This window comes from Cetorhinus maximus, chromosome 6 (genome assembly GCF_964194155.1).
Source record: "Cetorhinus maximus chromosome 6, sCetMax3.hap1.1, whole genome shotgun sequence".
Classification (NCBI taxonomy): Eukaryota; Metazoa; Chordata; class Chondrichthyes; order Lamniformes; family Cetorhinidae; genus Cetorhinus; species Cetorhinus maximus.
This window is the reverse complement of record NC_135884.1, coordinates 156,142,020-156,202,967: the sequence shown is the minus strand read 5'-3', so window position 1 is coordinate 156,202,967 and position 60,948 is coordinate 156,142,020. Positions and strand designations below refer to the sequence as shown.

Sequence of the window (60,948 nt, the reverse complement as noted above, 5' to 3'; positions counted from 1 at the left end):
AGCAAAAGCTCCAAAGAAAAGAGACATTAAAAGGAACGTATGTAGAGCTGGAGCAGACATGATGTAGAATGAGCAGTGATGGACCAAGAGGGCCTGAGGGTCAGGGAGGCTGGGAGTTACTTCTGGAGAGAGGGGGATATGGGGAACAGGTGAGTAGGCAGGGATTGATATATATAGGGAGAAGGTGGGTAGGATTGAGGGGTATGGGGAAAAGGTGAGATTGGGAGATAATGGGGAAAGGGCATGTGGTTGGGATTGAAGGATGTGGGGAGCGTTTAGTTAACAGTGGACCAAGTTTGTTCTGTCTTGTTTATTGACAGGGGAAATGGTCGTGCTTGAACTGAATTGACTAGTCCATGATAATTGTAATTCAAGCTTGGATCAGGTCAGTCCCTCAAGCAGAGGGGAGATAGAATTGATCCTAATCGGGGCGTACTGAGGGTGATACACTCAGGCTTGGAGGCTGCAGCTTCCTTCTGGTGGTTAGAGGGACTTTCCCATAGGCTCTACTGAATTCTTATCAGATTGATCCCTAAACAGAAAACATCAGAATTTCTCCCCCTCCAGTAATTTTTTTTTTTCCTTTTTGTCTTTTGGCAAAACATTTCCTTCTGTCCTTGTTGTTGGTCACAGTTTGGTGACAGCTGGTTGGTTGTGCTCTGGGATGCATCCAGGTTGAGGGTCAGCTATGCATCCCGGTACTTTTTGTTTTGATTGAGGGTGAGAGGCTGCCCATTCTCTTCTGGAATCTCCTCTTGTGGAAAAATGACGAAACAAAACTTCTGCCCGGAAAATGTCATTGATTCTGAAAAATGAGAACACACCCAACTGGTTCAGAATGTAATAAATAGCATTTCTATACTCTCCAGCCAGGGGAAACAGCCTCTCAAAATACTGTGTTAAACTCTTAAGAATTTGACCTATTTCGATGAGATCACCTCTCACTCTTCTAAACTCAACTTCTCCTCACACGACAACCCTCTCATCTCAGGAACCAGTCTCACAAACCTCTGTTGCACCCCCTCTAAGACAAGAATATCCTTTCTTAGGTACGGGGGCCAAAGCTGTACATAATACTCCAGGTGTGGTCCAAGCAAAACCCTATGTAATTACAGCAAGACTTTTTTACTCTTGCACTTCTAACCCCTTGCAGGATTTGGGGTCAGTGATGAACCCAGGAAAAAATTGAAGGGCAGAAAGTTCTCATCAACACTGTCTTCTATTGTGCTGAGTTGGGAAATGGTCTCTATAGAATTCTCCCACTGTTTTCCCCTTTCTATTATTTTTCCACCTTTGGGGTGATTTGATTGCGGTCTTTTAGATGGTTAAAGGATTGAATAGGGTGGATAGAGAGAATCTATCCCCTCTGGTGGGGAAGTCCAGAACAAGCAGTAGAATCTTAACATGAGAGCCAGACATCCAAGGTAAAATCAGGCAGCACTTCTTCACACCAAGGGACAAGAGGAGGCCATTCAGCCCTTCAAGCTTGTTCCATCATTCTGTTAGATCATAGCTGATTTGCATTTCAACTCTATTTGACCTGCCTTTGCTCCATATCCCTGAATACCCTTATCCATCTAAAATCTGTTGATCTCAGTCTTGAAACAATTGACTTCATCTCACCCTATCAGCATTTCCTATTCCTTTTCCTCTCATGTTTATCCGGCTTCCCCCCCCCACTTACATACCTACACTATTCACCTCAACCAGTGAGGGTGTTTGAGGGTAGGGGGATGGGAGGGTGAGGGTATCTAGGGGTTGGCTTTCACTCCTTGGCATTTTGCAGCCTTGAGATGTCACATATTGTTCAGTCTTGTTTCACTGATGGACTAATGGTGGATGCTTTGTTCCAATGTGTGCAACATTTCTCTGATAAATCTCACTTCCCAATTGCTTTGAATTCTTTCTGATGTTGATAACTTGAACTACGGTATCTCCCGCTCCCACCCAGTTTTACTTCCATCTACAAATTTAGTAAGGTTACAGTTGGAGGCATTTCTTGCTCCAGTCTCACCGATCACATCATTGAAATACTTTGGCTTCTTGCTCCATTGGATTCCCAGCAGATAGACAGGAACACCAGTCAGTATAATGACCAGGGCAGTGCCACACACCACCGGCTCCGAATAGAAGCTGAACACCAGCAGGAAGGCCCAAAACAGCAGGTAAACAACCGGGAACAGCAGATTTACCTGGAGGGAAAAGAGCTGAGATTGAAATCAGGGTCATTAGAGATCGGCACTCAGACTGATAGAGGTCTGTAGAGTTGATCAATAACTTGTATTTATATAAGTAGTAAAACATCCCAAGATAGTTCACATTTGATACCAAGCCATTTCAGGAGATAATAGAGCGGGACTTGGTCAAAGACGTACGTTTAAGGTATTGTTTAAAGGGGGAGAGAGGTGCAGAGATCTAGGGAGTGAATTCAAGAGCTCAGGGCCCAGGCAGCTGACGACACAGCTGCTAATTATGGGGAGAAGGAAATTGGGGATGTTCAAGAGGCTCAAATTGGATAAGTGCAGATATCTCAGAGTTTAGTTGGGGCTGGAGGAGGTCACAGAGACAGGGAGGACCTAAGCCGTGGAGGGATTTGAAAATAAGGATGAGAAATTTAAAATGGAGATGTTGCTGGACTGGGAGCCAATGTAGATCAGTGAACATAGGGATGGTAGGTGAACGGGACTCAGTGCGAGTAAGATTACTGGGCAAAGCCAAAGTTTATGGAATTAGTTTGGGGATTGATACACAGCTATGGGGAGAGTGGGGGAATGGGAATAGGTTGGGGATTGATACAGGGTTATGGGGAAAGGGAGGGGCAGTGGGCTTAGGTTGGGATTGATACGGGGCTTTGGTTGGGATTGATACGGGGCTTTGCGCACAGAATGGGACAGTAGGATTAGTTCTGCAGTTGATAAATGGTTATGCAGAGAGAGCGGGACAGTGCGATTAATTTGAGATTGTGGTAGCACAGAGGAAAAAGAAAGGCTTTCATTGATACAGTGCTTTTCACAACCATTGCACAGAGCAAACCCTGACAAACAGCAAGGTGAGAAAGACCAGATCGTCTGATTTTTTGATGTTGATGCATAAATATTGGGGCTAACTCAATAACCCAGTTATAAATAACTGGGGATAACTCCCTTGATGATCTTTGAAATAGCATCATGGGCTATTTTACATCCACCTAAGCAGGCAGATGGGACCTCAGTTTTTGGCTGTCTGAAAAACGGCACCTCTGACAGTGTAGCTCTCCCTCAAGCCTGCACTGGAATGTCAGCCTTTGTCTTTTGGCCCAAGCCCTGGAGTGGGATCCAGCACCAGGAGCAGACTGGCATCCTGTCATGGGTTTCAGTGGCCAGCCTGGGCTGAATGGCCTCAGTTGTGCTGTAAATGTCTGTGTTTCCAGGGAGGGCTGGCAGGGGGAGGGAGGTGATGGCAATGTATAAATTTGCAGTTTGGGGCCTTGGAAAAGAATAAGGAGCAGGAGTGAGAGGCCTTTATTTTAAACACAGTGAGATAGATCGGGAGAGAGGCTGTGTGTAGGTGAGATATCGAGGAAAGAACAATATTATAATGCGGAGAAGTGAAAGGGAAGCTGAGAGGGGATGAGAAGGTGCTGAGACTCCAGACCTACCTTAATTGGTCTAGAAATATTAGGCTTCTTCCAACGGAGGACGAGGAGTGCGGTTACAGTAACTCCGTAACACAAATAATTAATGAACACCACGTAATTAATCAATGTGTAAATATCCGCAATAATCAGCATCAACAAGGAGGTGACACACTGGAGGAGGAAAAGGACAAATATAACAGTAAGAGATACACCCCTCGCTGTACACCCCTCACCCCTCGCTGTACACCCCTCACCCCTCGCTGTACACCCCTCACCCCTCGCTGTACACCCCTCACCCCTCGCTGTACACCCCTCACCCCTCGCTGTACACCCCTCACCCCTCGCTGTACACCCCTCACCCCTCGCTGTACACCCCACACCCCTCGCTGTACACCCCTCACCCCTCGCTGTACACCCCTCACCCCTCACTGTACACCCCTCACCCCTCGCTGTACACCCCTCACCCCTCGCTGTACACCCCTCACCCCTCGCTGTACACCCCTCACCCCTCGCTGTACACCCCTCACCCCTCGCTGTACACCCCACACCCCTCGCTGTACACCCCTCACCCCTCGCTGTACACCCCTCACCCCTCGCTGTACACCCCTCACCCCTCACTGTACACCCCTCACCCCTCGCTGTACACCCCTCACCCCTCGCTGTACACCCCTCACCCCTCACTGTACACCCCTCACCCCTCGCTGTACACCCCTCACCCCTCGCTGTACACCCCTCACCCCTCACTGTACACCCCTCACCCCTCGCTGTACACCCCTCACCCCTCGCTGTACACCCCTCACCCCTCACTGTACACCCCTCACTGTACACCCCTCTCCCCTCACTGTACACCCCACACCCCTCGCTGTACACCCCTCACCCCTCACTGTACACCCCTCACCCCTCACTGTACACCCCTCACTGTACACCCCACACCCCTCACTGTACACCCCTCACCCCTCACTGTACACCCCTCACTGTACACCCCACACCCCTCAACCCTCACTGTACACCCCTCACCCCTCACTGTACACCCCTCACCCCTCACTGTACACGCCTCACCCCTCACTGTACACCCCTCACTGTACACCCCTCACTGTACTCGCCTCACCCCTCGCTGTACACCCCTCACTGTACACCCCTCACCCCTCACTGTACACCCCTCACTGTACACCCCTCACCCCTCACTGTACACGCCTCACCCCTCACTGTACACCCCTCACTGTACACCTCTTACCCCTCTGTACACTCCTCACCCCTCGCTGTACACCCCTCACCCCTCGCTGTACACCCCTCACCCCTCGCTGTACACCCCTCACCCCTCGCTGTACACCCCTCACCCCTCGCTGTACACCCCTCACCCCTCGCTGTACACCCCTCACCCCTCACTGTACACTCCTCACCCCTCGCTGTACACCCCTCACCCCTCGCTGTACACCCCTCACCCCTCGCTGTACACCCCTCACCCCTCACTGTACACCCCTCACTGTACACCCCTCACCCCTCGCTGTACACCCCTCACCCCTCGCTGTACACCCCTCACTGTACACCCCTCACTGTACACCCCTCACCCCTCGCTGTACACCCCTCACCCCTCACTGTACACCCCTCACCCCTCACTGTACACCCCTCGCTGTACACCCCTCACCCCTCGCTGTACACCCCTCACCCCTCACTGTACACCCCTCACCCCTCGCTGTACACCCCTCACCCCTCGCTGTACACCCCTCACCCCTCGCTGTACACCCCTCACCCCTTGCTGTACACCCCTCACCCCTCGCTGTACACCCCTCACCCCTCGCTGTACACCCCTCACCCCTCGCTGTACACCCCTCACCCCTCGCTGTACACCCCTCACCCCTCCCTGTACACCCCACACCCCTTGCTGTACACCCCTCACCCCTCACTGTACACCCCTCACCCCTCACTGTACACCCCACACCCCTCACTGTACACCCCACACACCTCACTGTACACCCCACACACCTCTGTACACCCCTCACCCCTTGCTGTACACCCCACACCCCTCAACCCTCACTGTACACCCCTCACCCCTCACTGTACACCCCTCACCCCTCACTGTACAACACTCACCCCTCACTGTACACCCCTCACCCCTCGCTGTACACCCCTCACCCCTCGCTGTACACCCCTCACCCCTCGCTGTACACCCCACACCCCTCACCGTACACCCCACACCCCTCACTGTACACCCCTCACCCCTCACTGTACACCCCTCACCCCTCACTGTACACCCCTCACCCCTCGCTGTACACCCCTCACCCCTCGCTGTGCACCCCTCACCCCTCGCTGTACACCCCTCACCCCTCGCTGTACACCCCTCACCCCTCGCTGTACACCCCTCACCCCTCGCTGTACACCCCTCACCCCTCGCTGTACACCCCTCACCCCTCGCTGTACACCCCTCACCCCTCGCTGTACACCCCTCACCCCTCGCTGTACACCCCTCACCCCTCGCTGTACACCCCTCACCCCTCGCTGTACACCCCTCACCCCTCCCTGTACACCCCACACCCCTCACTGTACACCCCTCACCCCTCACTGTACACCCCTCACCCCTCACTGTACACCCCACACCCCTCACTGTACACCCCACACCCCTCACTGTACACCCCACGCACCTCACTGTACACCCCTCACCCCTTGCTGTACACCCCACACCCCTCAACCCTCACTGTACACCCCTCACCCCTCACTGTACACCCCTCACCCCTCACTGTACAACCCTTACCCCTCACTGTACACCCCTCACCCCTCGCTGTACACCCCTCACCCCTCGCTGTACACCCCTCACCCCTCGCTGTACACCCCACACCCCTCACTGTACACCCCACACCCCTCACTGTACACCCCTCACCCCTCACTGTACACCCCTCACCCCTCACTGTACACCCCTCACCCCTCGCTGTACACCCCTCACCCCTCGCTGTACACCCCTCACCCCTCGCTGTACACCCCTCACCCCTCACTGTACACCCCTCACCCCTCGCTGTACACCCCACACCCCTCACTGTACACCCCTCACCCCTCGCTGTACACCCCTCACTATACACCCCTCACCCCTCACTGTACACCCCACACCCCTCGCTGTACACCCCTCACTATACACCCCTCACCCCTCATTGTACACACCACAACCCTCACTGTACACCCCTCACCCCTCGCTGTACACCCCTCACTATACACCCCTCACCCCTCACTGTACACCCCTCACCCCTCGCTGTACACCCCACACCCCTCGCTGTACACCCCTCACCCCTCGCTGTACACCCCACACCCCTATGTACACCCCACACGCCTCGCTGTACACCCCTCACCCCTTGCTATAAACCCCTCACCCCTCGCTGTATACCCCTCACCCCTCGCTGTACACTTCTCACCCCTCACTGTACATTCCTCACCCCTCGCTGTACACCCCTCACCCCTCGCTGTACACCCCTCACCCCTCACTGTACACTCCTCACCCCTCGCTGTACACCCCTCACCCCTCACTGTACACCCCTCACTGTACACTCCTCACCCCTCGCTGTACACCCCTCACCCCTCACTGTACACCCCTCACCCCTCACTGTATACCCCACACCCCTCATTGTACACCCCACACCCCTCACTGTACACCCCACACCCCTCACTGTACACCCCACACCCCTTACTATACACCCCTCGCTGTACACCCTTCACCCCTCACTGTACACCCCTCACCCCTCACTGTACACCCCTCACTCCTCACTGTACACCCCTCACCCCTCACTGTACACCCCTCACCCCTCGCTGTACACCCCTCACCCCTCACCCCACACCCCTCACCCCTCACTGTACACCCCTCACCCCTCGCTGTACACCCCTCACCTCTCGCTGTACACCCCACACCCCTCGCTGTACACCCCACACCCCTCGCTGTACACCCCACACCCCTCGCTGTACACCCCTCACCCCTCGCTGTACACCCCACGCCCCTCACCCCTCGCTGTACACCCCACACCCCTCGCTGTACACCCCACGCCCCTCACCCCTCACTGTACACCCCTCACCCCTCACTGTACACCCCTCACCCCTCGCTGTACACCCCTCACCCCTCGCTGTACACCCCTCACCCCTCGCTGTACACCCCACACCCCTCACTGTACATCCCTCACTGTACAGCCCACACCCCTCACTATACACCCCTCACTGTACACCCCTCACCCCTCACTGTACACCCCACACCGCTCACTGTACACCCCACACCCCTCACCCCTCATTGTACACCCCTCACCCCTCGCTGTACACCCCACACCCCTCACTGTACACCCCACACCCCTCGCTGTACACCCCACACCCCTTGCCCCTCCCCCCTCACCGTACACCCCTCACCCCTCGCTGTACACCCCTCACCCCTCACTGTATACCCCTCACACCTCACTGTACACCCCTCACCCCTCGCTGTACACCCCTCACCCCTGGCTGTACACCCCTCGCTGTGCACCCCTCACCCCACACCCCTCACCCATCACTGTACACCCCTCACCCCACACCCCTCACTGTATACACCACACCCCTCACTGTATACACCACACCCCTCACTGTATACCCCTCACCCCTCACTGTACACCCCTCACCCCACACCCCTCACTGTACACCCCACACCCCTCACTGTACACCCCTCGCTGTACACCCTACAATCCTCGCTGTACACCCCTCACCCCACACCCCTCACTGTACACCCCACACCCCTCACTGTACACCCCTCACTGTACACCCCTCACTGTACACGCCTCACCCCTCACTGTACACCCCTCAACCGTCACTGTACACCCCACACCCCTCGCTGTACACCCCACACCCCTCGCTGTACACCCCACACCCCTCACTGTACACCCCACACCCCTCACTGTACACCCCTCACCCCTCTCTGTACACCCCTCACCCCTCGCTGTACACCCCTCTCCCCTCGCTGTACACCCCTCACCCCTCGCTGTACACCCCTCACCCCTCGCTGTACACCCCTCACCCCTCGCTGTACACCTCTCACCCCTCGCTGTACACCTCACACCCCTCACCCCTCGCTGTACACCCCTCACCCCTCACTGTACACCCCTCATCCCTCGCTGTACACCCCTCACCCCTCGCTGTACACCCTTCACCCCTCGCTGTACACCCCTCACCCCTCGCTGTACATCCCTCACCCCCTCACCCCTCACTGTACACCCCTCACCCCTCCCTGTACACTCCACACCCCTCACTGTACACCCGGCACCCCTCACTGTACACCCCTCACCCCTCGCTGTACACCCCTCACCCCTCCCTGTACACCCCTCACCCCTCGCTGTACACCCCTCACCCCTCCCTGTACACCCCTCACCCCTCGCTGTACAGCCCACACCCCTCGCTGTACAGCCCACACCCCTCGCTGTACACCCCACACCCCTCGCTGTACAGCCCACACCCCTCGCTGTACACCCCTCACCCCTCGTTGTATACTCTTCACCCCTCGCTGTACACCCCACACGCCTCACCTCAGTGTATACCCCACATCACTCACTGTACACCCCGCACCACACCCCTCACAGTATACCTGTACCTGTCCCTTGACTGTATAACCCACGTCCCTCACCTCACTTTATACCCCACAACCCCTCAGTCTGCAAACCACCCCCTCCCTGTAACACGCTCACTGTGATCGAGTGCGTTGCTCTCTCAATACTGACCCTCAGACAGTGTAGCCTCTCAGCACCTACTGACCCTCAGACAGTGTAGCCTCTCAGCACCGACCCTCCCACAGTGCGGCGCTCCCTCAGTACTGACCCTCCCTCCCCCTGACAGTGTGGCGCTCCCACTGAGTCACAGAGAGAGAGAGAGAGAGTGCTATCCACTGAGTCACAGAGAGAGAGAGAGAGAGAGTGCTACCCACTGAGTCACAGAGAGAGAAAGAGAGAGAGTGCTATCCACTGAGTCACAGAGAGAGAGAGAGAGAGAGAGAGTGCTATCCACTGAGTCACAGAGAGAGAGAGAGATAGTGCTATCCACTGAGTCACAGAGAGAGAGAGAGAGAGAGAGTTACCCACTGAGTCACAGAGAGAGAGAGAGAGAGTTACCCACTGATCACAGAGAGAGAGAGAGTGCTACCCACTGAGTCACAGAGAGAGAGAGAGAGTGTTACCCACTGAGTCACAGAGAGAGAGAGAGAGAGAGTGCTACCCACTGAGTCACAGAGAGAGAGAGAGTGTTACCCACTGAGTCACAGAGAGAGAGAGAGAGTTACCCATTGAGTCACAGAGAGAGAGAGAGTTACCCACTGAGTCACAGAGAGAGTGTTACCCACTGAGTCACAGAGAGAGAGAGAGAGTTACCCATTGAGTCACAGAGAGAGAGAGAGAGTTACCCATTGAGTCACAGAGAGAGAGAGAGAGAGTTACCCACTGAGTCACAGAGAGAGAGAGAGAGAGTGCTACCAACAGCCACAGAGAGAGAGAGAGAGAGCTAACCACAGCCACAGAGAGAGAGAGAGAGAGCTACCCACTGAGTCACAGAGAGAGAGAGAGCTATCCACAGCCACAGAGAGAGAGAGAGAGAGAGAGTGCTATCCACAGCCACAGAGAGAGAGAGAGAGAGCTAACCACAGCCACAGAGAGAGAGAGAGAGAGTGCTATCCACAGCCACAGAGAGGGAGAGAGCTACCCACTGAGCCACAGCTGACATTCAGTTTCTAAGCAGTTAGAAGTGCCACAGGTTATTCCTTCTGTCAGTGAGAGATTGGGAAGAGCTGGGAGATCAGGATTTAACTTGCTGAGCGTAACGACAATCTTACCGAGCATAGGAGTGCCGGGATGGGAGTACAACGTTTAATGTGGATCATCGCTAGCAGACTTGGCAGGTGACCTTCCCGAGCTCCCGCGTAACACAGTCTGAAAACAAAAGCCCAAGTGAAAGAACACAGCATCACAGCTAGAAAAAAATAAGAATACAGAGAGTATAACTCCCTCTGCACTGTCCCATCAAACACTCCCAGGACAGGTACAACACGGTGTTAGATACAGCGTAAAGCTCCCTCTACACTGTCCCCATCAAACACTCCCAGAACAGGTACAGCACGGGGTTAGATACAGAGTAAAGCTCCCTCTACACAGTCCCCATCAAACACTCCCAGGACAGGTACAGCACGGGGTTAGATCCAGAGTAAAGCTCCCTCTACACTGTCCCATCAAACACTCCCAGGACAGGTACAGCACGGGGTTAGGTACAGGGTAAAGCTCCCTCTACACTGTCCCCATCAAACACTCCCAGGACAGGTACAACACGGGGTTAGATACAGACTAAATCTCCCTCTACACTGTCCCCATCAAACACTCCCAGGACGGGTAAAGCACGGGGTTAGATACAGAGTAAAGCTCCCTCTAAACTGTCCCATCAAACACTTCCAGGGCAGGTAAAGCATGGGGTTAGATACAGAGTAAAGCTCCCTCTACACTGTCCCCATCAAACACTCCCAGGACAGGTACAGCACGGGGTTAGATACAGGGTAAAGCTCCCTCTACACTGTCCCCATCAAACACTCCCAGGACAGGTACAGCACGGGGTTAGATACAGAGTAAAGCTCCCTCTACACTGTCCCCATCAAACACTCCCAGGACAGGTACAGCACAGGGTTAGATACAGGGTAAAGCTCCCTCTACACTGTCCCCATCAAACACTCCCAGGACAGGTACAACACGGGGTTAGATACAGACTAAATCTCCCTCTACACTGTCCCCATCAAACACTCCCAGGACGGGTAAAGCACGGGGTTAGATACAGAGTAAAGCTCCCTCTAAACTGTCCCATCAAACACTCCCAGGGCAGGTAAAGCATGGGGTTAGATACAGAGTAAAGCTCCCTCTACACTGTCCCCATCAAACACACCCAGGACAGGTACAGAACGGGGTTAGATACAGAGTAAAGCTCCCTCTACACTGTCCCCATCAAACACTCCCAGGACAGCTCCAACACGGGGTTAGAAACAGAGTAAAGCTCCCTCTACACTGTGCCTACCAAACACTCCCAGGACAGGTACAGCACGGGGTTAGATACAGAGTAAAGCTCTCTCTACACTGTCCCTACCAAACACTCCCAGGACAGGTACAGCACGGGGTTAGATACAGGGTAAAGCTCTCTCTACACTGTCCCCATCAAACACTCCCAGGACAGGTACAACACGGGGTTAGATACAGAGTAAATCTCCCTCTACACTGTCCCCATCAAACACTCCCAGGGCAGGTAAAGCACAGGGTTAGATACAGAGTAAAGCTCCCTCTACACTGTCCCATCAAACACTCCCAGGGCAGGTAAAGCACGGGGTTAGATACAGAGTAAAGCTCCCTCTACACTGTCCCCATCAAACACTCCCAGGACAGGTACAGAACGGGGTTAGATACAGAGTAAATCTCCCTCTACACTGTCCCCATCAAACACTCCCAGGACAGGTACAGCATGGGGTTAGATACAGGGTAAAGCTCCCTCTACACTGTCCCCATCAAACACTCCCAGGACAGGTACAACACGGGATTAGATACAGAGTGAAGATACCTCTACACTGTCCCCATCAAACACTCCCAGGACAGGTACGGCACGGGATTAGATACAGAGTAAAGCTCCCTCTACACTGTCCCCTTCAAACACTCCCAGGACAGGTACAACACGGGGTTAGATACAGAGTAAAGCTCCCTCTACACTGTCCCCATCAAACACTCCCAGGACAGGTACAACACGGGGTTAGAAACAGAGTAAAGCTCCCTCTACACTGTGCCTACCAAACACTCCCAGGGCAGGTACAGCACGGGGTTAGATACAGAGTAAAGCTCTCTCTACACTGTCCCTACCAAACACTCCCAGGACAGGTACAGCATGGGGTTAGATACAGAGTAAAGCTCCCTCTACACTGTCCCCATCAAACACTCCCAGGACAGGTACAACACGGGGTTAGATACAGAGTAAAGCTCCCTCTACACTGTCCCCATCAAACACTCCCAGGACAGGTACAACACGGGATTAGATACAGAGTGAAGCTACCTCTACACTGTCCCCATCAAACACTCCCAGGACAGGTACGGCACGGGATTAGATACAGAGTAAAGCTCCCTCTACACTGTCCCCATCAAACACTCCCAGGACAGGTACAACACGGGGTTAGATACAGAGTAAAGCTCCCTCTACACTGTTCCCATCAAACACTCCCAGGACAGGTACAGCACGGGGTTAGATACAGAGTAAAGCTCCCTCTACACTGTCCCCATCAAACACTCCCAGGACAGGTGCAGCACGGGGTTAGATACAGAGTAAAGCTCCCTCTACACTGTCCCATCAAACACTCCCAGGACAGGTACAACACGGGATTAGATACAGAGTGAAGGTACCTCTACACTGTCCCCATCAAACACTCCCAGGACAGGTACGGCATGGGATTAGATACAGAGTAAAGCTCCCTCTGCACTGTCCCCATCAAACACTCCCAGGACAGGTACAACACGGGGTTAGATACAGAGTAAAGCTCCCTCTACACTGTGCCTACCAAACACTCCCAGAGCAGGTACAGCACGGGGTTAGATACAGAGTAAAGCTCTCTCTACACTGTCCCTACCAAACACTCCCAGGACAGGTACAGCACGGGGTTAGATACAGAGTAAAGCTCCCTCTACACCGTCCCCATCAAACACTCCCAGGACAGGTACAACACGGGGTTAGATACAGAGTAAAGCTCCCTCTACACTGTCCCCATCAAACACTCCCAGGACAGGTACAACACGGGATTAGATACAGAGTGAAGCTACCTCTACACTATCCCCATCAAACACTCCCAGGACAGGTACAGCACGCGATTAGATTCAGAGTAAAGCTCCCTCTACACTGTCCCCATCAAACACTCCCAGGACAGGTACAGCACGGGGTTAGATACAGAGTAAAGCTCCCTCTACACTGTGCCTACCAAACACTCCCAGGGCAGGTACAGCACGGGGTTAGATACAGAGTAAAGCTCTCTCTACACTGTCCCTACCAAACACTCCCAGGACAGGTACAGCACAGGGTTAGATACAGAGTAAAGCTCCCTCTACACTGTCCCCATCAAACACTCCCAGGACAGGTACAGCACGGGGTTAGATACAGAGTAAAGCTCCCTCTACACCGCCCCCATCAAACACTCCCAGGACAGGTACAGCACGGGGTTAGATACAGAGTAAAGCTCCCTCTAAACTGTCCCCATCAAACACTCCCAGGACAGGTACAACACGGGATTAGATACAGAGTGAAGCTACCTCTACACTATCCCCATCAAACACTCCCAGGACAGGTACAGCACGCGATTAGATTCAGAGTAAAGCTCCCTCTACACTGTCCCCATCAAACACTCCCAGGACAGGTACAGCACGAGGTTAGATACAGAGTAAAGCTCCCTCTACACTGTCCCCAACAAACACTTCCAGGACAGGTACAACACGGGGTTAGAAACAGAGTAAAGCTCCCTCTACACTGTGCCTACCAAACACTCCCAGGGCAGGTACAGCACGGGGTTAGATACAGAGTAAAGCTCTCTCTACACTGTCCCCATCAAACACTCCCAGGACAGGTACAGCACAGGGTTAGATACAGAGTAAAGCTCCCTCTACACTGTCCCCATCAAACACTCCCAGGACAGGTACAGCACGGGGTTAGATACAGAGTAAAGCTCCCTCTACACTGTCCCCATCAAACACTCTCAGGACAGGTACAGTACGGGGTTAGATACAGAGTAAAGCTCCCTCTACACTGTCCCCATCAAACACTCTCAGGACAGGTACAGCACGGGGTTAGATACTGTAAAGGAGTTGATCATTTAGGACTGAGATGAGGAGATATTACTTCACTCAAAAGGTTGTGAATCTTTGTAATTCTCTACCCCAGAGGGCTGTGGATGCTACATTGTTGAATATGTTTACGACTGGGATAGACAGATTTTTGGTCTTTCCAGAATTGAGGGATATGGGGAACGGGCGGGAAAATGGAGTTGAGGCAGAAGCTATTGAATAGCGGAGAGGGCTCGATGGGTGGGATGGTCTAACGCTGCTTCTATATTCTATGTTTAGGGAAGCAGAGATTTTGAGAGGGAAATACATTGGTGTCTTGGGCATTGTTCTCTGTCACCATTGACTTGCCAAATTGGGTTAGCAATTTTAATTAGATGTATTCCAAGAGATTTTATCACGTGACCCTCCCTACTAAACCCACCCTGCCCCACTCTCCTGCCATTGGGCCATCCTCACAGCACTCTGCTTTCCCACAGCCAATTGGAGAGCTGATAGACTTTTCATTACTCCAGTGGGTCTGTCAAACAGTTTTCCTTTGATTATAAATGAAAGCTTTCGAAGACAATGAAAAACACAGAATTTTCTGAAACACCACCTCTGATTTTCTCCTGGGTGTTACTCCTGGCAACCTCCTGGAAACTAAACTTCAATTCCTGGAGATGTCAGGGCACCTCTGGAAGGTTGTTAACTCTCTGAGTGGAGAGGCAGTGGATAGAGGTGGTTTGTCAGGGTTGGAGAGGCAGTGGATAGAGGTGGTTTGTCAGGGGTGGAGAGGCAGTGGATAGAGGTGGTTTGTCAGGGGTGGGGAGGCAGTGGATAGAGGTGGTTTGTCAGGGGTGGAGAGGCAGTGGATAGAGGTGGTTTGTCAGGGTTGGAGAGGCAGTGGATAGAGGTGGTTTGTCAGGGGTGGAGAGGCAGTGGATAGAGGTGGTTTGTCAGGGGTGGAGAGGCAGTGGATAGAGGTGGTTTGTCAGGGTTGGAGAGGCAGTGGATAGAGGTGGTTTGTCAGGGTTGGAGAGGCAGTGGATAGAGGTGGTTTGTCAGGGGTGGAGAGGCAGTGGATAGAGGTGGTTTGTCAGGGTTGGGAAGGCGGTGGATAGAGGTGGTTTGTCAGGGGTGGAGAGGCAGTGGATAGAGGTGGTTTGTCAGGGTTGGAGAGGCAGTGGATAGAGGTGGTTTGTCAGGGTTGGAGAGGCAGTGGATAGAGGTGGTTTGTCAGGGGTGGGGAGGCAGTGGATAGAGGTGGTTTGTCAGGGTTGGGAAGGCGGTGGATAGAGGTGGTTTGTCAGGGGTGGGGAGGCAGTGGATAGAGGTGGTTTGTCAGGGTTGGGAAGGCGGTGGATAGAGGTGGTTTGTCAGGGGTGGAGAGGCAGTGGATAGAGGTGGTTTGTCAGGGTTGGGGAGGCAGTGGATAGAGGTGGTTTGTCAGGGGTGGGAAGGCGGTGGATAGAGGTGGTTTGTCAGGGGTGGGGAGGCAGTGGATAGAGGTGGTTTGTCAGGGGCGGAGAGGCAGTGGATAGAGGTGGTTTGTCAGGGGTGGAGAGGCAGTGGATAGAGGTGGTTTGTCAGGGGTGGGGAGGCAGTGGATAGAGGTGGTTTGTCAGGGTTGGGAAGGCAGTGGATAGAGGTGGTTTGTCAGGGGTGGGGAGGCGGTGATTAGAGGTGGTTTATCAGGGGTGGGAAGGCGGTGATTAGAGGTGGTTTGTCAGGGGTGGGGAGGCAGTGGTGGGGAGGCAGTGGATAGAGGTGGTTTGTCAGGGGTGGGAAGGCGGTGATTAGAGCTGGTTTGTCAGGGGTGGGAAGGCGGTGATTAGAGGTGGTTTGTCAGGGGTGGAGAGGCAGTGGATAGAGGTGGTTTGTCAGGGGTGGAGAGGCGGTGGATAGAGGTGGTTTGTCAGGGGTGGGGAGGCGGTGGATAGAGGTGGTTTGTCAGGGGTGGAGAGGCAGTGGATAGAGGTGGTTTGTCAGGGGTGGGGAGGCAGTGGATAGAGGTGGTTTGTCAGGGTTGGGAAGGCAGTGGATAGAGGTGGTTTGTCAGGGGTGGAGAGGCAGTGGATAGAGGTGGTTTGTCAGGGGTGGAGAGGCGATGGATAGAGGTGGTTTGTCAGGGGTGGGGAGGCGGTGGATAGAGGTGGTTTGTCAGGGTTGGGAAGGCGGTGGATAGAGGTGGTTTGTCAGGGGTGGAGAGGCAGTGGATAGAGGTGGTTTGTCAGGGTTGGGAAGGCGGTGGATAGAGGTGGTTTGTCAGGGTTGGGAAGGCGGTGGATAGAGGTGGTTTGTCAGGGGTGGAGAGGCAGTGGATAGAGGTGGTTTGTCAGGGTTGGGAAGGCGGTGGATAGAGGTGGTTTGTCAGGGGTGGGAAGGCGGTGGATAGAGGTGGTTTGTCAGGGGTGGGGAGGCAGTGGATAGAGGTGGTTTGTCAGGGGCGGAGAGGCAGTGGATAGAGGTGGTTTGTCAGGGGTGGAGAGGCAGTGGATAGAGGTGGTTTGTCAGGGTTGGGAAGGCGGTGGATAGAGGTGGTTTGTCAGGGGTGGAGAGGCAGTGGATAGAGGTGGTTTGTCAGGGGTGGAGAGGCGGTGGATAGAGGTGGTTTGTCAGGGGTGGGGAGGCAGTGGATAGAGGTGGTTTGTCAGGGGTGGAGAGGCAGTGGATAGAGGTGGTTTGTCAGGGGTGGGGAGGCAGTGGATAGAGGTGGTTTGTCAGGGTTGGGAAGGCGGTGGATAGAGGTGGTTTGTCAGGGGTGGAGAGGCAGTGGATAGAGGTGGTTTGTCAGGGTTGGGAAGGCAGTGGATAGAGGTGGTTTGTCAGGGGTGGAGAGGCAGTGGATAGAGGTGGTTTGTCAGGGGCGGAGAGGCAGTGGATAGAGGTGGTTTGTCAGGGTCGACTGTTCCCAGGTGTGGGTTTTGTCCTGAATCAAGGAGATGATTCTCACCTGGATGAGGTGAACAGGTAACCGTTGATCCCTCCGAATGTTGACAGGACCACGGAAAAGGGCATAATCCATGGCATTGAGCCCAGTAACTTCTCACCAAACGTCTGAGAGAACAGAAAGAAAGAATTAGCATTTCTACAGCACATTTCACACCCTCAGGATTCCCAAAGTGCTTCACAGGCAATGAAATATTTGTTGATTTGTAGTCATTGATGTAATGTAGGAAATGTGGCAACAGCAATGTCGTCATGGCCCGATAACCTATTGTTAATGATGTTGGTGGAGGAAGATTATTGGCCAGGACACCAGGGAGAACTTGCCCCTGCTCTTCTTCAAATACTCAGAATCATTTTGGCACAGATGGAGACCATTTGGCCTATCGAGTCCATGTTGCCTCTGTACAGCAATCCATTCAGTCCCATTCCCCCACTCTATCCCCGTAACCTGTAAGTTTATTTCCTTCCAGTGCCTATCCAATTTCCATTTGAAATCGTTGATTGTTCCTGTTTCCACCTCCCTCGTGGGCAGTGAGTTTCAGGTCACTCGCTGTGTAAAAAAGTTCTTCCTCACATCCCCTGTTTCTCTTGCCCAAAATCTTAAATCTATGTCCCCCTAGTCCTTCTACCATCAGCCAATGGGAACAGTTTTTCTTTGTCTACCTTATCCAAACCTTTCATCATCTTGTCCACCTTCATCAAATCTCCCCTCAATCTCCTTTGCTCCAAGGAGAACAACCCCAGCTTCTCCAACCTAACCTTGTAGTTAAAATCCCTCATCCCTGGAACCATTCTGGTAAATCTCCTCTGCCCCCTCTCAACGACCCTCACATCCTTCCTAAAGTGTGGTGACTAGAACTGGATACAATACTCTAGCTGTGGCCTAACCAGAGCTTTCTAAAGGTTGAGCATAACTTCCCTGCTTCTATAATGCAGGAATTTTTTCTAGGGGCTGTTAATTGGTTGATCACCATTTGTAAGATTTTGTCAGTCCAGCAACTGAGGGAGACCCTGAACATCACTCCTTTTTGGTGATAATTGGTGCTTGCGGAACTCCTCATGACCGAATCCTGAAGCCAAATCAATCCTCTCTCCCTCTTCCCCTGGTGACATTAATCTGCTGGGAAATCTCCAGCAGGGCCAGCAGAATGAGATGCTTCACTTACCACAGCCACAGCTCCTGAGTCCAGCAACTCCTGGGGATTCATGGCCGTTACATAGGCCACGTTGGAGAAGACGTAAACAAAGGTCACCAGTGGGATGGAGATGAAGATGGCTCGGGGAATATTCCTGAAAGGAAGATTGGAAAAATATTTGGGAATTATTCTGTAACTTCAAGAAAACAAGAGGGAATACAGAAAGAAAGAATTTGCATTTTTATAGCTCCTGCCACAACCTCAGGCAGCCAATGAAGTACTTTTGAATTGTAGTCATTGTTGGAATGTAGGAAAAATGGCAGCCAGTCTGTGCACAGCAAGATTCCAAAAAGAGTAATGTGATAATGACCAGATAATCCTTTTCTGTGATGATGATTGAGGGGTAAATATCGGAGATCTCCCTGCTCTTTGAAATAGGGTTTGGGATTTTTTACATCCACTTGACAGGCCAGACAAGGCCTCAGTCTAGCATCTCATCTGAGAAACAGTATCTGAGATAGCGCTCAGTACTGACCCTCTGACTGTGCAGTACTCCCTCAATACTGACTTCCTGACAGTGCAGCACTCCCACATTATTGACCCTCGGACAGTGTGGCACTGCCTCAGCACTGACCCCCTGACAGTGCAGCACTCCCTCAGTACTGATCCTGAATAGTGCAGCACTTCCTCAGTACTGACCCTCCGACAGTGCTGACTCCCTCAGTACTGACCCTCCGACAGTGTTGCACTCCCTCAGCACTGACCCTCCGACAGTGCAACACTCCCTCAGCACTGACCCTCCGACAGTGCAGCACTCTCTCAGCACTGACCCTCCGACAGTGCAGCACTCCCTCAGCACTGACCCTACAACAGTGTTGCACTCCCTCAGTACTGACACCCTGACAGTGCAGCGCTCCCTCAGTAATGACTCTCCGACAATGTTGCACTCCCTCAGTACTGACACCCTGACTGTGCAGCGCTCCCTCAGTACCGACACTCCAACAGTGCACAACTCTGTCAGTACTGACCCTCTGACAGTGGAGTGCCCCCTCAATACTGACCTTGCAAGAGTGCAGCACTCCCTCAGTACTGACCCTCCGAGGGTGTGGCGCTGCCTAAGTATTGCAGTGTATTTTGTGCTGTGTCTCTGGAGTGGAACTAGATGTCCTGAATCGCTGAGGAGCTGTGGAGGATCACTCTCCGCTGACATTTTGTTGTTGACCCATAATGACTCTGGCAGAAGTTGAAAAAATGGTGATGATATTGGATCCATATTGACCAGAGAGAAACCTCACTAACCTGCCACATGAAGGAGTGTCACGGTTCAATCACTGTTACTGTGTGCAACAGAGTCGCCCAGAATTATTCAATTGGGATCACTAATCTTAGACTTAATCAACACAAGAGAATGGGACAGCACAGAAAAACACCAGCAGAAACTCTACCTAAAGCCCAAAACAACCAGCACAATCAGAAACCCGGAAACGCAAACCCTTACCCTCAGAAACCGCAAAATCCAACTCATCCCCATCAGAAACCTCAAAATCCAACCCACCCCCCTTAGAAACCCCAAAATCCAACCCATCCCCCTCAGAAACCCCAAAATCCAACCCACCCCCTCAGAAACCCCAAAATCCAACCCATCCCCCTCAGAAACCCCAAGATCCAATCCACCCCCCCTCAGAAACCCCAAAATCCAACCCATCCCCCTCAGAACCCCCAGAATCAAAACCATCCCCCTCAGAAACCCCAAAATCCAACCCATCCCCCTCAGAAACCCCAAAATCCAACCCATCCCCCTCAGAAACCCCAAAATCCAACCCATCCCCCTCAGAAACCCCAAAATCCAACCCATCCCCCTCAGAAACCCCAAAATCCAACCCATCCCCCTCAGAAACCCCAAAATCCAACCCATCCCCCTCAGAAACCCCAAAATCCAACCCATCCCCCTCAGAAACCCCAAAATCCAACCCATCCCCCTCAGAAACCCCAAAATCGAAACCATCCCCCTCAGAAACCCAAAAACACAGGCCAATCACCCTCAGAAACAGATCTAGTAACTCAAAACTGGGCAACCATGACACACTGTGGGCCATCAGCAGCAGCAGAATTGAACTCGAACACAATCTGTAACCTCATGACCCGGCATATCCCCCACTCTACCATTATCATCAAGCCAGGGGAATCAACCCTGGTTTAATGAAGAGTGCAGGAGGGCATGCCAGGAACAGCACCAGGCATACCTAAAGATGAGGTGTCAACCTGGTGAAGCTATAACACAGGACTACTTGCGTGCCAAACAGCATAAGCAGCAAATGATAGACAGGGCTCAGCGATCCCACAACCAACGGATCAGATCTAAACTCTGAAGTCCTGCCACATCCAGTCTTGAATGGTGGTGGACAATTAAACAACTCATTGGAGGAGGAGGATGCTCCACAAATATCCCCATCCTCAATGATGGGGGAGCCCAGCACATCAATGTAAAAGATAAGGCTGAAGCATTTTCTATAATTTTCAGCCAGAAGTTTTACCCTCAGAAACCTCAAAACCAAGCCCATCCCACTCAGAAACCCCAAAACCCAATCCAACACGCTCAGAAACACCAAAACCCAGCCCATCCCCCTCAGAAACCCCAAAATCCAACTCAACCCCCTCAGAAACCCCAAAACCCAAACCTTTACCCTCAGAAACCCCAAAATCCAACCCACCCCCTCAGAAACCCCAAAATCCAACTCATCCCCCTCAGAAACCCCAAAACCAAAACCTTTACCCTCAGAAACCTCAAAGCCCAGCCCAACCCCCTCAGAAACCCCCAAAACCCAACCGATCACCCCCAGAAACCCCAAAACCCAATCCATCACCTTCAGAAATCCTGAAACCCAACCCATTCCCCTCAGAAACCCCCAGAGCCAGCCTTTCAGCAATAGCACAAACAGTGAGCAGACAGTGTTGCCAACACTAGTCCCTCGTGACCAGCACAGTACGCCACTGTCAGGGAGACTGCAAGAAATCGCTCAGAACTTGGGTTGTCGCTTCAACTCTCATCGATGCCCCTAACTTGGCTGTACCTGCATGGATCGACTAATTCTTCTGTCACGTAGTTGAGGAAGTTCCAGCCACTGTAGGAGAAGGAGCCCTGGAGGAAAGCGAGGGCAATGTGTCCAACCCCAGGAGTCGTCTGACTATCGAAAGCAACGCTGGGCTTCAAGAATTCATAATGACCTGTGGAAACAGAGCATCCAGTCTGTGGGTTACGTACAGAGTCACAGAATCCCATCCAATCCCACACTCCAACACGCTGAGGGGAAAAGAAAGAACTCGCATTTCTATAGCACCTTTCACAACCTCAGGGTGCCTCAAAGTGCTTTACAGCTAATGATCTACTTTTGAAATGAAGTCATTGTTGGAAATGTGGCAACGTATTTGTGCACAGCAAGATCCCACAGCAGCAATGTGATAATGACCAGATAATCTGTTTTAGTGATGTTAATTGTGGGGTAAATATTGTCCAGGAGACTGGGGAAAATTCTCTTGCTGTTTTTCAAAGTAATGGTCATGGAATCCTTTAGGTCCAACTGATCGCCACATTGGGGCCTCTGTTTAACTTCTCATCTTTTTTTATTCATTCATGGGATGTGGGCATCGCTGTCTAGGTTTATTGCACATCCCTAGAGGGCATTTTAAGAGTCGACCACATTGCTGTGGGTCTGGAGTCACATGTAGGCCAGACCAGGTAAGGACGGCAGATTTCCTTCCCCTAAAGGATATTGGGGAACCAGATGGGTTTTTACAGCAATCGGCAATGGTTTCATTCCAGATTTTTATTGAATTCAAATCCCACCATCTGCTGTGATGGGATTTAAAGCCAGGCTCCCAGAGCATTACCCTGGGCCTCTGGATTACTGGTCCAGTGACAATACCACTGTGCCACCACCTCCACCATCTGAAGTACAGCAGCTCTTAGCAATGGCCAAGTGCCCTGCTGGAACCCTGAACCTATTGCTGAGTAAGTGTCGCTTGATAGCACTGTCGACTACACTTTCCATCACTTCACTGATGAGCGAGAGTAAACTGATGGGGCTGTAATTAGCCGGGTTGGATTTGTCCTGCTTCTTTTGGACAGTACATGCTTGGGCAATTTTCACATTACCCGGTAGATGCCAGTGTTGTACTCCCCAAAACCTGTCCACCATGGCTAGGACCATGGTTAGTTCTGGTGCACAAGTCTGCAGTACTATTGCTGGAATATTGTCAGGGCCCATAGCCTTTGAAGTATCCAGCACTTTCAGCCATTTCTTGATTTCATGTGGAGCGAATCGAATTGGCTGAAGACTGGCATCTGTGATGCTGGGGACCTCCGGAGGAGGCCGAGATGGATCATCTACTCGGCACTTCTGGCTGATGGTTGCAAATACTTTAATCTTGTGGGATTGCTTAGTTCTGTGTTTAGCATGTTCCTTCTGCTGTGTGGTCCTGTATTGTAGCTTCGCTGGGGTGGCATCTTATTAATGGTGAGTGAATTATTAATGTATGGGAGGTCTAGAGGGCCTGAAGTAGGTACTGAGCTGTGACAAGTGGAGGCTGTTCCCTTTACCAAGTGAGTGCTGTAAAAACAGTAATTATTGCTGCCACCACTCATGAAACAACTCAAAAATAAGCTGCCCAATAATCACTGTCAAAATTGGATTTAAGCTGGACTCCCTATTACAATTCAATTAGAAAATTAATTCTACAGTGTGATATATAATCCATATAGTATTATGCACAGTATTAAAATATTATATATATTGGAGATTACACTCAGTAACTGAATTCCATATATTTGTAAAAATGAAATGTCAGTCTGTTGGTTAACTTGCCTGAGGCCCTTGGGTTAATCTTTATCCTCATAATCTTATACACCTCTATCAGGTCCCCTCTCAACCTTCGCTGCTCCAAGGATACCAACCCCAGCCTATCCAATCTTCCCTCATAGCTCAGACCCTCCAGCCCAGGCAGCATCCTGGTAAATCTCCTCTGCGCCCTCTCCAGTGCAATCACATCCTTCCTATAATGTGCTGACCAGCCAGATTTGGTGGGATGATACCTTGGACTAAGGGGCATGTTGTAGGGGCAATTGAAATCTAACCACCCACACCTGGGGAGTTGTGGGTGGGGGGTTGCTTTGGCCTCCTAGCAGGGGTCCCCCAGCCCTGCCCACAGTGTCCCTGCTTACACCATAACCCAGGCACGTTTTAACCAACTTTAATCATAGATTGCAAGAAAAATGTGATGAGTTTACGTCATAAATCCCTGACTTCCTTTCATATTTAACTTGTCTTTTTTCTCATATTTTATTTGTTTCATGGAAGTTGTGCTCTGAGACACTCTGTGTTATTACTTGATAAGAGAAAGTAACAGGCTTCATGAACACATGTCACTTCTTAATTTTGAAAATGCTGGCTGAGGGCTGACAAATCCCCAGGTCCGGATGGGCTTCACCCTAAGGTCTTGAAAGAAGTGGCTGGTGAGATAGTTGATGCACTGGTTTTAATTTTCCAAAATTCCCTAGATTCAGGGAAGCTTCCATTAGATTGGAAAATAGCAAATGTAACTCCTTTATTCAATAAGGGAGGGAGACAGAAAGCAGGAAACTACAGGCCAGTTAGCCTAACATCTGCCATAGGGAAGATGTTAGAAGCTGTTATTAAAGATGTTACAGCAGGGCACTTAGAAAAATTCAAGGCAATCAGCCTCATAGACTCATAGACGTTTACAGCACAGAAGGAGGCCATTCGGCCCATCATGTCCGCGCCGGTCAACAAAGATCTGACTACACTAATCCCATTTTCCAGCGCTTGGCCCATAGTCCTGAAGGCAAGTGAATATCTAAATACTTCTTAAATGTTGCCAGAGTTTCTGACTCAACCACCCTTTCAGGCAGTGAGTTCCAAACTCCCACCATCCTCTTGGTGAAAAAATTTCTCCTCAACTCCCCTCTTAGCCTTCTACCACTTACCTTAAATCTATGCCCCCTGGTTATTGACCCCTCTACTAATGGAAAAAGTGCCTTCCTATACACCCTATCTATGCCCCTCATAATCTTATACACCTCTATCAGGTCCCCTCTCAACCTTCGCTGCTCCAAGGATACCAAACCCAGCCTATCCAATCTTTCCTCATAGCTCAGACCCTCCAGCCCAGGCAGCATCCTGGTAAATCTCCTCTGCACCCTCTCCAGTGCAATCACATCCTTCCTATAATGTGGTGACCAGAACTGGATGCAATACTCCAGTTGTGACATAACCAACGTTTTATACAGTTCCAGCATAACCTCCCTCCTCTTGTATTCTATGCCTTGGTTAATAAAAGTAAGTATCTCATATGCCTTCTTAACCACCTTATCTACCTGCCCCAGGCAAAGTCAACATGGTTTAGTAAAAGGGAAATCATGTTTAACGAATTTATTGGAGTTCTTTGAAGGAGTCACATGTGCTGTGGATAAAGGGGAACCGGTGGATGTACTGTACTTAGATTTCCAGGAGGCATTTGATAAAGTGCCACATCAAAGGTTATTGCAGAAAATAAACACTCATAGTGTAGGGGGTAACATATTGCCATGGATAGAAGATTGGCTGGCTAACGGGAAACAGAGAGTTGACATAAATGGGTCTTTTTCTGGTTGGCAGGATGTGATGAGTGGTGTGCCACAGGGATCAGTGCTGGGGCCTCAACTTTGTACAATTTATATAAATGACTTGGATGAAGGGACTGAAGGAATGGTTACTAAGTTTGCTGATGATACAAATATAGATAGGAAAGTAAATTATGAAGAGGATGTAAGGAGACTACAAAGTGACATGGATAGTTTAAGTGAGTGGGCAAAGATCTGGCAAATAGAGTATAATGTGGGAAAATGTGAAATTGTCCATTTTGGCAGGAAGAATAAAAAAGAAGCTTATTATCTAAATGGTGAGAGATTGCAGAGCTCTGAGATGCAGAGGGATCTGGGTGTCCTAGTGCATGAATCACAAAAGGCTAGCATGCAGGTTCAGCAAGTAATTAGGAAAGCTAATAGAATGTTATCATTTATTGTGAGGGGAATCGATTACAAAAGTAGGGAGGTTATGATTCAGTTGTACAGGGTGAGACCACATCTGGAGTACTGTGTGCAGTATTAGTCACCTTCTTTAAGGAAGGATATAAATGCATTGGAAGCAGTTCAGAGAAGGTTTACCAGACTAATACCTGGAATGGGCAGGTTGTCTTATGAGGAAAGGTTGGACAGGTTAGGCTTGTATCCACTGCAGTTTAGAAGAGTAAGAAGTGACTTAATTGAAATCTTTTAGATCCTGAGGGGCCTTGACAAGGTGGATGTGGAGAGGATGTTTCCTCTTATGGGAGAATCTAGAACTAGGGGTCACTGTTTAAAAATAAGAGTTTGCTGATTTAAAACAGAGATGAGGAGAATTTTTTTCTCTGAGGGCTGAGAGTCTTTGGAACTCTCTTCCTGAAAAGGTGGTGGAAGCAGAGTCTTTGAATATTTTTAAGGCAGAGCTAGATAGATTATTGATTAACAAGGGAGCGAAAGGTTATTTGGGGTAGACAGGAGTGTGGGATTGAGGTTACATTCAGATTTATTGAATGGCAGAGCAGGCTCGAGGGGCCGAGTGGCCTACTCCTGTTCCTATCTCGTATGTACGTATGTCTGAGAGACAACTTGAAACTGACAATCAACTCTGTAACGATCTAGTGAACAATTTAACTCAGGCATTCTTTACTTACAGATTTTATAGGACACATACACAAACTCAGGCTGTTATATCCAGTAATAGACTTTGGGGATAATTCTGCCCTTATGTAACAGTGGATGATTGTTGATGGTGATTGCAAGTCCCATTTTAAACCTCTCCCCTTTTAGATATCTATTAACTTCAATGGAAATTGAAATGGAGAGAGAATGTAAAAGGAGTTGTGCACTTGCTATCATTTAAAAAGCAGGACAAATCCAACCCAGCCAATTACCACCCCATCAGTCTACTCTTGATTCTCAGCAAAGTGTCGTTGCTGCTATAAAGTGGCACTTACTTAGCAATAACCTGTTGACTGATGCCCAGTTTGAGTTCTGTCAGGGCCACTCAGCTCCTGACCTCATTACAGCCTTGATTCAAACATGGATAAAAGAGCTGAACTCCTGAGGTGAGGTGAGAGTGACTGCCCTTGACATCAAGGCAGCATTTGACTGAGTGTGGCATCAAGGAGCCCTAGCAAAACTGGAATCAATGGGAATCAGGGGAATCAGGGGGAAAACTCTCCGCTGGTTGGAGTCATACCTAGCAGAAAGGAAGATGATTGTGGCTGTTGGAGGTCAGTCATCTCAGCTCCAGGACATCACTGCAGGAGTTCCTCAGGGAAGTGTCCTCGGCCCAACCATCTTCAGCTGCTTCATCAATGACCTTCCTTCCAACACAAGGTCAGAAGTGGGGATGTTCGCTGATGATTGCACAATGTTCAGCACCATTTGTGACTCCTCAGATAGTGAAGCAGTCCATGTCCAAATGCAGCAAGACCTGGACAATATCCAGGCTTGGACTGACAAGTGGCAAGTAACATTCGCACCACACAAGTGCCAGGCAATGACCATCTCTAACAAGAGAGAATCTAACCATCACCCCTTGACATTCAATGGCATTACCATCACTGAATCCCCCACTATCAACATCCTGGGGGTTACCATTGACCAGAAACTGAACTGGACTAGCCGTAAATACTGTGGCTACAAGAGCAGGGCAGAGGCTAGGAATCCTGTGGTGAATAGCTCACCTCCTGACTCCCCAAAGCCTATTCACCATACGAAATAAGAGCAAAAGTAAGCCATTCAGCCTCTCAAGGGGAGGCAGTGGCGTAGTGATATTGTCACTGGACTGGTATTCTAGAGGCCCTGGGTAATGCTCTGGGGACATGGGTTCAAATCCCACCACGGCAATTTGAATTCAATAAAAAACTGGAATTAAAAGTCTGATGATGGCCATGAAACCATTGCCGGTTGTTGTAAAAACCCATCTGGTTCACTAATGTCCTTTAGGGAAGGAAATCTGCTGGCCTACATGTGACTCTAGACCCACGGCATGCTCTTAAAATGCCCTCTGAACAAGAGTAATTAGAGATGGGCAATAAAATGCTGGCCAAGCCAGTGATACCCACATCCCATTCATGAATGAATGAGAAATGAATGAGAATGAGAAAAACCACCCTGTGGTGGGAGTTGCACCCAGAGCATTCCGCTGGGTCTCTGCAATACTAGGTCAGTGATAACACCACTACGTCACCTCATCTACCCAAGCTTGACCCCTCACTCGCCCTAGTTTAAATCCCTCTCTACTTCCTTTGTCCGTACCTGGAGTGCTGTGTTTGGCTGCAGGAGAGAGCTTCAGTCTGGAGATTGGTGACTGAGGGTGTTTCAGGGTTAAATTCTATCTAAAGTCTAGTCTTTCCTTAATTTAGCAATTAGCTAAAAGTTGCTGTTAGGGTTGGAAGAAGTTGAGCTTTAGACCAGAGAGGAGAGGCCAGCAGTATAAAAGGGAGCGAAAACAGATGCTGAGACCGGAGAGGAGAGGCGTACCCTCAGGACTTTCAGGTGGTGCAGTTGAAGAGATGTCACGATTCAAAAAGTGACGTGATGCAGGGGAGATAGCTGATTAGTAAGTAGGGTCAGGTGAGTACTTCTACTTTTTCTACTAATTAAACTGCTGCAGTCCATTAGCTTAAACAAAATAAAGTGAGGACTTTGGATTGTAGTGTGAGCGCTTGGAGTTGACTGAGGCCCCTAGTGTAATTAGTATTCTTTAAAGGGAATAACTAACGAGCTTAATCTAAAGGAAAGTCATGGCAGCAGAGCTCGCACCCATGATATGCTCCTCCTGCGCTATGTGGGAAGTCATTGACATTTCCAGTGTCCCTGGCGACCATGTGTGCAGGAAGTGTGTCCAGCTGCAGCTACTGGCTAACTGCATTTCAGAGCTGGAGCTGCGGGTGGATTCACTGTGGAGTATCCGCGATGCTGAGATTATCGTGGACAGCACGTTCAGTGAGGTGGTCACACCGCAGGTAAAGACTGAGCAGGCAGAAAGGGAATGGGTGACTACCAGACAGAGTAGTGGAAGGCAGTTAGTACAGGAGTCCCATGTGGCTGTCCCCCTCTCTAACAGATACACCGTTTTGGATACTGTTGGGGGAGACGACTTCTCAGGGGGAAGCAGCAGGAGCCAAGCCCATGGCACCACGGGTGGCTCTGCTGCACAAGATGGGAGGAAGAAGAGTGGCAGGGCTGTAGTTATAGGGGATTCAATAGTAAGGGGAACAGACAGGCGTTTCTGCGGCCGCAAAAGAGAGTCCAGGATGGTATGTTGCCTCCCTGGTGCCAGGGTCAAGGATGTCTCGGAGAGGCTGCAGGGCATTCTGAAGGGGGAGGGTGAACAACCAGTGATCGTGGTACATATCCACATGGATAAAAAAAGGGATGAGGTCCTACAAGCTGAATATAGGCAGTTAGAGCATAAATTAAAAAGTAGGACCTCAAAGGTAGTAATCTCAGGATTACTACCAGTGGCATGTGCTAGCGAGAGTAGAAATAACAGGATATATCAGATGAATATGTGGCTGAAGAAATGGTATAGAGGAGATTCAGAATCCTGGGACATTGGGACCAGTTCTGGGGGAGGTGGGTCCAGTACAAACAGGACGGTTTCCATCTGGGCAGGACTGGGACCAATGTCCTCGGGGGGTGGGGGTGGGGTGGGGGGGTTGTTTGCTAGTGTGGACAGAGAGGGTTTAAGCTAGAATGGCAGGGGGATGGGAACCTGAGCAGGGAGACAGAGGAGGAGAAACAAAGATAGAAACAAAAGACAGAAAAGTAAAAGCAAAAGTGGAAGGGAGAAAAAACAAGGGCGAGAAACAAATGGGGTCATAGTGCAAAATAAAGCTAAGATGACTAACAAGGTTAAAAAGACAAGTCTAAAGACACCGTATCTTAATATGTGGAGCATTTGCAATAAGGTAGATGAATTAACAGTGCAAATAGATATATTTATGATATAGTTGCAATTACGGACACATGGCTGCAGGGTGTCCAAGGATGGGAACTAAACATCCAGGGGTATTCAATATTTAGGAAGGATGGACAAATAGGGAAAGGAGGTGGGGTAGCACTGTTAGTAAAGGAGGAAATCAATGTAATAGTGAGGAAGGATATTGGCTCAGAAAATCATGATGTGGAATCTGTTTGGGTGGAGATAAGAAACACCAAGGGACAGAAAACTTTGGTGGGGGTTGTCTATAGGCCCCCAAACAGTAATGGAAATGCAAGGGAAGGGAAATTAGAGATGCATGCAGTAAGGGTACAACTGTAATTATGGGCGACTTTAATCTACATATAGATTAGACAAACCAAACTAGCAATAATACTGTGGAGGAGGATTTCTTGGAGTGTGTACGTGATGGGTTTTTTAGACCAATATGTTGAGGAACCAAGTAGAGAGCAGGCTGTCCTAGACTGGGTATTGTGCAATGAGAAAGGATTAATTAACAATCTTGTTTTGCAGGGTCCCTTGGGGAAGAGCGACCATAAAATGATAGAATTGTCCATTAGGATGGAGAGTGAAGAAGTTGAATCCGAAATTAGGGTCCTGAATCTAAATAAAGGGAACTACGAGTGTATGAGGCGCGAGTTGGCAATGATGGATTGAGGAACCATACTTAAAAGGGTTGATGGTGGATAGGCTAATGGCTAATATTTAAGGAATGTATGCATGAATTACAACAATTATTCATTCCTGTCTGGTGCAAAAATAAACAGGAAAGGTGGCTCAATCATGGATTACAAAAGAAATTAGGGATAGTGTTAGATCCAAAGAGGAGACATATAAAATTGCCAGAAAAAGCAGCAAGACTGAGGATTGGGAGCAGTTTAGAATTCAGCAAAAGTGGACAAAAAGATTGATCAAGAAGGGAAAATGGAGTATGAGAGTAAACTTGCAGGGAACATAAAAACTGACTGTAAAAGCTTCTATAAATATGTGAAGACAAAAAGATTATTGGAGACAAATGTAGGTCCCTTACAGACAGAAACGGGGAAAGTTATAATGGGGAACAAAGAAATGGCAGAAGAATTGAAGACATATTTTGGTTCTGTCTTCACAAAAGAGGACACAAATAATTTCCCAGGAATGTTATGGAACCAAGAGTCCAGTGAGAGGGAGGAATTGAAGAAAATCAGTATTAGTAACAAAATGGTGCCAGAAAAATTAATAGGGTTAAAGGCTGAAAAATCCCCAGGGCCTGATAATCTACATCCCAGGGTACTAAAGGAAGTGGGCCTAGAAATATTGGATGCATTGGTGGTCATCTTCCAAAATTCTAAAGACTCTGGAGCAGTTCCTACAGATTGGAGGGTGGCAAATATAACCGCACTATTTAAAAAAGGAGGAAGAGAAAAAACAGATAATTACAGACCAGTTAGCCTAACATCAGTAGTGGGGAAAATGCTAGAGTCTATTATAAAAGACATGGTAACAGAACACTAGGAAAACATTGACGGGATTAGACAAAGTCAGCATGGGTTTATGAAAGGGAAATCATGCTCAACTAATCTACTGGAGATTTTTGAGGATGTAGGGGGAACCAGTGGATGTGGTGTATTTAGATTTCAAGAAGGCTTTTGATAAGATCCCACAAAAGAGGCTAGTGGGCAAAATTAAAGCACATGGGACTGGGGGTAATATACTGGCATGGATTGAGAATTGGTTGACAGACCAGAAACAGAGAGTGGGAATAAATGGGTCTTTTTCTGGGTGGCAGGTGGTGACTAGTGGGGTACCACAGGGATCAGTGCTTGGGCCCAGCTATTCACAATATATATAAATGACTTGGATGAGGGAACAATATGCAATATTTCCAAGTTTGCTGACAACACAAAACTGTGTGGGGTGGTGAGGAGGATGCAAGGAGGCTTCAGGGCGATTTAGACAAGTTGTGTGTGTGGGCAAACACATGGCAGATGCAGTATAACATGGATAAATGTGAAGTTATATGCTTTGATGTGAAAAACAGAAAGGCAGAGTATTATTTAAATGGTGATATATTGAGAAATGTGGATGTACAAAGGGATCTGAGTGTCCTTGTACAACAGTCAATGAAAGTAAACAGGCAGGTGCAGCAAGCAGTTAGGAAGGTAAATGGTATGTTGGCCAAATGGTATGTTGGCCTTTATTGTAAGAGGATTTGAGTTCAGAAGTAGGGATGTCTTACTGCAGTTATACTAGGCCTTGGAGAGACCACACCTGGAGTATTGTGTGCAGTTTTGGTCTCCCTAAGAATGGATATACTTGCCATAGAGGGAGTGCAGCAAAGGTTCACTAGGCTGATACCAGGGATGGCAGGACTGTCGTATGAGGAGAGATTGGTTCGACTGGGCCTGTATTCACTAGAGTTTAGAAGAATGAGAGGGGATCTGATTGAAATGTATAAAATTCTAACAGGGATGGACAGACTAGATGCAGGGAGGATGTTTCCCCTGGTTGGGGAATCTAGAACCAGGAGCCACAGTCTCAGGATACGGGGCAGGGCATTTAGGACGGAGATGAAGAAAAATTTCTTCACTCAGAGGGTGGTGAACCTGTGGAATTCTCTACCACAGAGGCTGTGGAGGCCGGGTCACTGAGTATATTCAAGAAAGAAATTGATAATTTTTTGGATATTAGCGCATCAAGGGGTATGGAGAGAAAGCAGGAATATGGCGTTGAGATAGAGGATCAGCCATGATCATATTGAATGACGGAGCAGGCTCGAAGGGCCAAATGGCCTATTCCTGCTCCTAGTTTCTATGTTTCACTATTTATACAATTCCCAAGTACCCTGGTCCCAGCACAGATCAGGTATAGACCATCCCGATGGTACAGACCCACTTTTCCCAGTACTGGTGCCAGTGCCCCACAAACTGGAACCCACTTCTCCCACACCAGTCTTTGAGCCACACATTCATCTCTCTAATCTTATTTGTCTTGTGCCAATTTGCATGTGGCTCAGGTAATAATCCAGAGATTACTACCTTTGAGGTTCTGCTTCTTAGTTTGGTACCTGGCTCCTCATACTGACTATATAGAACCTCCTTCGTTGTCCTGCCTATGTCATTGGTGCCTACTTGGACCACGATAACTGGATCCTCTCCCTCCCATTGCAAGTTCCTCTCCAGCCCTGAGCAGATATCCCGAACCCTGGCACCGGGCAGGTAACATAGCCGCCTGGACTCTTGCTCTTTGCCACAGAGAACAGCGTCAATCCCCCTCACTATACTATCCCCCACTACCACTACATTTCTTTTTGCTCCCCCCTGGTTGAACAGCTTCCTGTACCACAGTGCCATGGCCAGCCAGCTCATCCACCTTGCAGACTTCACTTTCATCCACACAGGTTGTGAGCACCTCAAACCTCTTTGACAACAGAGGCTCCTCCCCTACTGTCTGTTCAGTCCTATTACCTGCCTCACTGACAGTCTCACCCTCCTACCTCTCACTGCTGACCAAAACAGATGTCCCTCTCCTAAGAGATGTGACTGTCTTCTGGAGCAAAGTGTCCAGGTGTTTCTCCCCCTCCATTATGTTGCGCACTGTCTGCATTTCGGCTTCCAGATCAATAATCCTGATCCGGAAATTCTCAAGCTGCTTACACTTCCTGCAGATGTGTTTGTTATGGATTACCTTGGTGACCAAAAGCTCCCACATCTCACAGTTGCAACATAACACCTGTCCTGGCATTGTTACTTATGTTATTTAGTTAACTTAATTTAATTACTCACTTTGAATAATTTCTCCCGTGCACTGAATTCCCACATGAGCCTAATTCACCCCTCACTCGGTCTCCATCTCACTCCAATGTAGCTGCCTGACTCCTCATGTGCCCCTTACTGATGGCACAAGTCAGGAGTGTGATGGAATTCTGCCCCCTTGCCTGGATGAATGCAGTTCCACTGACACTCAAGAAGTTCAACACCATTCAGGACAAAGCAGCCCCGCTTGACTGGCACCCCATTTACCACCTTAAGCATCCACTTCCTCCACCACCGACGCACAGTAGCAGCAGTATCCCAGCTACAAGATGCACTGCAGGAATTCACCAAACCTCCTTCAACAGCACCTTCCAAACCCACGACCACTACCATCTAGAAGGACAAGGACAGCAGACAGATGGGAACACCACCACCTGTAAGTTCCCCTCCAAGTCACTCACCATCCTGACTTGGAAATATATCGCCGTTCCTTCACTGTCGCTGGGTCAAAATCCTGGAACTCCCTCCCTAACAGCACTGTGGGTGTACCTACACCACATGGACTGCAGCGGTTCAAGAAGGCAGCTCACCACCACCTTCTCAAGGGTAATTAGGGATGGGCAATAAATGCCGGCCCAGCCAGCGATGACCATCAACAAATAAATTTTTAAAAAATCATTTGACGTTTTTGCATAAAGCCAGATGCCCGAGCCCAGTATGCTATTTACTATATGTTGGAATATTACATCTATTCCCTTCCTCTCCCTGCCTTGTGCTCCCCTTTCATCCAGTTTTGCTGCAACCATTTCACTAATTTCACACCTTCCCGCAACATTGCTGATCTACATTGACCCTCAGTGCGGAAACACTTAGAGTTTAAAATTCTCATCCTTCTTTTCAAATCCCTCGGCCCCAAGCCTCCTCCCGCCGCACAACCTTTGAGACCTCTGCACTCCTCCAATTCCGGCTTCTTAAGTATCCCCAATTTTAATCGTTCCTCCACTGGTGGCTGTGTCTTCGGTTGCCTGGGCCCCAAGCTCTGGAAGTCCCTCCCTACACCTCTCTGACTCTATCCCTCGCTTTCTTCTGTAGGATAAGGATGTTTAGGTTAGTAAGGATTAATGTGGGACCAGGGTAACAGTACCACCCAGATTATGATGTAGAGAGTCACATGATGGCAGACTGTGCGTAGAGAGTGTCTGAGAGAAGTTAGCATGAAGATGGTACCTAGGCAGGGCTGTACCTTGAAGATATGTATATAATTGTGTGTGAACAACAATCAGTTTATATTCAACCACAGAAGCCTCTAGACCTCTTAGTGAGACACCAACAAGCTTACAACATGGTGGCAGCAGGAGAAGGACCCTGAAATCCCAAGACATGAAACAGTAAAGAAACTGCAGCCTGATCTGAGCGAAGACACAGCTTGAGATCACCTCATAAAGCGTCCATACAGGCATGGAGGCTGAAGGTCAGAAGATCCACTGTGCAGCTGAAAAGGACACCACCCTTGCACATGGAGGCCCTTTGCCAAACCTGATCAAACACAAATTCAAAGGACCTATCCAGATCACAAAAGGGTGAGGAAAATTAAGAAAAATTCTGAACTAACCTTTTAAAAATAACCTGGGCACGAATCAGGCCAAGCAGACCGACGGTTTGATGGGCACAGCTGGAGGAACACTGTGGCTGGGTCCGGAGTCAGTGCCATACCACGTGGCAACTGAGCTCCATTGATAAAAGAATTCTTAAACTAGCAGCCAGAGCTCAAAAAATCACCTTCAATTACATTCCGTAAGCTTAAAAAAGCGAAGTAGCTGGCTCATATTGTCTGTTCCTGGAGAATCGCTAAGTTTTTCCAATGTTTCCATGATTGCGACCGGAACCCACCGAAAACCCAACAAGGCAGCAAGAAGAGGGAAAAAACAGGTACTGTGGTGCCAACTTGGGGAAAACGTTAAAGTTGTACTTACCTGTCATGAAAGACAGCCTTGGATAGTAAATTAAAATGACCAGGCCAATTTGAGTTCATGCAAGGGCCAAACTAGACACAAAATTGGGTGTCATGGAGACGAAAATTTTTAGATTACAGGAGTACATCAGGATGAAGTAGGAAATCAGAGGAAGTACAATTAATACATTCTTGTACTGATTTGGTGTATTTGTCAACAATGTAATCATAAGACAAGGTATAGATGAATCCTCAACCACATTTGGTGAGATATTAAAGCCTTTGACAAGTATTTTAAACTCCAAGTTGTGGGGAGCGCAGACCTTAAAAAATGTCTAGAGCACCCCCTATACAGAGTCAAAAGGCAAGAAGACCCCAGGCTGAGGGAGACAGTTACCCAAGCAAAACACAAGATGGTCACACACCATGTCAGCACAAGGAAGTGCGAGAGCCAAAGAGTTTAGTGCAGAGGAAAGAAGAGGCTGAGAAGCAGCTGAAAGGCTTAAAACTAGAGCTTTTTGAAAATGCTGACACAGTACCCAAACTACAACAGCAGGTGGCAGTTCGGAGCAAGCAGGTGGCTGTGAATGAAGGAAAGTTATCTGATGTAACTCAAAAGCAACAAAACTTTCAAAAAGGAAATGAAGCTATTCCACAGGGAATGTTCGAATCAAAGCTGAGTTGGAACAACTCAACCAGAAATACAGACAGGCACAACAGCAGGCAGAAAAGGTACTCAAAGGAGTCACTGTCCTGAAAGATTCTTTGAAGAATCAATATGTGGCCCTCGAAAAACGTGAGGAGTTAAAAAAGATGTTGAATACCGCTTCAGAAAGAGCTGCGTTGGATCCATCAGCAGTGACAGAGCAATGCATGGAAGCATCCCATGAGTTGGCAAGAAGTCAACAAGAAAATAAACAGTTGAAAGAATGGTTAATTGTCCTTCAAGATCAAATGGAAAAGGAGTTCATAACCCTTCAGCAGCATGAAGAAATGAAGAATGCCTTGAACAGCAGAATGGAGGAACGTCAGAAAAAAGAGGAGAAGACTCTGTTGAATTACAAGAAAACTCAAAACAAAGCAATTGAGCTTCATAAAGGAAAGGAAAACCTCAAAAAGATTCCTCAGGTCAAAGTTCTTTCCTCTGGAAAATTACAAAGAGAAGCAAAATGAATTTAATGTTGCCCTGAAAGAACTGAAGAACGGCAGAGCAGACTCAGCAATGTTCAATATTCCAGGAGGAAGCCAAGAGGTACAAGAAAGAGACAGAAGAGCTGAAAAAAACGGTTAGACATTTGAAAGAAAACTTGGAAAAACATTATATTTCCAAAGATATACACGGAGAAATGGAAAGTAAGTTTGTTAATGCAATGCAGGAAAAGGATGGGCGCGTGAAAAAAGTGATGAGGAAGTAAGTGAAGCAAAGTGAAAGATCACAGGAGGAAAAGAGGAAGATGAAAAATTCTTGTGTACTGGAGCAATGCAGAGTAGAAAACTTGCTCCAATTCGACAGTCAGGAAAAGAGTTCTGTACCATTTTACAGCGGGGGTGGAGGCGGGTTGCTTCACATCCTTTAAAAAGTACCTGGATGAGCACTTGGCACATCAAAACATTCAAGGCAATGGGCCAAGTGCTGGTAAATGGGATTAGATAGGTAGGTCAGGTGTTTCTCACGTGTCGGTGCAGACTCGATGGGCCGAAAGGCCTCTTCTGCACTGTGTGATTCTGTGATTCTCTGTGATATCCAATTGAAAGAGAAGATGAACATGGACATTGTTAGGCTGAAGAACCAGTTGAATGGAAAAGAGAGGGCATCGATGGGAAAAGCAGTAGAGATTTCCAAGCTGTGAGTGGATAATGAAGCCATGAGTAGCACAATTACAGAACTGAAACAAGTTAAGGCTTTGCCAGAACAGGCCTGGCCAACAGTGAAACCAAAATGAAGGACAAGGACAAAGCTCTGCTGCAGGCGGAGAAAGAAAAGACGGAAATAAGATTGGAAAATGTAAATCCCACACTGAAGATCAAAGAACTCAAAGGAAAAGCACTGGATGCCTCAAACTTACTGAGAACCATTGAGCTGTTTAAAAATGACACGGCTGAAATTAACATTAAGAACCCAGAATGTCAGGAAATTGTTGAATAGTTACTAGAAGAAGTAGAAGATCTTACAAAGATGTGTGAAGAGTCTCAGAAACAAGTAGCAGAAGTAACATTTTAAAATGTGAGCGTATAGGATAGCACAGAGGAATTAGACTCTGTTGAGGAAAAACTGTTCAGTGTAGAGAACCAACTATCATGTATAAAAGGTGAGTTTTCTGATGAATAATTAGAACTTGATGAACTTAAGTATCAGAAATCGCCATTAGAAATCGTGAAAAATGCCTGGAACAGGAAAAGGAATTCCGATGGATCAGAATAGTTGGCTGAATGTGGAATTAACAGCCAAAACTGATAAAATGTTGAAACTTCATCGTGAAAAGAGCGATGAAACTCTTGAACTTCGATCTAATCTGAAGAACATGAAAGATGAGATTGCAGTATGAAAGGGCAAATCTACACTTTGAAAGCAGAAAAGGAAAACTCTAAGAAATAGATTGAGGATCTAATGAGTGAATTGAATGAGTCTAAGGAGCAGTCAGTGACTAGGGAAGAAAAACTCCAAAAGGGACTGAATGCCCAGGTGAAGCTGTTAAATGTCTATAAGGATTCCGCAGTTAACTCTCAAACAAAGACAACTGAACACACCAGAGTAGTTGCTGAGCTGAATGAAAAGATTCATAAGCTTGAAAAAGAATTGGGAAATAAGAGAGTGAACAAATATTTGTGAAACAATTGATAATCAAGGTTCCATTTTTGAAACATCAACTTCCAGCAAGATCGTGATGGACCCCATGGAGAAAGAAAACCACACTTCATCCCAGGAATGAACATTTCCTCCGGATGGAATGGGATAAGCCCATGGTATCCGATCAAAGGACACTAACCGGTGCAAGAAATGAACCAGATGTTGAAACCTAAGTATTTGAAACACAAGGAACTACAATTTTAACTCTGAACCAACAAAGTCAGCCCAAAGCAACTGAGACTATCATTCCTCTGAATAGGAAGGGAACGAGATTTGGAAGAGCCATAAAACCTCCAGAGCATCTGAATTTGTAAAGTCAGAGACTTGAGAGGAGAAGGGGTAGCTTGGAAATATTATATTGTAAATATATTTGGGTAAGGACTTGGAGGGAGGTATAGTATAAGGATGTTCGGCTTAGTAAGGGTTAATGTGGAATTGGAGAAGCAGTACTGCCCACATTATGATGTAGATTCACATGGTGGTGGACTGTGTGCAGAGTCTGACAGAAGTTGGCATGAAGATAGCACCTAGACAGGGCAATACCTCGGAGATATGTATATAGTTGTGTGTTAACAGTAAATAGTTTATATTCAAACACACAACCCTCCACACCCTCTTAGTGAGACACCTTACAACATTCTGCTTTAAGACGGTCCTCAAAACCGACCTCTTTGACCAAGCTTTTGGTCATCCACCCTGATATCTCCTTATGTGGCTCAGTGCCTAACATATATCTGGAATTGTTCCTGTGAAGCGCTTTAGGACATTTTATTACATTAAAGACACTCTATAAATACAAGTTGCTGCAGATTGGATGCAGTAAAATCGCCTGTGTCAAGACAGTTCTCAACAGAATATCACAGCAGGGAATTTTGTGATGCTTTAATTCTGTGAGGAATGTGTCCTTTACCTTTACAGATCTGCACAAACCCCATGACGATGATGAGTCCAAGGGCCAGGAGTTTTCCAGCAGTGAAGAGATCCTGCACCCGGGTAACCCATCGGACGCTGAAACAGTTGACCCAGCTCAGCAGCACTGCGGCAAGGAGAGTTCAGTGAGTGACGACAAAACGCTTCAATGAATATTCAAATATTTTCATGCCCAATCCTGTTTACCTCAGATATAGGTGGACCAGCGCTGTACCTGCCCTGGGAATGTTTGATGGACAGTTAGGGGGAAGGCAATGGCATAGTGCTAATATCACTGGATGAGTAATCTAGAGGTTCGGAAAAAGAGCCATGGTGGTCTTAAAATTTTAAACCTGTTTCTCTCTCCATTGATGCTGCTGTACCTCCCAAGATATTCCAGCACTTTCTGTTTTTATTTCAGATCTCCAGTATCGCGGTATTTTGCTTCTATTATAGTAATCCAGGGGCCCAGGCTATTGCTCTGGGGACATGGGTTCAAGTCCCACTATAGCAGCTGGTGGAATTTAAATTCAATTAATAAAATCTGGAATACAAATCTAGTCTCAGTTATGGTGACCATGAAACTATCATCAATTGTCATAAAAACCCATCTGGTTCGCTAATGCCCTTTAGGGAAGGAAATCTGCTGTCCTTACCTGGTCTGGCCTACATGTGACTCCAGACCCACAGCAATGTGGTTGACTCTTAACTGCTCTCTGAAATGGCCGAGCAAGCCACACAGTTCAAGGGCAATTAGGGATGGGCAACAAATGCTGGTCTTGCCAGTGACACCCACATCCCATGAAAGAATAAAGAAAAAGAAGTGAAGAGGGAGCTTTACTCTGTATCTAACCCCGTGCTGTACCTGTCCTGGGAGTGTTTGATGGGGACAGTGTAGAGGGAGCTTTACTCTGTATCTAACCCCGTGCTGTACCTGTCCTGGGAGCGTTTGATGGGGACAGTGTAGAGGGAGCTTTACTCTGTATCTAACCCCGTGCTGTACCTGTCCTGGGAGCGTTTGATGGGGACAGAGTAGAGGGAGATTTACTCTGTATCTAACCCTGTGCTGTACCTGTCCTGGGAGTGTTTGATGGGGACAGTGTAGAGGGAGCTTTACTCTGTATCTAACCCCGTGCTGTACCTGTCCTGGGAGCGTTTGATGGGGACAGAGTAGAGGGAGATTTACTCTGTATCTAACCCCGTTCTGTACCTGCCCTGGGAGTGTTTGATGGGGACAGTGTAGAGGGAGCTTTACTCTGTATCTAACACCGTGCTGTACCTGTCCTGGGAGTGTTTGATGGGGATGGCGTAGAGGGAGCTTTACTCTGTATCTAACCCCATGCTGTACCTGTCATGGGAGTGTTTGATGGGGACAGTGTAGAGGGAGCTTTACTCTGTATCTAACCCCGTGCTGTACCTGTCCTGGGAGTGTTTGATGGGGACAGTGTAGAGGGAGCTTTACTCTGTATCTAACCCTGTGCTGTACCTGTCCTGGGAGCGTTTGATGGGGACAGTGTAGAGGGAGCTTTACTCTGTATCTAACCCCATGCTGTACCTATCCTGGGAGTGTTTGATGGGGGACGGTGTAGAGGGAGCTTTACTCTGTATCTAACCCTGTGCTGTACCTGTCCTGGGAGTGTTTGATGGGGACAGTGTAGAGGGAACTTTACTCTGTATCTAACCCCGTTCTGTACCTGCCCTGGGAGTGTTTGATGGGGACAGTGTAGAGGGAGCTTTACTCTGTATCTAACCCCGTGCTGTACCTGTCCTGGGAGTGTTTGATGGGGATGGCGTAGAGGGAGCTTTACTCTGTATCTAACCCCATGCTGTACCTGTCATGGGAGTGTTTGATGGGGACAGTGTAGAGGGAGCTTTACTCTGTATCTAACCCCGTGCTGTACCTGTCCTGGGAGTGTTTGATGGGGACAGTGTAGAGGGAGCTTTACTCTGTATCTAACCCTGTGCTGTACCTGTCCTGGGAGCGTTTGATGGGGACAGTGTAGAGGGAGCTTTACTCTGTATCTAACCCCATGCTGTACCTATCCTGGGAGTGTTTGATGGGGGACGGTGTAGAGGGAGCTTTACTCTGTATCTAACCCTGTGCTGTACCTGTCCTGGGAGTGTTTGATGGGGACAGTGTAGAGGGAACTTTACTCTGTATCTAACCCCGTGCTGTACCTGTCCTGGGAGCGTTTGATGGGGACAGTGTAGAGGGAGCTTTACTCTGTATCTAACCCCATGCTGTACCTATCCTGGGAGTGTTTGATGGGGGACGGTGTAGAGGGAGCTTTACTCTGTATCTAACCCTGTGCTGTACCTGTCCTGGGAGTGTTTGATGGGGACAGTGTAGAGGGAGCTTTACTCTGTATCTAACCCCGTGCTGTACCTGTCCTGGGAGTGTTTGATGGGGACAGTGTAGAGGGAGCTTTACTCTGTATCTAACCCCATGCTGTACCTATCCTGGGAGTGTTTGATGGGGGACGGTGTAGAGGGAGCTTTACTCTGTATCTAACCCTGTGCTGTACCTGTCCTGGGAGTGTTTGATGGGGACAGTGTAGAGGGAGCTTTACTCTGTATCTAACCCCGTGCTGTACCTGTCCTGGGAGTGTTTGATGGGAACAGTGTAGAGGGAGCTTTACTTTGTATCTAACCCCGTGCTGTACCTGTCCTGGGAGTGTTTGATGGGGACAGTGTAGAGGGAGCTTTACTCTGTATCTAACCCCGTGCTGTACCTGTCCTGGGAGTGTTTGATGGGGACAGAGTAGAGGGAGCTTTACTCTGTATCTAACCACATGCTGTACCTGTCCTGGGAGTCACTCCCTGTCCAATCACTATCTCTTCTTGTCACTCTCTTTCCTTGTCACTCTCTCCCTGGGTCGCTTTATCCCCAATCACTCTTTCCCCGGTCACTCTCTCCCATGGTCACTATCTCCCCGGTCACTCTGTCTCTGGTCATTCTCTCCCTGGTCGTTCCCTCCCCCCAAGTTACTCTCTTCTCCCCAGTCACTCTGTCCTCCTGGCTACCCTCTCCCCTGGTCGCCCTCCACCTTGATCACTATCTCCCTGGTCACTCTCTCCTCTGGTCACTCTCTTCCCTGCTCACTCCCTCCCCTGATCATTCCCTCCCCTGGCCACTCTCTCTCTGGTGATCCTTCCCTGGTCACTCTCTCCCCGGTCAATCTCGTTCTGGTGGCTGTCTCCCTTGGTCACTGTCCCCTTGCTCACTGTCTCCCCGGTCACTATCTCCCCGGGTCACTCCCTGGTCACGCTTTTCCCTGGAGTCTCTCCCTGGGTCTCTCTCTTCACACTCCCTTACCTTGTCACTCTCTCCAGTCACTTTCTCCCTTGTCACTCAATCCTCAGTAACTCTCTCTCCGGTCACTCACTCCGTGGTCACTCATTCTCCAGTCACTTTCTACGTAGTCATTCTCTCCCCCAGTTACTCTTTGGTCGCTCTCTCTCCAGTCAATCTGCCCTCTAGTCACTTTTTCCACTGGTCACTATCTCTCCCCTGATCCCTCTCCCCTCCGCTCACTCTCTCCCCCAGTCACTCTCTCCCCAGTCATTCTCTCCACTGGTCACTATCTCTCCCCTGATCCCTCTCCCCTCCGCTCACCCTCTCCCCCAGTCACTCTCTCCCTGGTCACTCTGTCCCCTGGTCACTCTTTCTCCCTTGGTCACTCACTCCCCTGGTCACTCTATCCATGGTCACTCTCTCTGGCCACTCTCTCCGCAATTACTCTTTCTCCTGGTCGCTCTCTCCCCTGGTCACTCTGTTCCTAGTCTCCATGTCTCTCTGGCGATCCTTCCCCTGAATATTCTCTCCCCGGTCACTCTCATACTGATGGCTGTCTCCCCTGGTCACTATCTCCTTGTTCACTCTCTCCCCGGTCATTATCTCCCTGGGTCACTCTGTCTGGTAACTCTCTCCCCTGGTCACTCTTTTTCCTGGTCACTCAATCCCCTGGTCACTTTCTCCCTGGGTCAGTCTCTCCCTGAATCACTCTCTCTGCACTCTCTCTTCTTATCACTCTCTCCCCTTATCACTCTCTCCCTGGTCAGTCTCTTCTTGGGTCAATCTCTCTCCGATCACACTCTCTGCTTGTTGCTCTCCCCTCCAGTCACACTCTCTGCTGGTCACTCACTCCTCATTAACTCTCTCTCTGGTCACTCAGTCTGCTGGTCACTCATACCGCAGTCACTCACCCCAGTCACTGTCTCTCCCATTACTTTCTCTGTAGTCACTCTCACCCCTGGTCACTCTCTCCCCCGGTACACCTCTCCCCCTGGTCACTCCGTCCCCTGCTGACTTCCTCCCCTGGTGACTCTCACCCCAGTCACTCTATTGCCTGGTCACTTTCTCCCTGATGACTCTCTCCCTTGGTTAAACTCTCCCTTGGTCACTCCCTCTCTGGTTGCTTTCTCCCCTGGGCACTCTCTCCAGTCACTCTCTCCCTGGGTAGCTCACTCCCCTGTCACTCTTTCCCTTGGTCACTGTCTCCTGTGCTCACTCTCTCCCCTAGTCACTCTGTCCTCTGGTTACTCACTCCTCAGTCACCCTTTCTGCAGTCACTCTCTGTCAGGGCACTGTCTCTCTGGTCACACTTTCCCCTGGTCAATCTCTCCTGTGGCCACTCTCTCCCCTGGTCCCTCTCTCCCCATCCCCTGGGACGGGCTTCATTTGAACTGTGCTGGGACCAGTGCCCTGGCAATCGTATAACTAGGGCTGTAGATAGGACTTTAAACTAATTAGTTGGGGGGGGGTGGTCGGCGTTCAATGGATGGGAAGTTTAAAAAATCAAAAAGAAACGAGAGAGCAGAGGTGCAGGGTGGTGAAGAGGCAAACGATAACCAGTGTGACAGGTGGGGCAGAAAATATAAGCAGGAGAGTGCAGCAGAAATCAGAATCAGAATGAGCAATAATGGTAACAAGTCAAAGCTTAAGGCTCTTTATCTGAATGCAAGCAGCACTTGTAACAAGACAGATGAGTTAACAGCACAAATATATATAAATGAATATGACTTGATAGCTATTACAGAGACGAGGTTGCAGGGTGACCAAGACTGCGAACTCAATATTTAAGGGTATCAAAGTTCCAGGAAAATAGGCAAAAAGGAAAAGGAGGTGGGGTAGCTTTGTTAATAAAGGAAGGTATCAGTGAGGTGGTGAGTATAGGTGCAATAGATCGTGATGTGAAATCAGTTTGGGTGGAAATAAGGAATAGCAAGGGGAAGAAGTCACAGGTGGGAGTCATCTATAGGCTCCCGAAGAGTTGCCTCACTGTAGGACAAAGTATAAATCAGGAAGTAATGGCAGCGTGTAAGAAGGGCATTACAATTGTCATGGATGATTTTAATCTGCGTATCGACTGGACAAATCAGACTGGCAGGGGTAACATGGAAGATGAATTTGTTGGGTGCATCAGGGATTGTTTCTTAGAATAATACTTTGCAGAAACTACCCGGGAACAAGCTATTTTAGGTCCAGTAACATGTAATGAGGTGGGACAATAAGAGATGTCGTAGTTAAGGATCCTCTAGGGGGTAGCGATCATAACATGGTGGAATTTCAAATTCAGTTTGAGGGCGATCAACTCGGGCCTCAAACCAGTGTCCTCAACTTAAATAAAAGCAATTACAGGGGTATGAAGAAAGACTTGTCTAAAGCGGGCTGGGAAAATAGACTAAGGGGAAGGTCAGTGGATGAGCAGTGGCAGACATTTAAGCAGATATTTCATAACGCTCAGCAAAAATTTATCCCGGTCAAAACGTTAACCTGTGGTTAACAAAGGAGGTCAAGGACAGTATCTAATCAAAAACTGCAAAGCAGCAAAAACTAGTGGTAGGCCAGAGGATTGGGAATTTTTTAGGAACCAGCAGCGGATGACTAAAAAACTAATAAAAAGGGAGAAAATTGATTATGAAAGTAAATTGGCAAGAAATATAAAAACAAACAGCAAGAGCTTCTACTGGTATATAAAAAGAGAGAGGGGCTAAAGTGAGCGTGGGACCCTTGGAGGATGCGACTGGAGAATTGATAACGGGGAACAGGGAAATGGCAGATAATTTAAACCAATATTTTGCATCTGTCTTCATGGTGGAGGACACTATAAACATCCCAAAGATATCAAATAAGCAAGGAGCTAATGGGAGGAAAGATCTTGTAACAGTCTCTATCACGAGGGATAAAATATTTGACAAACTAATGGGGCTAAAGGCAGACAAGCTGCCAGGACCTGATGACCTGCATCCAAGGGTTTCAAAGGAAGTGGCTGCAGAGATAGTGGAGGCATTGGTGGAAATATTCCAGAGCTCACTGGATTGCGGGAAGGTCCCAATGGATTGGAAAACCGCTAATGTGACGTCCCGTTCAAGAAGGGAGGGAGACAAAAAGCAGGAAACTATAGGCCAGTCAGTCGAACATCTGTCATTGGGGAAATGCTAGAGTCCATTATTAAGGAAGAAATAGCAACACATTTAGAAAAAGTTAATGCAATCAAACAGAGTCAACATGGTTTTGTGAAAGGGAAATCATGTTTGACAAATTTCAAGTTATATCCAGTTCTTTGAGGATAGAACAAGCAGAGTTGATAAAGGGGAACTGGTAGATGTGGTGTATTTGGGTTTCCAGAAGGCATTCGATAGGGTGTCACATAAAAGGTTATTTCACAAGATAGGAGCTCATGGTATTGGGGCAATATATTAGCATGGACTGAGGATTGGTTAACACACAGATGACAGAGAGTCGGGATTTAAACTCCAACAAATTTGTCAAACACGATTTTCTTTTCATAAATCATGTTGACTGCCCAGTCCTACCATTATTTTCTAAATGTCCACTTATCACGTCCTTTCTAATATATTCTAAGATAGTGAACTGGAATGGGGCAGGCAGATTATGTTCCTGCTCTCTCAAGGCAACAAGCATGTTTAATGTCTACCCTGTCATAACTCCATACTCACAGAGGCAGACTGCAGCCAGGAGTCTCGAGGCGATATAAGGAGGCACACAAGCAGGAAAGACAGGTTGCAGAACATAACTGGAGAATGTCAAAGCCATCACAGCTTGGGTGGTGGGATATATGACCATCAGGGCACTCCACAGCACCAGGAATCTGCGGAAAACAGGAGACGTTTTATCAATGCCAGGCACATTGCAACAACAGAAACATGTCACAGTCCCCATGAAACACTAATACCTGCGGAACTAGGGTTGCTAACTCTGGTTGAATCAGCTGCTGGAGATTTCACCACATCCCATCAATATTTTTATATCTAATAAGCAAAAGTGTTTAAAAATTAAAAAAAAAAAGATTTTATTGCCTCTGGGAGTGTTTTTCGGGAATTGCTCAATGTCCCTGTGATTAGTTTTCAATTCCTCTGCACTCCAGGTAATCCTGGAATGTTGGCAACCCCAACTGTGTCGTGGGTTTGGGCTGGAGGAGGCGGTGAGAGTGTTGGCAGGTCTCTCTCCATCCTCTTCACAAGGGGTGGGGGTGGAAAAGCCAAGGAGGGTGTAGGAGGGAAAATCAGATTGTGTGTGAGTGTGACTCTCACATCCTTGCAGACTATCATGGAGCAGGCTGAATGTAGACCAGAGCAGGGGAATGGGGGAGAATGAAACTGAGAAATCATTGTCTACCTAATGGCCGAGTGATGGTGAGTGTTGCTCTGCCCTGTCCAGTCACAGCTGATGGGTTTGATCTCTCATCCATACTGTTAGCTGAGATGGTGGCAGGCACATTATCGTTGTTCTCAGCACCCCTGGCTGAGGGGAAGGGGACAGGGGGGTGGGCTAAGGAAAATACTCAGGTACTGTTCCTACTCCAGATCATTATCCAATACTCTGTGCTCTGTGTGCGCAGATGCCACTGTGATCACAGTGCAGTTGTTAAGCCTGCCAACATTTACTGTCCAGCCTCAAAGATAAAGAATATTCACTTGGAACCACATCCTAACTCAATGGTGAGAATACCCTGTGACCCTCCGAATACCGCACTCCCTAATTACCCCGGCAATCCCGAAATATCCTGGTAATTGTAAATACCCTGGTAATCCTCCAAACACGCTCTTGACATAGGCGTAGTCCCCTCCTGATTTGGGGATTGTCACTCCGAGCTCGGCGTAACACAGGGAGCCGATAACGGTGATGAAGCCAGCGAGCATCCAGATAATGAGAGCCAGTCCCACAGAACCTGCATGTTCCAGGACCCCTTTAGGGGAGATGAAGATCCCAGAACCGATGATATTACCTGTGAAAATGACACAAGTTGACAACACAAGGTGTTACCATTCTCAAACATTCACACAAAGCTACATCAGGCCATTTGGCCCTTCCTGTTGGCACTAGCTTTTCAGTTGGAGTTTCCTCCTTTCATCCAATTTCTCTCTCTCCTTTTCAAATCCTTATCCAATTCCCAGTTAAATAATCTTTCAGTTTCTGGCTCGATAGCACCCCCCACAGTAAATCATTCCCAATGGGGAATTCTGGCTCGATAGCCCCCCCCCCCCACAGTAAATCATTCCCAATGGGGAATTCCGGCTCGATAGCCCCCCCACCCACAGTAAATCATTCCCAATGGGGAATTCCGGCTCGCTAGCCCCCCCACCCACAGTAAATCATTCCCAATGGGGAATTCTGGCTCGATAGCCCCCCCACAGTAAATCATTCCCAATGGGGAATTCTGTCTCGATAGACCCCCCCCCACAGTAAATCATTCCCAATGCTAATAATCTTCAGTGTGAAAATATTCCTTTGATCCCCCACCGTTGTAATTTGAGATGATCTTCCATGCATTTGACGTAGTCTACTTGGACTTCAGCAAGGCTTTTGATAAGGTCCCGCATGGGAGACTGATAAGGGAGGTTAGAGCCCATGGAATCCAAGGCAATTTGGCAAATTGGATCCAGAATTGGCTGAGTGGCAGGAAGCAGAGGGTGATGGTCGAGGGATGTTTTTTGTGACTGGATGCCTGTGTCCAGTGGGGTTCCACAGGGATCGGTGTTGGGTCCCTTGCTGTTTGTGGTATATATAAACGATTTAGACTTGAATGTCGGAGGGTTGATCAGTAAGTTCGCGGATGACACAAAAATTGGTGGGGTGGTAAATAGTGAGGAGGATAGCCTTAGATTACAGAAGGTTATAGACGGGCTGGTCAGATGGGCCGATCAGTTGCAAATGGAATTTAATCCGGATAAGTGTGAGGTGATACACTTGGGCAGGATAAACAAGGCACGGGAATACATGATAAATGGTAGGACCCTGGGAAGTACCGAGGATCAGAGGGACCTTGGGTGTGAATGTCCACCGGTCCCTTAAGGTAGCGGGACAGGTAGATAAAGTGGTTAAGAAGGCATATGGGATACTTGCCATTATTAGCCAAGGCATAGAATATAAGAGCAGGGAGGTTATGCTGGAACTGTATAAAATGCTGGTTAGGTCACAGCTAGAGTATTGCATGCAGTTCTGGAATCCGCATTATAGGAAGGATGTGATTGCACTAGAGAGAGTGCAGAGGAGATTTACCAGGATGTTGCCTGGGCTGGAGAGTTTTAGTTATGAGGAGAGATTGGATAGACTGGGATTATTTTCCCTGGAGCAGAGGAGTTTGAGGGGGGACATGAGTGAGGTGTATAAAATTATGAGGGGCATAGATAGGGTAGACAGGAAGGAACTTTTCCTCTTGGTGGAGGGATCAATAACCAGGGGGCATAGATTTAAGGTAAGGGGCAGGAGGTTTAGAGGGGATGTGAGGAAGAATTTTTTCACCCAGAGGGTGGTGGGAATCTGGAACTCACTGCCTGAAAGGGTGGTAGAGGCAGAAACCGTCATAACATTTAAGAAGTATTTGGATGTGCACTTGCGATGCCATGGCATACAAGGCTATGGGCCCAGTGCTGGAAAATGGGATTAGAATAGTTAGGTACTTGTTGACCGCTGCAGGCTCGATGGGCCGAAGGGCCTTTTTCTGTGCTGTAGACCTCTATGACTATGACTCTGCCTCTATGTAGAGTAAAGGGTGAACTCTGCTGATAGTTACTGAGCATGTGCTGAGGGAGCTATGTCACAGTGACATCACTCAGCGAGAGGAGATGTATGTGAAGCATCTCAGACAGTAGCTGCAGCTATGTCTTGGTCTTTTTTAACTTTTGAGAATAGTTAACATGTAAAGAAATATTTTTGAACAAAAGACCATTGCCTCCAGTAAGATCTCTTGTAGAGTAAGAAGCCGATGAATCCCAAAATAAACTCACAATAACAGACGCGATATTTCCACAAACTGCAAGAGCATAAGTAAGTCAAAAGTACCTCACCTGGAACTTGGCAACTTGTCTTTTAAACAACCTGAGTGTGAGGGATAGGGTGGTGGTGGGGCCGCGTGTAGTTGAATGTATGTGGAGTTGAGTGAATGGAAGAGGCCATTAGCTGAGCCTGATATAGATGTTATGGTCTGCCCATTCTGCACACGTCAGTGTACGCAGGGTCCAGCCATGTTAGCGTCATGTCAGGGCATCGGAGAGCATTCCGGACGCCATCATTTCATTTCAGAGTTTCCATGGGGCCAACACCTGAGGGCACTAAGGAGCCCAACCTGACGGGCAGGATACAAAGTGGGGTGGGTTTGAGTGAAGAGATAGGGAATGGCTTCAACAGGCTGGGGTCTTAGGGTCCTAAATATTCAATTGTCCTTTTCTGATGACATGAAACTTGTCCATGTGGAAACAGCAGGATTGTGGAAGAATTATTCACTTTATGAATTTTAAGAGTTGCAACAAATTGACCAGTGCTGTCCCAGTGTCAACCGGAAATCTGCAGTAATCTGGTGCTGTCCCAGTGTCAACCTGGAATCTGCAGTAATCTGGTGCTGTGTTTCCCAGTGTCAACCGGAAATCTGCAGTAATCTGGTGCTGTGTTTCCCAGTGTCAACCGGAAATCTGCAGTAATCCGGTGCTGTGTCTCCCAGTGTTAACACTGAAATCTGCAGTAATCTGGTGCTGTGTTTCCCAGTGTTAATACTGGAATCTTCAGTAATCTGGTGCTGTGTTTCCCAGTGTTAATACTGGAATCTTCAGTAATCTGGTGCTGTGTTTCCCAGTGTTAACACTGAAATCTGTAGTTAACTGGTGCTGTGTTTCCCAGTGTTAACACTGAAATCTGTAGTAATCTGGTGCTGTGTTTGCCAGTGTTAATACTGGAATCTTCAGTAATCTGGTGCTGTGTTTCCCAGTGTTAATACTGGAATCTTCAATAATCTGGTGCTGTGTTTCCCAGTGTTAATACTGGAATCTGTAGTAATCTGGTGCTGTGTTTCCCAGTGTTAACACTGAAATCTGTAGTAATCTGGTGCAATGTTTCCCAGTGTTAATACTGGAATCTTCAGTAATCTGGTGCTGTGTTTCCCAGTGTTAATACTGGAATCTTCAGTAACCTGGTGCTGTGTTTCCCAGTGTTAATACTGGAATCTTCAGTAATCTGGTTCTGTGTTTCCCAGTGTTAATACTGGAATCTGCAGTAATCTGGTGCTGTGTTTCCCAGTGTTAATACTGGAATCTTCAGTAATCTGGTGCTGTGTTTCCCAGTGTTAACACTGGAATCTGCAGTAATCTGGTGCTCTGTTTCCCAATGTTATCACTGGAATCTGCAGTAATCTGGTGCTGTCCCAGTGTCAACCGGAAATCTGCAGTAATCCGGTGCTGTGTTTGCCAGTGTTAACACTGAAATCTGCAGTAATCTGGTGCTGTGTTTCCCAGTGTTAACACTGAAATCTGCAGTAATCTGGTGCTGTATTTCCGAGAGTTAACACTGGAATCTTCAGTAATCTGGTGCTGTGTTTCCCAGAGTTAACACTGAAATCTGCAGTAATCTGGTGCTGTGTTTCCCAGTGTTAACACTGAAATCTGCAGTAATCTGGTGCTGTGTTTCCCAGTGTTAACAATGGAATCAGCAGTAATCTGGTGCTGTGTTTCCCAGTGTTAACACTGAAATCTGCAGTAATCTGGTGCAGTGTTTCCCAGTGTTAATACTGGAATCTTCAGTAATCTGGTGCTGTGTTTCCCAGTGTTAATACTGGAATCTGCAGTAATCTGGTGCTGTGTTTCCCATTGTTAATACTGGAATCTTCAGTAATCTGGTGCTGTGTTTCCCAGTGTTAATACTGGAATCTGCAGTAATCTGGTGCTCTGTTTCCAGGTGTTAATACTGGAATCTTCAGTAATCTGGTGCTCTGTTTCCTAGTGTTAATACTGGAATCTTCAGTAATCTGGTGCTGTGTTCCCAGTGTTAACACTGAAATCTTCAGTAATCTGGTGCTGTGTTTCCCAGTGTTAACACTGAAATCTGCAGTAATCTGGTGCTGTGTTTCCCAGTGTTAACACTGAAATCTGCAGTAATCTGGTGCTGTGTTTCCCAGTGTTAACAATGGAATCTGCAGTAATCTGGTGCTGTGTTTCCCAGTGTTAACATTGGAATCTTCAGTAATCTGGTGCTGTGTTTCCCAGTGTTAACACTGGAATCTGCAGTAATCTGGTGCTGTCCCAGTGTCAACCGGAAATCTGCAGTAATCCAGTGCTGTGTCTCCCAGTGTTAACACTGAAATCTGCAGTAATCTGGTGCTGTGTTTCCCAGTGTTAACACTGAAATCTGCAGTAATCTGGTGCTGTGTTTCCGAGAGTTAACACTGGAATCTTCAGTAATCTGGTGCTGTGTTTCCCAGAGTTAACACTGAAATCTGCAGTAATCTGGTGCTGTGTTTCCCAGTGTTAACACTGAAATCTGCAGTAATCTGGTGCTGTGTTTCCCAGTGTTAACAATGGAATCAGCAGTAATCTGGTGCTGTGTTTCCCAGTGTTAACACTGAAATCTGCAGTAATCTGGTGCTGTGTTTCCCAGAGTTAACACTGAAATCTGCAGTAATCTGGTGCTGTGTTTCCCAGTGTTAACACTGAAATCTGCAGTAATCTGGTGCTGTGTTTCCCAGAGTTAACACTGAAATCTGCAGTAATCTGGTGCTGTGTTTCCCAGTGTTAACACTGGAATCTGCAGTAATCTGGTGCTGTGTTTCCCAGAGTTAACACTGAAATCTGCAGTAATCTGGTGCTGTGTTTGCCAGTGTTAACAATGGAATCTGCAGTAATCTGGTGCTGTGTTTCCCAGTGTTAACACTGGAATCTGCAGTAATCTGGTGCTGTGTTTCCCAGTGTTAACACTGAAATCTGCAGTCATCTGGTGCTGTGTTTCCCAGTGTTAACACTGAAATCTGCAGTAATCTGGTGCTGTGTTTCCCAGTGTTAACACTGGAATCTGCAGTAATCTGGTGCTGTCCCAGTGTCAACCGGAAATGTGCAGTAATCCGGTGCTGTGTCTCCCAGTGTTAACACTGAAATCTGCAGTAATCTGGTGCTGTGTTTCCCAGAGTTGATACTGGAATCTGCAGTAATCTGGTGCTGTGTTTCCTAGTGTTAACACTGAAATCTGCAGTAATCTGGTGCTGTGTTTCCCAGTGTTAACACTGGAATCTGCAGTAATATGGTGCTGTGTTTCCCAGTGTTAACACTGAAATCTGAAGTAATCTGGTGCTGTGTTTTCCGGTGTTAACAATGGAATCTGCAGTAATCTGGTGCTGTGTTTCCCAGTGTTAACACTGGAATCTGCAGTAATCTGGTGCTGTGTTTCCCAGTGTTAACACTGAAATCTGCAGTAATCTGTTGCTGTGTTTCCCAGAGTTAACACTGAAATCTGCAGTAATCTTGTGCTGTGTTTCCCAGTGTTGATACTGGAATCTTCAGTAATCTGGTGCTGTGTTTCCCAGTGTTAATACTGGAATCTTCAGTAACCTGGTGCTGTGTTTCCCAGTGTTAATACTGGAATCTTCAGTAATCTGGTTCTGTGTTTCCCAGTGTTAATACTGGAATCTGCAGTAATCTGGTGCTGTGTTTCCCAGTGTTAATACTGGAATCTTCAGTAATCTGGTGCTGTGTTTCCCAGTGTTAACACTGGAATCTGCAGTAATCTGGTGCTCTGTTTCCCAATGTTATCACTGGAATCTGCAGTAATCTGGTGCTGTCCCAGTGTCAACCGAAAATCTGCAGTAATCCGGTGCTGTGTTTGCCAGTGTTAACACTGAAATCTGCAGTAATCTGGTGCTGTGTTTCCCAGTGTTAACACTGAAATCTGCAGTAATCTGGTGCTGTATTTCCGAGAGTTAACACTGGAATCTTCAGTAATCTGGTGCTGTGTTTCCCAGAGTTAACACTGAAATCTGCAGTAATCTGGTGCTGTGTTTCCCAGTGTTAACACTGAAATCTGCAGTAATCTGGTGCTGTGTTTCCCAGTGTTAACAATGGAATCAGCAGTAATCTGGTGCTGTGTTTCCCAGTGTTAACACTGAAATCTGCAGTAATCTGGTGCAGTGTTTCCCAGTGTTAATACTGGAATCTTCAGTAATCTGGTGCTGTGTTTCCCAGTGTTAATACTGGAATCTGCAGTAATCTGGTGCTGTGTTTCCCATTGTTAATACTGGAATCTTCAGTAATCTGGTGCTGTGTTTCCCAGTGTTAATACTGGAATCTGCAGTAATCTGGTGCTCTGTTTCCAGGTGTTAATACTGGAATCTTCAGTAATCTGGTGCTCTGTTTCCTAGTGTTAATACTGGAATCTTCAGTAATCTGGTGCTGTGTTCCCAGTGTTAACACTGAAATCTTCAGTAATCTGGTGCTGTGTTTCCCAGTGTTAACACTGAAATCTGCAGTAATCTGGTGCTGTGTTTCCCAGTGTTAACACTGAAATCTGCAGTAATCTGGTGCTGTGTTTCCCAGTGTTAACAATGGAATCTGCAGTAATCTGGTGCTGTGTTTCCCAGTGTTAACATTGGAATCTTCAGTAATCTGGTGCTGTGTTTCCCAGTGTTAACACTGGAATCTGCAGTAATCTGGTGCTGTCCCAGTGTCAACCGGAAATCTGCAGTAATCCAGTGCTGTGTCTCCCAGTGTTAACACTGAAATCTGCAGTAATCTGGTGCTGTGTTTCCCAGTGTTAACACTGAAATCTGCAGTAATCTGGTGCTGTGTTTCCGAGAGTTAACACTGGAATCTTCAGTAATCTGGTGCTGTGTTTCCCAGAGTTAACACTGAAATCTGCAGTAATCTGGTGCTGTGTTTCCCAGTGTTAACACTGAAATCTGCAGTAATCTGGTGCTGTGTTTCCCAGTGTTAACAATGGAATCAGCAGTAATCTGGTGCTGTGTTTCCCAGTGTTAACACTGAAATCTGCAGTAATCTGGTGCTGTGTTTCCCAGAGTTAACACTGAAATCTGCAGTAATCTGGTGCTGTGTTTCCCAGTGTTAACACTGAAATCTGCAGTAATCTGGTGCTGTGTTTCCCAGAGTTAACACTGAAATCTGCAGTAATCTGGTGCTGTGTTTCCCAGTGTTAACACTGGAATCTGCAGTAATCTGGTGCTGTGTTTCCCAGAGTTAACACTGAAATCTGCAGTAATCTGGTGCTGTGTTTGCCAGTGTTAACAATGGAATCTGCAGTAATCTGGTGCTGTGTTTCCCAGTGTTAACACTGGAATCTGCAGTAATCTGGTGCTGTGTTTCCCAGTGTTAACACTGAAATCTGCAGTCATCTGGTGCTGTGTTTCCCAGTGTTAACACTGAAATCTGCAGTAATCTGGTGCTGTGTTTCCCAGTGTTAACACTGGAATCTGCAGTAATCTGGTGCTGTCCCAGTGTCAACCGGAAATGTGCAGTAATCCGGTGCTGTGTCTCCCAGTGTTAACACTGAAATCTGCAGTAATCTGGTGCTGTGTTTCCCAGAGTTGATACTGGAATCTGCAGTAATCTGGTGCTGTGTTTCCTAGTGTTAACACTGAAATCTGCAGTAATCTGGTGCTGTGTTTCCCAGTGTTAACACTGGAATCTGCAGTAATATGGTGCTGTGTTTCCCAGTGTTAACACTGAAATCTGAAGTAATCTGGTGCTGTGTTTCCCGGTGTTAACAATGGAATCTGCAGTAATCTGGTGCTGTGTTTCCCAGTGTTAACACTGGAATCTGCAGTAATCTGGTGCTGTGTTTCCCAGTGTTAACACTGAAATCTGCAGTAATCTGTTGCTGTGTTTCCCAGAGTTAACACTGAAATCTGCAGTAATCTTGTGCTGTGTTTCCCAGTGTTGATACTGGAATCTTCAGTAATCTGGTGCTGTGTTTCCCAGTGTTAATACTGGAATCTTCAGTAATCTGGTGCTGTGATTCCCAGAGTTAACACTGAAATCTTCAGTAATCTGGTGCTGTGTTTCCCAGTGTTAATACTGAAATCTGCAGTATTCTGGTGCTGTGTTTCCCAGCGTTAATACTGAAATATGCAGTAATCTGGTGCTGTGTTTCCCAGTGTTGATACTGGAATCTGCAGTAATCTGGTGCTGTGTTTCCCAGTGTTAACACTGAAATCTGCAGTAATCTGGTGCTGTGTTTCCCAGTGTTGATACTGGAATCTGCAGTAATCTGGTGCTGTGTTTCCCAGTGTTAACACTTAAATCTGCAGTAATCTGGTGCTGTGTTTCCCAGTGTTAACACTGAAATATGCAGTAATCTGGTGCTGTGTTTGCCAGTGTTAATACTGGAATCTGCAGTAATCTGGTGCTGTGTTTCCCAGTGTTAACACTGAAATCTGCAGTAATCTGGTGCTGTGTTTCCCAGTGTTAATACTGGAATCTTCAGTAATCTGATGCTGTGTTTCCCAGTGTTAACACAGAAATCTGCAGTAATCTGGTGCTGTGTTTCCCAGTGTTAATACTGGAATCTTCAGTAATCTGGTGCTGTGTTTCCCAGTGTTAATTCTGGAATCTGCAGTAATCTGGTGCTGTGTTTACCAGTGTTAATACTGGAATCTGCAGTAATCTGGTGCTGTGTTTCCCAGTGTTAATACTGGAATCTTCAGTAATCTGGTGCTGTGTTTCCCAGTGTTAATACTGGAATCTTCAGTAATCTGGTGCTGTGTTTCCCAGTGTTAACACTGAAATCTGTAGTTAACTGGTGCTGTGTTTCCCAGTGTTAACACTGAAATCTGTAGTAATCTGGTGCTGTGTTTGCCAGTGTTAATACTGGAATCTTCAGTAATCTGGTGCTGTGTTTCCCAGTGTTAATACTGGAATCTTCAATAATCTGGTGCTGTGTTTCCCAGTGTTAATACTGGAATCTGTAGTAATCTGGTGCTGTGTTTCCCAGTGTTAACACTGAAATCTGCAGTAATCTGGTGCTGTGTTTCCCAATGTTTACACTGGAATCTGCAGTAATCTGGTGCTGTGTTTCCCAGTGTTAACACTGGAATCTGCAGTAATCTGGTGCTGTGTTTCCCAGTGTTAACACTGGAATTTTAGTAATCTGGTGCTGTGTTTCCCAGTGTTAACACTGAAATCTGCAGTAATCTGGTGCTGTGTTTCCCAATGTTAACACTGGAATCTGCAGTAATCTGGTGCTGTGTTTCCCAGTGTTAACACTGGAATCTTCAGTAATCTGGTGCTGTGTTTATCAGTGTTAACACTGAAATCTGCAGTAATCCGGTGCTGTGTTTCCCAGTGTCAACCTGAAATCTGCAGTAATCTGGTGCTGTGTTTCCCAGAGTTAACACTGAAATCTGCAGTAATCTGGTGCTGTGTTTCCCAGTGTTGATAATGGAATCTTCAGTAATCTGGTGCTGTGTTTCTCAGTGTTAACACTGAAATCTGCAGTAATCCGGTGCTGTGTTTCCCAGTGTCAACCTGAAATCTGCAGTAATCTGGTGCTGTGTTTCCCAGAGTTAACACTGAAATCTGCAGTAATCTGGTGCTGTGTTTCCCAGTGTTGATAATGGAATCTTCAGTAATCTGGTGCTGTGTTTCCCAGTGTTAACACTGAAATCTGCAGTAATCTGGTGCTGTGTTTCCCAGTGTTAACACTCTAATCTGCAGTAATCTGGTGCTGTGTTTCCCAGTGTTAATACTGGAATCTTCAGTAATCTGGTGCTGTGATTCCCAGAGTTAACACTGAAATCTTCAGTAATCTGGTGCTGTGTTTCCCAGTGTTATCACTGAAATCTGCAGTAATCTGGTGCTGTGTTTCCCAGCGTTAATACTGAAATATGCAGTAATCTGGTGCTGTGTTTCCCAGTGTTGATACTGGAATCTGCAGTAATCTGGTGCTGTGTTTCCCAGTGTTAACACTGAAATCTGCAGTAATCTGGTGCTGTGTTTCCCAGTGTTGATACTGGAATCTGCAGTAATCTGGTGCTGTGTTTCCCAGTGTTAACACTGAAATCTGCAGTAATCTGGTGCTGTGATTCCCAGTGTAAACCTGATATCTGCAGTAATCTGGTGCTGTGTTTCCCAGAGTTAACATTGAAATCTGCAGTAATCTGGTGCTGTGATTCCCAGAGTTAACACTGAAATCTGCAGTAATCTGGTGCTGTGTTTCCCAGTGTTGATACTGGAATCTGCAGTAATCTGGTGCTGTGTTTCCCAGTGTTATCACTGAAATATGCAGTAATCTTGTGCTGTGTTTGCCAGTGTTGATACTGTAATCTGCAGTAATCTGGTGCTGTGTTTCCCAGTGTTAACACTGAAATCTGCAGTAACCTGGTGCTGTGTTTCCCAGTGTTAATACTGGAATCTTCAGTAATCTGGTGCTGTGTTTCCCAGTGTTAACACAGAAATCTGCAGTAATCTGGTGCTGTGTTTCCCAGTGTTAATACTGGAATCTTCAGTAATCTGGTGCTGTGTTTCCCAGAGTTAACACTGAAATCTGCAGTAATCTGTTGCTGTGTTTCCCAGAGTTAACACTGAAATCTGCAGTAATCTTGTGCTGTGTTTCCCAGTGTTGATACTGGAATCTTCAGTAATCTGGTGCTGTGTTTCCCAGTGTTAACACTGAAATCTGCAGTAATCTTGTGCTGTGTTTCCCAGTGTTAACACTGAAATCTGCAGTAATCTGGTGCTGTGTTTCCCAGTGTTAATACTGGAATCTGCAGTAATCTGGTGCTGTGATTCCCAGAGTTAACACTGAAATCTTCAGTAATCTGGTGCTGTGTTTCCCAGTGTTAATACTGAAATCTGCAGTAATCTGGTGCTGTGTTTCCCAGCGTTAATACTGAAATATGCAGTAATCTGGTGCTGTGTTTCCCAGTGTTGATACTGGAATCTGCAGTAATCTGGTGCTGTGTTTCCCAGTGTTAACACTGAAATCTGCAGTAATCTGGTGCTGTGTTTCCCAGTGTTGATACTGGAATCTGCAGTAATCTGGTGCTGTGTTTCCCAGTGTTAACACTTAAATCTGCAGTAATCTGGTGCTGTGTTTCCCAGTGTTAACACTGGAATCTTCAGTAATCTGGTGCTGTGTTTCCCAGTGTTAACACAGAAATCTGCAGTAATCTGGTCCTGTGTTTCCCAGTGTTAATACTGGAATCTTCAGTAATCTGGTGCTGTGTTTCCCAGTGTTAATACTGGAATCTGCAGTAATCTGGTGCTGTGTTTACCAGTGTTAATACTGGAATCTGCAGTCATCTGGTGCTGTGTTTCCCAGTGTTAATACTGGAATCTTCAGTAATCTGGTGCTGTGTTTCCCAGTGTTAATACTGGAATCTTCAGTAATCTGGTGCTGTGTTTCCCAGTGTTAACACTGAAATCTGTAGTTAACTGGTGCTGTGTTTCCCAGTGTTAACACTGAAATCTGTAGTAATCTGGTGCTGTGTTTCCCAGTGTTAATACTGGAATATTCAGTAATCTGGTGCTGTGTTTCCCAGTGTTAATACTGGAATCTTCAATAATCTGGTGCTGTGTTTCCCAGTGTTAATACTGGAATCTGTAGTAATCTGGTGCTGTGTTTCCCAGTGTTAACACTGAAATCTGTAGTAATCTGGTGCAATGTTTCCCAGTGTTAATACTGGAATGTTCAGTAATCTGGTGCTGTGTTTCCCAGTGTTAATACTGGAATCTTCAGTAACCTGGTGCTGTGTTTCCCAGTGTTAATACTGGAATCTTCAGTAATCTGGTGCTGTGTTTCCCAGTGTTAATACTGGAATTTGCAGTATTCTGGTGCTGTGTTTCCCAGTGTTAATACTGGAATCTTCAGTAATCTGGTGCTGTGTTTCCCAGTGTTAATACTGGAATCTGCAGTAATACGGTGCTGTGTTTCCCAGTGTTAATACTGGAATCTTCAATAATCTGGTGCTCTGTTTCCCAGTGTTAATACTGGAATCTTCAGTAATCTGGTGCTGTGTTTCCCAGTGTTAACACTGAAATCTTCAGTAATCTGGTGCTGTGTTTCCCAGTGTTAACACTGAAATCTGCAGTAATCTGGTGCTGTGTTTCCCAGTGTTAATACTGGAATCTTCAGTAATCTGGTGCTCTGTTTCCCAGTGTTAATACTGGAATCTTCAGTAATCTGGTGCTGTGTTCCCAGTGTTAACACTGAAATCTTCAGTAATCTGGTGCTGTGTTTCCCAGTGTTAACACTGAAATCTGCAGTAATCTGGTGCTGTGTTTCCCAGTGTTAACACTGAAATCTGCAGTAATCTGGTGCTGTGTTTCCCAGTGTTAACACTGGAATCTGCAGTAATCTGGTGCTGTGTTTCCCAGTGTTAACACTGGAATCTGCAGTAATCTGGTGCTGTGTTTCCCAGTGTTAACACTGGAATCTGCAATAATCTGGTGCTGTCCCAGTGTCAACCGGAAATCTGCAGTAATCTGGTGCTGTGTTTCCCAGTGTTAACACTGAAATCTGCAGTAATCTGGTGCTGTGTTTCCCAGTGTTAACACTGGAATCTGCAGTAATCTGGTGCTGTCCCAGTGTCAACCGGAAATCTGCAGTAATCCGGTGCTGTGTCGCCCAGTGTTAACACTGAAATCTGCAGTAATCTGGTGCTGTGTTTCCCAGAGTTGATACTGGAATCTGCAGTAATCTGGTGCTGTGTTTCCCAGTGTTAACACTGAAATCTGCAGTAATCTGGTGCTGTGTTTCCCAGTGTTAACACTGAAATCTGCAGTAATCTGGTGCTGTGTTTCCCAGTGTTAACAATGGAATCTGCAGTAATCTGGTGCTGTGTTTCCCAGTGTTAACACTGAAATCTGCAGTAATCTGGTGCTGTGTTTCCCGGTGTTAACAATAGAATATGCAGTAATCTGGTTCTGTGTTTCCCAGTGTTAACACTGGAATCTGCAGTAATCTGGTGCTGTGTTTCTCAGTGTTAACACTGAAATCTGCAGTAATCCGGTGCTGTGTTTCCCAGTGTCAACCTGAAATCTGCAGTAATCTGGTGCTGTGTTTCCTAGAGTTAACACTGAAATCTGCAGTAATCTGGTGCTGTGTTTCCCAGAGTTAACACTGAAATCTGCAGTAATCTGGTGCTGTGTTTCCCAGTGTTGATACTGGAATCTTCAGTAATCTGGTGCTGTGTTTCCCAGTGTTAACACTGAAATCTGCAGTAATCTGGTGCTGTGTTTCCCAGTGTTAACACTGAAATCTGCAGTAATCTGGTGCTGTGTTTCCCAGTGTTAATACTGCAATCTTCAGTAATCTGGTGCTGTGATTCCCAGAGTTAACACTGAAATCTTCAGTAATCTGGTGCTGTGTTTCCCAGTGTTATCACTGAAATCTGCAGTAATCTGGTGCTGTGTTTCCCAGCGTTAATACTGAAATATGCAGTAATCTGGTGCTGTGTTTCCCAGTGTTGATACTGGAATCTGCAGTAATCTGGTGCTGTGTTTCCCAGTGTTAACACTGAAATCTGCAGTAATCTGGTGCTGTGTTTCCCAGTGTTGATACTGGAATCTGCAGTAATCTGGTGCTGTGTTTCCCAGTGTTAACACTGAAATCTGCAGTAATCTGGTGCTGTGTTTCCCAGTGTCAACCTGATATCTGCAGTAATCTGGTGCTGTGTTTCCCAGAGTTAACATTGAAATCTACAGTAATCTGGTG

General features: G+C 47.7%; 1 protein-coding gene across 1 annotated transcript; it reads right to left on the bottom strand.

Annotated features, from left to right (window-relative positions):
* Nucleotides 1-588: 588 nt before the first annotated feature.
* LOC144682319 (large neutral amino acids transporter small subunit 2-like) lies at nt 589-49,049 on the bottom strand. Its single transcript, XM_078544792.1, has 12 exons — nt 49,043-49,049; nt 47,379-47,396; nt 47,050-47,281; nt 45,966-46,117; nt 39,004-39,129; nt 21,563-21,716; nt 18,522-18,645; nt 17,360-17,463; nt 10,422-10,518; nt 3,638-3,787; nt 2,015-2,192; nt 589-805 (listed from the first exon to the last, which is right to left on the bottom strand). The coding sequence occupies exons 1-12, from the start codon at nt 49,047-49,049 to the stop codon at nt 687-689; spliced, it is 1,461 nt and encodes a 486-aa protein (XP_078400918.1). The 3' UTR covers nt 589-686.
* Between the last annotated feature and the right edge of the window lie 11,899 nt (nt 49,050-60,948).

Excerpts from the sequence above, each read along its gene's own strand:
- LOC144682319 (XM_078544792.1), bottom strand. Across the intron at positions 18,646-21,562 it reads GAATTAGTCGATCCATGCAG|GAATATTCCCCGAGCCATCT; the intron begins GTACAGCCAAGT and ends TCTTCCTTTCAG. Across the intron at positions 10,519-17,359 it reads TACCTGTTCACCTCATCCAG|ACTGTGTTACGCGGGAGCTC; the intron begins GTGAGAATCATC and ends TTTTGTTTTCAG.